The sequence below is a fragment of the Hemicordylus capensis genome, chromosome 6 (assembly GCF_027244095.1).
Source record: "Hemicordylus capensis ecotype Gifberg chromosome 6, rHemCap1.1.pri, whole genome shotgun sequence".
In the NCBI taxonomy this organism is placed as follows: domain Eukaryota; kingdom Metazoa; phylum Chordata; class Lepidosauria; order Squamata; family Cordylidae; genus Hemicordylus; species Hemicordylus capensis.
The window spans coordinates 31073073-31144803 of NC_069662.1; the positions used below are offsets into that span (position 1 = coordinate 31073073).

Consider the following 71731-nt stretch of genomic DNA (forward strand, 5'->3'; position numbering starts at 1 on the left):
CAGAGGAGCAACAACAGGAGAGTAGGCATGCCTTCACCTCTTGCCTGTGGGCTTCTCAGAGACATCTGGTGGGCTAATGTGTGAAACAGAAAGCTGGATGAGATAGGCCTTTGGCCTGATCCAGTAGGGCTGTTCTTATGTTCTTATGAGGGTTTGTGCTCTATTAAATGCTGAATTAGCTGGACTTACTCCCAAATTCTTCTTCACAGAATTACAACATGTGTTTTCTCAAGAACAGCAGAGTAATGGGAAAGCATTTCCTGAAGTGTAAAATAAATTGTCATGTGGCAAGTTCCTTTTGTACATTCAGGGGGTGGAGTGGAGTACGAACACACTTGATCTTAGCCAAAAGACTGAGAAGCAACGGAGTGGAGGAGAATCTATGCATATATTAAAATAGCATGTCAGAGCCAAGAATCCATCTAGCTCTCTCCCAGGAATCTCATGTGTTTATGAGTACTGAGTCCCCCCTGCCCAGTTGAACAGCATGCCACAATCACTCATTTGCAACCATAAGTACTCCCATCTGAGAGTAGGATAATGGAGGTTGTAGCATCTCAATATTTCCAGCCGTGATGGCAACTTCTCATGTAACCAATATTAACTCATTAAGCATGCTTTAGTAATATTAGTAACCCATATATCCCACTAAAGGTTTACTGGTAATTTCAATACTAATAATTAATTAATAATAATTAGTATTTTTATTATTATTATTTATATATATATATACCGCTCCTCCTCCAAGGAGCCCAGAGAGGTGTACTACATACTTGAGTTTTTCTTTCACAACAACCCTGTGAAGTAGGTTAGGCTGGGAGAGAAGTGACTGGCCCAGAGTCACCCAGCTAGTTTCATGGCTGAATGGGGATTTGAACTTGGGTCTCCCCGGTCCTATTCCAGTACTCTAACCATAATTATAAATTAATAATTAATAGTTTTTCCCCAACTCAAGATGGGCTGAGGAGGGATGCATCCAGGGAAACATTTAACAGGTGCAGCTTCTCCCATCACTTCTTCTAGATGCTCCTGATGATTTTCTGCCTGATTAATCATTCAGGTAGGGATGTGCAGGAACCAGTTCAGTGGTCCTTTTATGGGCCACCGAACTGGTTCAAACAAACTGCAGTTTGGCCGGTTTGGTGGGGGGTGTTTACGTTTCAGGAGCGGGGAGTGTGCTCAACCCCCCCCGTGTTTCCCCCACCAGTGCTGTCCACAAAACCCATGCTGCAGGACAGTTGTGCACGTGCACCAGCCACTCCCGGTACGCTGCTGACCATGGTGGCAAGGAGGTAAACTGCCGCCCAGTGGCACCAGTTTTGTAGACAGTGCCAGCAGGGGAAATGTGGTAGTCGGAGGGAAGAGCACCCTCCTCGCTCCATAAATGTAACCCACCACCACCAAACCAGCCAAACACTGGTTTGTGCACATCCCTAATTGCAGGCCACAGTGCTGCCACAGAATGCCAGTCATATAGTAAGTGTCCTGCCTGAAATTCTTGATTCCTGATGGAGGATATTAGTTTCCTGTAGAAAGACTCTGCCTTTCCTCTGACTTGATGCATTATTACCATTTAAATAATTTTTCCCAAAGGAAACAATTAAATACTTCAGATACAATCCCAGGATATTAATTTGTATTTCAAATGATATTCTGCATACCCTTTGCAGGCAGGGACAAATAGCATTATAAAATGAAATGGGTCCTCTCAGAAATCCAGTTGATTTTTACTTCAGGAAGGTGTAAGTTTCTTTCTTTAGGTACCTAGAAAGAGGGCCAGGAGGGAGATTAAAGCAGAAATAAGCTGAGAAACAATATTCCTTCTTCTTTCTATTGCACTTCATATTCATGAAGGAATTTCATATAGACCAAGATGAGAATCAGAGTGGAAGCAGTTTAAGGTAAGTTTACTGGCAATAAAGAGGTTTCTGAAAAATTATTGTGGGTCCTCCAAAATTTGGAGGGCAGGGGTAGACAAAAAAAATAAATACCAACCTGCTGTGCAAGATGTTGAACAAATAAAACAGGTTGACAGAATGGGAATCCACAATAGATAGCTAATATCTGGCTTGAATAGGAAACATGATAAGTAATAGATAGGATGAATGAGTAATAGGCAGCTGGTTTGTTTGCATTTCGAACAGTGATCAATATTCTTAAACCAGATGGATGCTCAATAGCTATCCACTCTTTAGCTATAAAGGGGAATATATTGTCTCCAACACAGGAGACTTCTATGTGGTTTTAATCACACTCCACAAACAGAGCTTGATGGTATGCTAACCACACTCTCCTGTAAGTATGGTTTACATATCTTGCAGAATTCTGTTCTGTTCTCTGAAGTCCAACCTGTAAATCAAGTGGTGAAATCTCTGTATCTACTTCCCAAGAAAAGAAAAGAAAAGAAAAGAAAAGAAAAGAAAAGAAAAGCCACACTTGTCTGCATTTGAATCACACCAGTGTACAATAAGGTCAGGATGTGAACTAAAATGTAAGATAAGATGAAAAAGGCCATTCATAAAAGTTTACGATGGTAAGAATGACATCTCTACTTCTGCAGATAACTATCTGGAACATGTGATGACACTTGATCACAGTGCTTGCTTTCCTCATAAAATTGTACCCCAAGAGGGACCACTGAGTACCTGAGGTGGGGAGCCAAATACCTTCCCTGCAAACTATACCGCCACCACTCAACCTGCAATCTTCCTCATGCTCCTCTTCTCCGGAAACCTTGCCACCCTGTCCTCCCTTCTCTTTACTGTGCAGCAGCTAGCAGTGAGCTATTCCTTCTCCTCCACCTGGGCTTTCTGTATCTTAAAGGAAAGAGCAGTATGGAGTTGAAGGGAAAATGTGTAGGGATGTGCATGAATTTTTGTGTGTGATTGAATTCTGGGCCAAATTGAATCAGCCAGATTCGATTGAAACTTGAATCTGCAAACCCAAAGCTGATCAGATTCTATTTGTGTTGGAGTCTATTAAATTCAGATTTGGATCAATTCAGATCATTTTAAAAGGTCATAGGGGCACCAAATATGGGTGGTTGGTAGGTTCTCATGTGTGCCACCTACCACCCAAAATTCAAGGCAGTGGGGCACTGGGTTGATTATAATGTCATATATTTTTAAGGTTTTTAAAACTGATTTTGTATATTTCTGACATAGGAAATAATGGGAGTCATCCTGTCCCTAACCCTAACATGGATTCCTAGGTTTATTTAAATATAGATATAGATATAGATATAGATATAGATATAGATATAGATATAGATAGTTCTAGCCCTTCTAGAAGTGAAGTTATGAAGCAAGATGTGACATCACTATTTTTCAAGAGTTTGGATTCTTTGGTGTATAATTTATTTTCCTCAATGAATCCCTATGAGGATTCATTGCACACCTTCATTTCTTCTGTTCATATTGACTGTAATTGGACAGTTCCAGCTGTCAACTTTCATGTGGCAACTACACACCCCATCTGCAAAGCAACTCAGAATATTTGTTAGGAATTTTTTAGGTGTTTAGACTCCTTGGCATGTAATGAATCATGATAGGGATTCATTATGAGGAAAGGTTACTAGACACCAAAGAGTCTAAATGTTTGGGGGGAAATCCTAAAACATGAACTGAGTTGTGCCCCACTGCCTTGCAGATGGGAGGGGGGTGTAGTTGCCACATGGTAATTAAGAGAGTCAAAATGAATAGAAGAAATGAAGGCGTTTAATGAACCCTCCTTGAGGAAAAAGAATCCAAACACTTGGAAAATAGTTACTGAATATTTTGCTCCATAACTCCACTTCTACAAGGGCTAGAGCTTAGCTTTATTTTTTATTTTTAAATGAAAGCTGAGAATCTGGGAGAATCAATAGGAAAAATCTAAATCTTGAATTGATTTGGATCAAATCTGGCACCATTGATTTGAGATCAAATTTGTCCAAGAGCATCTGGGCAGATTCATTACAAGCTTGACTCACCCACATTGACCAGATTCAGGTAGAATCAATTCAAATCTGAATCGATTCATACCCTAGAAAATTGGTGTAGGAGTTATGGATAAAAGCTGGGCTAGCTCTCTTGAGGAATACCTTCTAGCACATAGATTAATGCATGCCTTCTGTCTGAATTCACTGTTGTTGTTGTTTTGCAGTATAAACCTCTGCTGAAAAGAAAAATGGAAAATCAGACCAAAGTGAAATATTTTGTGCTCCTTGGGTTTTCATACAGCCCACCAGTCCAGAGTTGCCTCTTCCTGGTGTTCTTGTTCATATATGCGGTAACCCTAATGGGAAATATTCTGATTATGATGGTAATAAGGGGCAACAGTCTTCTCCAAAGCCCCATGTACTTCTTCCTGAGTCATCTGTCTTTTATTGATTTCTGTTACTCTTCAATCAGTGTGCCAAGGATCTTAATGACTTTAGTTACAAGCCGGACAATTTCATACAGTGGCTGCATTGCCCAGATGTTTTTTATCTTTCTCACAGGCTGCACGGAAGTATTTCTCCTTGCAGCAATGGCTTATGACCGATATGCTGCGATATGTAGGCCTTTGTATTATGCACAGATCATGAAGGCTGCCTTTTGTAGAGGGCTGGTGGGGAGTGCCTGGGCAATAGGTTTCATACATGGATTAGTAAACACACTGCCTGTACTGAAGCTAAAGTTCTGTGGTCAAAACATTATCAGACATTTCAGCTGTGAGATCCCTTCATTGCTTGCCTTATCCTGCTCAGAAACCTTCATGAATAGGATTACATCTTTCATTACTAACAGCACTGTGGCAGGTTCCTCATTCTTCATTATTCTGGTGTCCTATATCCACATTGTCTCTTCAGTCCTGAAGATGCAATCAGCAGAAGCGAAAAGGAAAACCTTCTCCACCTGCAGCTCCCACCTCATTGTTGTGATTTTGTACTATGGGACTGGCAGCTTGAGGTATCTGAGGCCAAACTCAGCCTCCTCAGTCATTGCAGATGAATTCTTTTCTGTCCAGTACAGCATTTCAACCCCCATGTTGAACCCCATTATTTACAGCCTGAAAACAAGGGAAGTGAAGGAAGCCATTAAAAAAATTATCAAGTATACACCATTGATTTCTCATATTTTGTAAAATGGTTGACTGCTAGGCCAATCAATCAATACACTGGCGAATTGCACACTACGAAGTTGTAGGGAATTCCAAACAAATCTTATCTCCAGCTAATTATTTATATAAGCTTACTCTCTCTAAGTTTTATCATGCCTTTACTCTGGCCCATTTCAATGTGTTACCTTTGGCTGTTTTGGAGGGAAGATTTCACTGTACACCATTTCCCCAATGACACTGCTCCTGCCATTCAAGCATAATTGAATCAGTGGAGCATGTATTACTTTACTGTATATTTTATAAAGATATACACACTTTTCTTATTGGTCCCATTTTGTTACACTATCCAGGCAAGCTGGATGACCTTTATGTAAATTTCCTTTTTTCTGATTCTGATGCTGAGATTACCTATGCCTATGCCTATGGCTAAATTCTGTCCTACTGCCTGCCAGGGCTGTCCTTAATTCCCCTGCTAACTGGGCAAACAGTCACCTTTTTAATGTGGTGTTTCTCTGTATTTAGCAGGGGGAGAGTAACTGGCCCTATCCATCCCCAGCACAGTATCTCCAGTGACTGTTGCTGGTGTCTGTCTTATGTTTCTTTTTAGATTGTGAACTCTTTGGGGTCAGGGAGCCATCTTATCTATGTATTTAATTATCTTACAGCTGACTGAGGAGAGAACTGCGTGGGGATGCGTGGGGATGTTTGGCAAGCTCCACCCCTGCTGCAGCCATGATCTATGAAAAGGCAGGGGCGGAGCTGCTGCACAGTGCTGGGACAGCCAATGGGATTAAGAGGTGACGCGGCAGCAGCACAGCTGCCTAAACATGGCTGGCTTGCTGGCAGGGAGGGAGGGAGGTAGCCAGGTGGCAGGCAAAGCACCGCCACCCTGGAGGAGGCCGCCAGCAGGCTTAGGAGGAGGCACAGTCACAGAGGGGGGAGAAGTGGCCTGGCAGGGAGGGGAGAGAAGCAGCCTGGCGAGGAGGGAGGAGAAGCCCCACTGGCCTCAGGAGGGAAGAGGCGGGAGGAGGCGGCGGTGGGCCTGGGTTGAGGAGGCGGCTGCTGCCAGGCCGGCTAGTGGCCCGAGAAGAGGGCACGGGTTTACGAACAGGCCCAGCAAAATTGGGGTTGGCCTATCATGCCAACAAAAGAAAATAGTTTGACATTTCAAACTGAAAGATACACTTACATTTAGGTGGGGAGTGTGGGAGGATCTGGAAAACATGTCTGGACATGACTGGAAACAGCTAGCATCTGGCAGGTCAAAAAGCCTACCTACTTGGTGATCCTGAAACTAATGTCAAGCACACAGGTCAACTCAACCATAAAATAAAAAAAGTCCTCTGCTCTGTCTTACATATTTCTGCTGCTAAATGCCTTAACATCACTGTTACTTGAGCCAGATAGAATTGAAACTGCCTCACATTTTACACTATGCCAAAATGCCTTAGCTGCTTGTGTTGTGTACTTAACAGAAATATAACTTGATTTACCAGTGTACTGCTCTGTATTTTGAAATGGATACCAGGAAAAACAATCTGTTGCTCTTATCTGTCTGCTTGCCATATGTAATCAATCAAGTTTTCAATAAAGAGAAATTCCTTTGAGAATCCAGCTGTGTGATGTCTTGCTCACCCCTCCAGAGCTACCCATGAATCTCAGAAAATGAACATTAGAGGCAGCTTGTTGGCTGCATGTGTAGCTTTCATTATTATTATTTATTATTATTTATTAAGTTGGAGCAGCTGGGGTGATCGCCTTGAGCCCCTTACTGGGACAGCTCCCACTCTGCTCAGCAGCAGACAGGAGCAGCAACTCTTAACCGTTATGCCACTTTTCCCCATCAGGGGCGTATCTAGGGAAAATAGCACCTAGGACAAGCACTGAAATTGCACCTCTGTCCAAACAGGGATGATGGGACTGTTAGAGAAAAGATGAAATACGTGATGGTTGCTTGCGCTGATGGGATTTGTGATTGCTCTGTAAAACATGCTTTAACAAAAATATTCGCCCTGCTTTAGTTCTCGTGCTCAAGTTGGTGTGAGATTAAGTTAACAATCAACTCTTTGTTCCATTTATCTCTTTGAGACAGCACCTGACCAGTTTGCTGGGGCTGAGACGAAGCTCAAGGCCAACTCGCCAGGCAAAAGTGAAACTTAAACAGGCCTGCTCTTCCTCGAGGGAGGGAGGGGGGAGAAGGGGGAAACATGAGAAACTGTCTCAGCAAATCAAGGCCTGTAGGAACCAGTTGAGCTAAATTGCGCAGATGCAAGAATAAATTATAAGCCATATGCTATATATATAGGATGTTGCCCTAAGGTTTGGGGCGGCCGCCTTTCTTGAGAGCTCAGTGTCATTGCAATAAAGTTTAATTTGAAACTCTGATACTGGTGTCTGGCAAATTACCTAACCAAGAGACCCGAACCAGGGTGGGGAGGTAAGCCCCTCGGCTTACCCACAACAGGACTTGTAGTCAACAATATGTGGAAATCCTTGTTAAAAAGGAAACATCCATACATAACAACAGGTGCCAAACCCGGCCTCCTCATCCATTCTGGATGAATTATTTTTGATCCAATAGAGCATTTCAACTCCATTGCTGAATCCCTTTATCTACAGCCTGAAAACCAGGGAAGTGAAAGAAGCCATAAAAACACACACCTCTAAATGCCAGTTGCAGAGGAGCAACAGCAGGAGAGTGGGTAAGCCTTCACCTCTTGCCTGTGGGCTTCTCAGAGACATCTGGTGGGATAATGTGTGAAACAGAAAGCTGGATGAGATAGGCCTTTGGACTGATCCAGTAGGGCTGTTCTTATGTTCTTATGCGGGTTTGTGCTTATACATTGAATGCTGAACTAGCTGGACTTACTCCCAAACTCTTCTACACAGAATTACTCATATAGGAAGTGTCCTGCCTGAAATTCTTGATTCCTGATGGAGGATATTAGTTTCCTGTAGAAAGACTCTGCCTTTCCTCTGACTTGATGCATTATTACCATTTAAATAATTTTTCCGAAAGGAAACAATTAAATACTTCATATACAATCCCAGGATATTAATTTGTATTTCAAATGATATTCTGCATACCCTTTGCAGGCAGGGACAAATAACATTATAAAATGAAATGGGTCCTCTCAGAAATCCAGTTGATTTTTACTTCAGGAAGGTGTAAGTTTCTTTCTTTAGGTACCTAGAAAGAGGGCCAGGAGGGAGATTAAAGCAGAAATAAGCTGAGAAACAATATTCCTTCTTCTTTCTATTGCACTTCATATTCATGAAGGAATTTCATATAGACCAAGATGAGAATCAGAGTGGAAGCAGTTTAAGGTAAGTTTACTGGCAATAAAGAGGTTTCTGAAAAATTATTGTGGGTCCTCCAAAATTTGGAGGGCAGGGGTAGACAAAAAAAATAAATACCAACCTGCTGTGCAAGATGTTGAACAAATAAAACAGGTTGACAGAATGGGAATCCACAATAGATAGCTAATGTCTGGTTTGAATAGGAAACATGATAAGTAATAGATAGGGTGAATGAGTAATAGGCAGCTGGTTTGTTTGCATTTCGAACAGTGATCAATGTTCTTAAACCAGATGGATGCTCAATAGCTATCCACTCTTTAGCTTTAATGGGGAATATATTGTCTCCAACACAAGAGACAGCAGTGTGATTTTAATTATAATCATACGCCATGAATAGAGTTTGATGGTATGCCAAACACACTGTCCTGTGGGTATGGCTTACATATCTTGCAGAATTCTGTTCTCAGTTCACTGAAGTCCAACATGTAAAGCAAGTGGTGAAATCTCTGTATATACTTTTTATAAAGGAAGATTGTAGGCATTCAGCCATTCTGTACAGTTAAGCCACACTGGTCTGCATTTGAATCACATCAGTCTACAATGATGTCAGGATATGAACTAAAATGTAAGATAAGCTGTTCATAAAAGTCTACGACTATAAGAATGGCATCTCTACTTCAGCAGTTAGCTGTCTGGAACATGTGATGCCACTTGATCACAGTGCATGTTTTCCTCATAAAATTATACCCCAAGGGGGACCGAGTACCTGAGATGGAAGCCAAATCCTTCCCTGCAAACTATACCCACCACCACTTAACCTGCCATCTTCCTCATGCTCATCCTCTCCAGAATCTCATCCTCTCCAGAATCTCCATGCTCATCCTCTTGCCACACTGTCCTCCCTTCTCTTTGCTGTGCAGTAGCTGGCAGTGAGCTATTCCCTCTCCTCCACCTGGGCTTCCTGCAGCTGAAAGGAAACCGTAGTATGGTGCTTAAGGGGAACTTTGTAGGGATGTGCATGATTTATTTTTTATTTTTTGATTCAATTCTGGGCCAAATTGAATCAGCCAGATTTGATTCAAATTCAAATCTGCAAACCCAAAGCTGATCAGATTCTATTTGTGTTGGAGTCTATTCTATTCAGATTTGGATTGATTTAGATCACTTTTAAAGGTCATAGGGACACCAAATATGGGTGGTGGGTAGGTCCTCGTGTGTGCCACATACCACCCAAAATTCAAGGCAGTGGGGCACTGGGTTGATTATAATGACATATATTTTTAAGTTTTTTAAAATTGATTTTGTATATTTCTGACATAGGAAATAATGGGAGTCATCCTGTCCCTAACCCTTACATGGATACCCAGTTTTTTTAAGATATAGATATAGATATAATATGTTCTAGCCCCGGGGTTATGAAGCAAGATGTGACATCACTATTTTTCAATTGTTTGGATTTTTTGGTGTATAATTAATTTTCCTCAATGTATCCCTATGAGAATTCATTGCACACCTTCATTTCTTCTGTTCATTTTCACTGTAATTGGACAGTGCCAGCTGTCAACTTCCATGTGGCAACTACACACCCCATCTGCAAGCAACTCAGAATATTTGTTAGGAATTTTTTAGGTGTTTAGACTCCTTGGCATGTAATGAATCATGACAGGGATTCATTATGAGGAAAGGTTACTAGACACCAAACAGTCTAAATGCTTGAAAAAATTCCTAGAACATGAACTGAGTTGTGCCCCATTGCCTTGCAGATGGGAGTGGGGTGCAGTTGTCACATGGTAATTGACAGTTGGCACTGTCCAAAGAGAGTCAAAATGAATAGAAGAAATGAAGGCGTTTAATGAACCCTCGTTGAGGAAAAGAATCCAAACACTTGGAAAATGGTGACTGTACATTTTGCTCCATAACTCCACTTCTACAAGGGCTACAGCTTAGCTTTATTTTTAAATGAAAGCGGAGAATCTGGGAGAATCAATAGGAGGAATTTAAATCTTGAATTGATTTGGATAGAATCTGGCATGATTTGATTCGAGCTCAAATTTGTCCAGGAGCATCTGGGCAGATTCATTACAAACTTGAATCACCCAGATCGACCAGATTTAGGTAGAATCAATTCAAATCTGAATTGATTCACACCCTAGAACATTGGTGGAGGAGTTATGGATAAAAGCTGGGCTAGCTCTCTTGAGGAATACCTTCTAGCACATAGATCAACTCATGCCTTCTGTCTGATTTCACTATTTATTTTTTGGTGTTTCCCTCCCTCCCCCCCCCCAGTATAAACTTCTGCTGAAAAGAAAAATGGAAAATCAGACCACAGTGAACTATTTTGTGCTCTTTGGGTTTTCATACAGCCCACCAGTCCAGAGTTTCCTATTCCTGGTCTTTTTGTTCATATATGCGGTAACCCTAATCGGAGATATTGTGATTATGATGGTAATAAGGGGCAACAGTCTTCTCCAAAGCCCCATGTACTTCTTCCTGAGTCATCTGTCTTTTATTGATTTCTGTTACTCTTCAATCAGTGTGCCAAGGATCTTAATGACTTTAGTTACAAGCCGGACAATTTCATACAATGGCTGCATTGCCCAGATGTTTTTTTTTCTTTCTCACAGGCTTCACGGAAGTATTTCTCCTTGCAGCAATGGCTTATGACTGATATGCTGCAATATGTAGGCCTTTGTATTATGCACAGATCATGAAGGCTGCCTTTTGTAGAGGGCTGGTGGGGGGTGCCTGGGCAATAGGTTTCATACAAGGAATAGCAAATACACTGCCTGTACTGAAGCTAAGGTTCTTTGGTCAAAACATTATCAGACATTTCAGCTGTGAGCTCCCTTCATTGCTTGCCTTATCCTGCTCAGAAACCTTCATGAATAAGATTACAACATTCATTACTAGCGGCACTCTGGCAGGTTCCCCATTCTTCATTATTCTGATGTCCTATATCCACATTGTCTCTACAGTGCTGAAGATGCATTCAGCAGAAGCTAAACGGAAAACCTTCTCCACCTGCAGCTCCCACCTCGTTGTTGTGGTTTTGTTCGATGGGACTGGCTGCTTTAGGTATCTGAGGCCAAACTCAGCCTCCTCAGTCATTGCAGATGAATTCTTTTCTGTCCAGTACAGCATTTCAACCCCCATGCTGAACCCCATTATCTACAGCCTGAAAACAAGGGAAGTGAAGGAAGCCATTAAAAAAATTATGAGGTATACACCACGGATTTCTATATTTTGTAAAATGGTTGACCGCTAGGCCAATCAATCAACACACTGGCAAATTGCACACTGCGTAGTTGTTGGGAATTCCAGATAAATCTTATCCCCAGCTAATTATTTATATAAGCTTACTCTCCCTAACTTCTGCCATGCTTTTACTCTGGCCCATTTCAATGTGTTACCTTTGTCTGTTTTGGAGATAAGATTTCGCTGTACTCCGTATTCCCAATGGTTTTGCCCCTGCTGTTCGGGAATAATTGAATCAGTGGAGCAGGTATTACTTTACTGTATATTTTATAAAGATATACACCCTTTTCTTCTTGGTCCCATTTTGTTATACTATCCAGGCAAGCTGGATGAACTTTAGGTAAATCTCTTTCTTTCTGATTCTGATGCTGAGATTACCTATGGCTATGCCTATGGCTAAATTCTGTCCTACTGCCTGCCAGGGCTGTCCTTAATTCCCCTGCTAACTGGGCAAAGAGTCACCTTTTTAACGTGGTGTTTCTCTTTATTTAGCAGGGGGAGAGTAACTGGCCCTATCCATCCCCAGCACAGTATCTCCAGTGACTGTTGCTGGTGTCTGTCTTATGTTTCTTTTTAGATAGTGAGCCCTTTGGGGACAGGGAGCCATCTTATCTATATATTTAATTCTCTTACAGCAGACTGAGGATAGAACAGCGTGGGGATGTGGGGATGCATGGGGATGTTTGGCTGCTGCACAGCGCCCAGCCAGACAATGGGCTTAAGAGGCGATGCAGCGGCGGCACAGCCACTTAAACATGGCTGGCTGGCTGGCTCGCAGGGATGGAGGGAGGGAGCTGGGTGGCAGGCAAAGCCCCCTTGCCCTGGAGGAGGCCCCCTGCAGGCTTAGGAGGAGGTGCAGTGGCGGTGGGGGGAGAAGTGGGCTGGCAGGGAAGGGGGAGAAGCAGCCTGGCGAGGCGGGAGGAAAAGCCCCACTGGCCTCAGGAGGGAAGAGGTGGGAGGCGGCGGCGGTGGGCCCGGGTTGAGGAGGTGGCAGTTCCCAGACCGGCCAGTGGCCTGAGAAGAGGGCATGTGTTGACGAAGAGGCCCAGCAAAATTGGGGAACTGGCCTATCATGCCAGCAAAAGAAAATAGTTTGACATTTCAAACTGAAAGGTACACCTACATTTAGGTGGGGAGTGTGGGAGGATCTGGAAAACATGTCTGGACATGACTGGAAACAGCTAGCATCCTACAGGTCAAAAATCCTATCTGCTTGGTGATCCTGAAACTAATGTCAAGCACACAGGTCAACTCAACCATAAAATAAACAATGTCCTCTGCTCTGTCTTACATATTTCCACTACTAAATGCCTTCGTATCACTGTTACTTTAGCCAGATAGAATGGAAACTGCCTCACATTTCACACTATGTCAAAATGCCTTAGCTGCTTGTGTTGTGTACTTAACAGAAATATACTTTGATTTTCCAGTGTACTGCTCTGTACTTTGACATGGATTCCAGGGAAAACAATCTGTTGCTCTTATCTGTCTGCTTACCATATGTAATCAATCAAGTTTTTAATAAAGAGAAATTCCTTTGAGAATCCAGCTGTGTGATGTCTTTCTCACCCCTCCAGAGCTACCCACGCATCTCAGAAAACAAACATTTGAGGCAGCTTGTTGGCTGCATGTGTAGGATAAGGGGCAGATCAACCACCACCACCACCACCCCCTTGTCGTATCAGTATATGAATATTTATTCATTCATTATTATTTATTAAGCTGGAGCAACTGGGGCGATCGCCCTGAGCCCCGTTCTGGGACAGCTCCCACTCTGCTCAGCAGCAGACAGGAGCAGCAATTCTTAACCATTAGGCCACTATTCCCCATCAGGGGCATAACTAGGGGAAATAGCACCTAGGGCAAGCACTGAAATTCGCCCCTGTCCAAACAGGGATGATGGGACTTGTAGTCAACAATATCTTGAAATCCCTGTTAAAAGGAACACTGTATCATCTAGACTAGAACACTGTACCATCTAGTCATGGTTGTTGATCAAAACCTGAAAACATGAGCCATCTCTGTTAAAGACTTAGAACAACAGTCAGGAGTTATGTGAGTATTCCTAGTGTCATTTTCTGTCTCAACTCATGCTTTTTAAAAAACATGACTTTGTCCTAGAGGATCACCTGCCCAAATAGCCACAAGCAAAATAGGGGAAGAAGAAGGTGGCAGTGCGGGGCGGGGGGAAGCCTATAAACTAGTCAGTGATTCCTGCCAGCCTTTGTCTTGTGATGATTCTTGGCTCATGATGAGGTATATGTGCATTCACCACACCAGTGCGTACTTTGACACCAAGAGGGAGGAGGATACATTAGTTTGCCACACTAGACAGAGGCATTTGCAACAGGAGCAGACAGCCAAGTTCTGCCAGAGCCAAAACCAGCCCCTGGCAGACTAAGAAGTCATTGTAATTTGTCCCTTCCTGTCACAAGTAGTGTGCTGTTCTTTTATTATAGACTCTAACTCTCAGATATCCCAGTCATGGATGGAAAATTCAGGATCAATTTACAAGAGACACATTTTCTACATGGAAGTTCCCATGTGTAGTATCTATTCTGCCAGGGGCATAGCAAGGTTTGAATGGGCCCAGAGACGAGATTTTAAAATGGGCCCCCAGCCCCGCAAAGTCATATACAAATCAGAAGCATCTTAATATAAAACAGCAGACACTGGGTAGTTTCTGGATTTTAATCATTCAGGATGTTATTTTATTTTAGCATGCAACACAGTTTTACAGAATACTCCTGGATTTCACACTTGTATTTGTTTTCATTTCTCTGATTTGTCCTGAAGCCTGAGGTCTGTGTGTTTATCCTGCCTGCTGGGTCCTACTGATAAATAAATGTCTCCAGAAAGGAGCATGTTCCAACAGAAGAGAACATGTCCTTTCCATCAAGGTGTGTGTCTCCCTCCACGCATCGATGGCCAAACTCAAAGAGTGAAGATGCCTTTTAAGAATCTGAATCAGTAGTTTCTTCTTAGCCTTTCTTGAAGATATGGTAGGCATTCTAAGAAACCATTTTGTGTCAAGCTCACTGGTAATTGGACAGGCAAAGCTAATCAACAGAATAGCAGAAGGATGCTTTGCTGGCTCAGCCCCATATCCCTTTCCCAAGAATAATATGGATTTGAGGGTGTCATGAGCTCTGTTGAGGTGATCAAAGAAAAAGATGCTCAACATCAGGAGAGCATCTGAAGTGGGGCCAGAGGTCCTGCCCCTGACACTTCACTTTTGTGTCACACACCACCACTGCTCACAGTTATGGTGGCATTTTGTCCAAATAAGCAAATGCCACACAACAACAAATATTTATATAATGCTTTTCAACAGAAGTTTTCAAAGTGGTTTACATACATAAATAATACATAAGTATGATCATGCCCATTTCCATGATCATTAGCTGGGGCCATCAATGTAACTCTGATGGGAAACATTCTAATTGTGATGGTAATAAGGGGCAAAATTCACCTCCACAGTCCCAGGTACTGCTGCATGAGTCATCTCAATGTCTGTTTCTGTTCACCTACTGTAACTAAAGTCTTAATGAATATCTTTACAAGCCACCCAATTTCATACAATGGATCAATTGTGCAGATCTTGTTTGTCATTTTCACAGGATGCTTGGAAATGATAAGAAACCAAAATAAACAGAGCCAGCCTGTTAATAGGTGTGTGCACAAATCAAGATCTGTGATTCGATCGGAATTGAATCACAGATCACCTAACTGATTTGGCAAAAGCAGCTGGCTTGGCCAGCTGCCACGATGATGGCCAGCTGCCACCCAGATTCAACCCAAATCTATTCGGAAATTTGGGTGCCATTTTGAGGCTCATTTTTCTGGAAAACCAGGCCTCAAAATGGCACTTCTTTCAGGGGAGAGCTGGTCTACCAATTGGGATCAGTAGTTAGACCAATTTTCTTAGGCTGACGCACTAAATCCGGAATGGACATACCTGCCGATCCCAATTGGTAGACCAGCTCTCACGTTAGCCCACTTCTACCTCAAAATTTCATGTGTCTGCAATCTTGAATTGGGGTGGGTGACTTCATCACAAAATGTGTTATTGAGATGCTCCTATGAGAGTTGTTAGGGGGACACACTCCCTCACTCACTCCCCCCCCCAAACACAGCAAGGTGATCTCATAAGACCACTTTCAATGAGGAAAGTAGGTTAAAAACGAACTAGATTACACATCTCATGCATGGGCACCAAGTTTGCAGGGAAATCCCCAAGTGTTCCACACTCCTCATATGATGCATTGAGGGATATTTGGGGGCCAGGCTACATTTCCCAGGCCCATAGGTTAACATGTCATACAGATTAACAAACATAATCTGAGGGGAAAGATAAGATCAATCCTACCTTCCCCCCATGTCCTTCCTACCCTGTTCACAGGGCATGAGAATGACCTTACTGTGTCTCTTAGTCTTCCCCCCGCCCCTCTCCCCTACAAAAAGATGGTAGTAAATTGTTTGTTCTCAAACTACAATGTTTGCATGCAAGCGTGCTTCTCAAACACTGCTATTATTGAACTAAATTTGTACTGGCCAAAGTGCACAGAAAATGAAATAAAGTCAAATGTTATTCCAGCATTAGCACAATCTCTATCCCTTGACACTACCCTTGATAAACTGTATGCACTGTCCCCAGAGGAAACAAACATTTTCCAACACAATCCCGAAGCACACATTTATATTTCTAATGCTACTCTACAGACTCTTTGTTATCTTTTACCATTATAAAAGTCAACTAATTCTCATGGAAGTCTAATTAGACTTGGGTCGTGGTATGAGTTGTTTTCTCTTTAGATAAGAAAAAGAGAATACAATTTGTTTTGTCTTATCAGACCTCATATATATGATTAAATTTCTGCAGATCACTCCAAGGTGGGGACCAGAGATAAGAACACAGGTAGGTTTCCTGAATACAGCAACCTATTTTAGAGCCGTTATCGTAGATCTCAGGGCAGCGGGGAAAGGTTGCTGAAAGTTATTGAACAGTAATAACAAATTTAATTATATATGCAGGGTGGACTAGGATAAACAAATTGTAACACTTGGATCTGTCCAGTAGTGATGTCGATTTCTCATGTCATTAACATTAAGATTGCTTAATTTCTCAAGGCATTAGCATGTTGTAGTAACAGTGGGGCAGTGAACCAGCTTCTTTGTTTTTCATTAAGCTGATTCAGACAAGTGTCCAGTGGCTCCCATGTCGATGGTGGGAATATGAAAAGAATGCAGGCACTCTGAGATCACAGTACATTAGTGACATCAAGCTAGGCAAATGCTTGCCATGTTCCCACTCTCAACATGTGAGATGCTGTGTGCCCATCTGAATCAGCTCTATATAAACTGCTTTGAGAACTTTTTTGGGAACGGGATATATAAGTATACATAATGTTATGAAGCTATGTCTGTCTCCATTCTTACAAGATTCTTCCAGAACATGGGCAGTGCTCAGGACTGGAGTGGATGCACTAGGGTTCCCACTGCATCCCTGTAGGTGCTACTAATATATGTGCTTCATTAGTCAGGATGTCAGCCACTCTCTTTTAGGACTGTAGAGGTTGGAAGAATTGGAAGAATACCCTAACCCCCACCACAAGTAGGCAGCTGACAGTGGCAGTGGGTTTCTTAAATTCTGACCCAGCCCTGATGTGGGGAAAGCTGGGTAGCTGTGAAGAATCTTGGGAACATCAAGAGGGAAGGCTGGGAATGGCTCAAGGAAGGCTGGGAAAGAGCATGGGATGGCCAGGAACAAGTGCAAGGATTCCTGAGAGAAGTTCTTTGGGCTGGAGACTACATCCTCCAGGCATCTCTGCACTACTTCCCAACCACTCCATGCTTGTTGTCAGCCTCCCCTGAAATCACTCCTCCCTAAGATTCCAAAGATTTCCCCAGAATTCCCTGTGCCAGTGCTGGGTCACCCTTCAAAGAGCTCACACCACACCACTATACAACCTGGGGCAATTGCCCTGTGATTAGTTGCCTCCTCATGGTGGAGGGAGGGAATTCCAATGTGGGCTTCTGATTTCTCCAACTTGCACAGTTCTACTCTCTGTTATGATGTAATGATATCAAAAATAGGTTGTATTACCCATTTTTGAGAGGCACTTATAACACTGAGTGTACGTGTAAATCAAATATACGAGATGCCTCCTGCTCACTTCCAAAGATCTGTTTGTAACTACCCCCCCACCCCCATTTATACTTTTGCTAGAGAAGAACATGGAAAACAAGACCACAGTAATTTATTTTGTTCTCCTGGGATTTTCATACAACCTGCAAGTCCAGATATTCCTCTTCTTCACTTTTCTCTTGATATATATGGTAACTCTGATGGGAAATGTGATGATTATGACAGTAATAAGAAGCAACAGAAACCTCCACAGCCCCATGTACTTCTTCCTGAGTCATCTGGCTTTTGTTGACATGTGTTATTCTTCAGTCGTGGTGCCTAAACTGCTCATGAATTTCTGTGCAAGCAGGAGAATTTCATACCATGGCTGCATTGCCCAGATGTTTTTCATCTTTCTCTCCGGAGGTACTGAAGCATTCATTCTTGCAGCAATGGCTTATGACCGATACACTGCCATATGCAAGCCCATGCATTATGTGCAAATAATGAACAACACATTTTGTAGATTACTGTTAGGAGGTGCATGGTCAATAGGTTTCGTATTTTCATTGACAAATGTATTACCGTTTTTTAAACTAGTGTTCTGTGGTCCAAATGTTATCAAACATTTCTGCTGTGAATTCCCTTCTCTTGTTCCCTTATCCTGCACAGAGACTTTTCCCAACAGGATTGCAATGTTTATAACTTTTATTGCAGTAACAGGTTCTTCATTCTTTATTATTCTGGCATCCTATATCCAAATCATCTCTACTGTCCTGAAGATGCATTCAGCAGCAGCTAAATGGAAAACCTTCTCCACCTGCAGTTCCCACCTCATTGTTGTAGTTTTATTTTACGGTACTGCTGCCTTTAGCTATATGATTCTCACCTCGACCTCCTCAATCATTGTGAATGATTTCTTTTCACTCCAATATAGCGTTATTACCCCAATGTTGAACCCCTTTATTTACAGCCTGAAAACCAAGGAAGTGAAGGAAGCCATCAAGAAAGTAATTGGGTACTAACCAATGCTTGCTGCCAGACACCCAATGAAGACAGAACACACGTTTATGGGACAATCTAGGGCCACACTTTGTTAGCTATCAATAAAGGTTATGCAACAAGCATTGGCAATTAACTGGAATGTGGGTGACTCCATCTCCTCAGGGGGCATTCAGCCTCCTACTGAGAACTGTTAGAGTGAATCAACTGGGCCTGAAAGATGCCAGCAGCTACTGCAGCATAGCTTCTTCCAACCACACAGTTTACCGTGCTGAGGAGGCAACTACCCAAGTCAAACACCCTTTGAGCTTGTTTTGACTTGGTGAGTTTTGACTTGGTGAGCCAAGCGGCCACCTAAACGTGGTTCATTCCCAGCCATCCCAGGCCACAAAACCCTGAAGTGCTGTTCTATGGAGCCACCTTTCACCCAACTGAGGTGACTCTGGTTGAACACCAATGCATCCTTACCTTACCCTGCCCGCACTCACCTGCTCTCAGCTAATTGACCATTGCAATTGTTTTTTCTCTTATTATTATTATTATTATTATTATTATTATTATTATTAATTTTTATCTGACCTTCAGGTTTAACTCATTCTGGATATCTTAGAGGACTCTACTATGGGACATTTTTTGTAGGTTCTCATCTGTACACAGACTCCTTTTTGGAGGGAATTGTGTTTGATCTGAACAAGTGGGTTTTTTTTGTTTCATCTGAGGCTTGTCTGAACTCATTGTTCAATTGGAGTAATTTGATATCATGGAGACAGATCAAAAGGATTACAATTATCATATGAGAGACTTTTTTAAACATTTAAGGAGTGACACTAACTATAAAAATGAATTAAAAAATAATAAAAATAAAGTTAAGTTCTAGCCCTTGTAGAAGTGGGGTTATGGAGCAAAATGTGCTGTCATTATTTTTGGAGTCTTTAGACTCTTTGGTGTATTATGACTTTTCCTCAAAATGATTCCCTCTGAATATTCATTGCACACCAAAGAGCCTAAACAATTGATACATTCCTAAAAGAAATCAACTGAATACCCCGCTGGCTTTTGGTTGTGGGGAAATTAGTGCAACCAAATGTGCCCAGCACCCCCCACCTGCAAGCCAGTGGGGTACTCTGGATCCCCTTTTGACTCCACATTTTATAATTCCAGATTGGCTTGTCAGAAAGCTTTAAAACAAGCTGATTGGAATGTTGTGGCCTACTCCCTGTTCTCTTGAGCCTTGTCCAACTTGGCTTATACTATCGGTCCCATTGTCACAGTAGGGCTGGTTATATTGTTTGTTTAATAGATTGATATACTTTTCCATACAAAAAGTCCCTGTGCAGTTCAGACTATAAAACCAATTAAAACATTAACATCATTTTAAAAAAATACAATAGAACTCTAAAATCAAAGCTTTGAAACTATAAACTAAAAGCCTGACTAAACAGGTACATGTTTAGGGCCTTCTTAAAAATATTCAGAGAAGGGAAAATTCTAATTTTGTTAGGAAGCATGTTCCAGAGTCCTGGGACAACTCAAGAAAAGGCCTGGTCTCAAGTTGCCACTAACTGGACCTCCACAGATGATCTTAACAGGCAGAGCCATTTCACACTGGCTTTCATGCGAGCTAAGGGGTGGAGACTGCCTTAGTCAGCCTGATAGATGATCTCCAATTGAGAACTGACAGAAGTGTGACTATGTTGATCCTTTTGGATATTTCGGCAGCTTTCAATACACAGTATCCTTCTGGAATGTCTGAGGGGGTTGGGGGTGGGAGGCCCTGCTCTGCAGTGGTTTTGCTCCTACCTCTTAGGTAGATTCCAGATGGTGTCCCTTGGAGACTGTTGCTCTTCAATATGTGAATTTTTGTATGGTGTCCTTCGGGGCTCCATATTTTCTCCAGTGTTGTTTAACATTTACATGAAACCACTGGGAGAGATCATGAGGAGATTTGGTGCAGGGTGTTATCAGCATGCTGATGACATCATTGGGAGAAGGCATAACCTCCCTAAATGCCTGCCTGGAGGCAGTGATGAGCTGGATGAGGGATAACAAACAGACTGAATCCAAATATGATAGAGGTACTCATTGTGCAGGGTCAAAAAGTGGGAGATGATTCTGATCTGCCAATTATGGATGGGGTTGCACTTCCCCAGAAGGAACTGCTATGCAGTCTGGGGGTGTTTCTGTATCCTAACCTGTCCCTGGTGTCCCCGGTTGAGGAGGTGGCCAGAGGTGAACATAAGAACATAAGAACAGCCCTTCTGGATCAGGCCCAAGGCCCATCTAGTCCAGCATCCTGTTTTTCACAGTGGCCTACCAGATGCCACTGGAAGCCACAGAAAGGAGTTGAGGGCATGCCCTCTCTCCTGCCATTACTCCCCTGCTACTGGTACTCAGAGGAATCCTGCCTTTGAGGCTGGAGATGGCACACAGCCCTCCAACTAGTAGCCATTGATAGACCTCTCCTCCATGAAGTCATCCAAACCCCTCTTAAAGCCATCCAGGTTGTTGGCTGTCACCACATCCTGTGGCAGAGAGTTCCACAAGTGGATCATGCGATGTGTGAAAAAGTACTTCCGTTTGTTGGTCCTAGACCTCCTGGCAATCAATTTCATGGAGTGACCCCTGGTTCTAGTGTTGTGTGAGAGGGAAAAGAATTTATCTCTATCCACTTTCTCTACACCATGCATGATTTTATAGACCTCTATCATGTCTCCGCGCAGTCGTCTTTTTTCTAAACTAAAAAGCCCCAGGTGTTGTAGTCTTGCCTCATAAAAAAGGTGCTCTAGGCCCCTGATCATCTTGGTTGCCCTCTTCTGTACCTTCTCCAGTTCAACAATGTCCTTTTTAAGATGTGGTGACCAGAACTGTATGCAGTACTTCAAGTGTGGTTGCACCATCGTTTTGTATAAGGGCATTATAATATTAGCCGTTTTATTTTCAATCCCCTTCATAATGATCCCCAGCATTGAATTTGCCTTTTTCACAGCTGCCGCACATTGAGTCGACACTTTCAATGGCTGTCCACCACGACCCCAAGATCCCTTTCCTGGTCCGTCACCGACAGCTCGGATCCCATCAGCATATACTTGAAATTGGGGGTTTTCGTCCCAATGTGCATCACTTTACACTTGCTAACACTGAACCGCATTTGCCATTTTGTCACCCACTCCCCCAGTTTGGAGAGCTCCTTTTGGAGCTCCTCACAATCCATATTGGATTTCACTACCCAAAAGAGTTTGGTATCATCTGCCAATTTGGCCACATTGCTGCTTACCCCTACTTCTAGATCATTTATGAATAAACTAAAAAGCACCAGTCCCAGTACAGATCCCTGGGGGACCCCACTTCTTACTTCCCTCCATTGTGAAATCTCTCCATTTATACCTACCCTCTGTTTCCTGTCATTCAACCAGTTAGCAATCCACACATGTACTTGTCCCCTTATCCCATGACTGCTAGGTTTCCTCAGGAGTCTTTGATGAGGAACTTTGTCAAAAGCTTTTTGGAAGTCCAGGTATACTATGTCAACTGGATCACCTTGATCCACACACTCATTGACACTCTCAAAGAAGTCCAAAAGGTTGGTGAGGCAAGATTTACCTTTGCGGTAAATCTTATTTTACCGTGCTTTTTATCAGCTTTGGCTGGTATGCCAGATCATGATACAAATGATACATTTCTCAAGATAAATGACCGCAGAACAGTGGCACATATGCTGGTAACATCCAGACTTGACTACTGCAATGCACTCTATGTGGGGCTCCCTTTGTACATAGCCTAGAAACTGAAGTTGATAGTGAATGCGGCAGTAAGGTTGGTCTCCGGGTCATGTCGGAGAGACCATGTTATTCCTGTGCTGAAAGAGCTACACTGGATGCTGATAAGTTTCTGGGCAAAATACAAGGTGCTGGTTATAACCTATAAAGCCTTAAACATCTTAGGTCCTGGGTATTTAAGAGAACATCTTCTTTGCCATGACCCCCACCACGCTTTGAGATCATCTGGAGAGGTTTGTCCACAGTTGTCCAAGCCTCCGGGGCTTGGAGGCTGTTCTGGGATGGATGGGGGCAAACAAGCTGTAACTTAATCCAGATAAGACAGAAGTGTTCTGGGTTGGTAGAACTGATCATCCAAGTAATTAGATAAATTTGGTCTTTGATGGGGTCATGCTCCCTCTGAAAGACAAAGTCCACAACTTGGGGGTGCTTCTGCACCCGACACTGTCCTTGGAGGTGCAGGTGGCAGCGGTGTGCAGAAGTGCCTATGGCTGGTATGCCAGCTTGGAGAAGTCGGTCATGACCTCAGTCACTCATGCACTGGCAACATCCACATTGGACTACTGCAATGCGCTCTACATGGAGTTGCCCTTTAAGACTGTTTGGAAGCTTCACCTGGTCCAGAATGCTGCTGCAAGGATGCTTATGGGCACAAGTCTCTTCATGGATATTACACCCATTCTTCAGCAACTAGATTGGTTACTGGTCAGCTTCCAGGCTAGATTCAAGGTCCTGGTCTTGACCTTTAAAGCTCTACATAGCTTGGGGCTGGTGTACTTGTCAGACCACATTCATCCATATGAATCTGCCGGGTCCCTCCACTCATCATTTCAGGCACTGCTCATGACCCCACTAATAACAGAGAACCGGTTGGCGCGGACTAGAGACAGGGCCTTTTTGAATGTGGCCACTCAACTTTGGAACACCCTCCATGAAGAGCTTCACCATGCTCCCTCCCTCAGTGGGTTCCCCCCCCCAAACAACTAAAAATACATCTTTTTAAGGAGGCTTTTTAATGCTCCATCTTTGGTTATGCCTGGAAGGTTCTCCATTTTTAGCTTTTAAAATAACTTTTAATTTTTTGTATTGTATTTGTTTATTTCAGACGAAGGCCAGCATAAATACAAGAAAAAGCAACAACAACAACAACTACTACTACTACTACTACTACTACTACTACTACTACAGTAAAATACATAAAACATTAATACCTTCAAATACTGTATACATGACTGATTTCATTCAAATAAAACCAGTTGATCTGAAGTGCACAACCCGGCATCTTGTGCCTCAATTTGGAACTTAATGCTTATTGTGGTTTTTGCCTGACTTTTAACTTGTTTACTTAATTTGGTTAATATTATTATTTATTATATTTATTGTTTACAGAGTCAGACAGGTGTTATTGACTGGTTTGTTTTATCGAGACATTGAATCCTTCCCAAGGACCTGGGATGGCTGAATTTTATTGTCAATTGTTATATATATCGTCGCAGAATATAGGCTGTTCCCAGTAAAGCTGCTTTTTGTAATTGGCTGGTGGTGATTTCTGTGGCCCCTATGGTGTTGAGGTGCTCTTCAAGGTCTTTTGCAACTGCACCCAGGGCACGAATGACCACTGGGATTATTTTGGTCTTTTTCTGCCACAGCCTTTCCATTTCAATTTGTAGATCTTTGTATTTGGTGATTTTTTCTATTTCTTTTTCTTCTATTCTGCTATCCCCTGGTATTGCTATGTCGATTATTTTGACTTGTTTTTCTTTCTTCTCGACTACAGTGATATCTGGAGTATTGTGTGGCAGATGTTTGTCTGTAGTCGGAAGTCCCATAATATTTTTACATCTTCATTTTCTTCAACTTTTTCAATTTGATGGTCCCACCAATTTTTGGCTACAGGTAGCTTGTATTTTTTGCAGATGTTCCAGTGTATCATCCCTGCTACTTTGTCATGCCTTTTAACTTGTTTACTTAATTTGGTTAATATTATTATTATTATTATTATTATTATTATTATTATTATTATTATTATTTTACATTATATCTGTTTTATTGTTGTGAGCCATCCCGAGCACAGCAGCCACTTACGCTGACTGGGGTAGCAAGAGGTTATGCTGCTGCTCCACGCCTGTGAAATTTGGCACATCACTGGTGGGGAAAACACAGCGGTGGAAGGAAGCACCCTCCCTCCTGCTTAAAGGTAACCCTCTTGCATCTGAACTGGCTGAACTGCCAGACCACTGGACCATTTTGGAGGTCTGGGAAAGGGCCTCCGAACCAGTTCATGCACATCCCTACTGGAGGGTCCCTACTTGACTGGAGGGTCCCTACTTGACTGGAGGGTCCCTACTTGAGTTTGAAGCCTACTCTGGGAATAGCAGAAGCAGCTTCAAGAGGTGAGCAAGCTTTTCTAAACAAAACATCAAGCCTGTCCCCTCTTCAAAGTAACTACCAGGAGGAGGCGAGATTTTGAGGGGCTGGCACACAATGAGTACCCAGAATGTTGGGGGCAATATGCTAAAAATCATTGTAAACCGCTTAGAGAGCTCCGGCTATAGAGCGGTATATAAATGTAAGTGCTATTGCTATTGCTAAAATGTGCCTTTAAGGTGCCTCTATGATAGTTGTTGGGGGACACACACAAACAATAGTTGATAGTTGTTATGGGAGACACACACATCACAGTTGATAGTTGGGGGACACACTCTCTCTCTCTCTCTCTCTCTCTCACACACACACACACACACACACACACACACACACAAACACACACAGAGAGAGCAAGGTGATCTCATAAGACTACTTTCCATGTGGAAAGTAGGCTAAAGATGCACTGAATTACACAAGTCCTCTCAGACATGGGGGCAGAATTTAACATCAGTGTTGGTCTAAAACACTTAGCATTTATACCCTGACTGAAGTATGATAAACACTGTTCTCCATATATGCAGTGCATCATCATTACTGTTCCATATTATTTCTGTGTCTTATTTTCTTCATCATTTATCCAGTATAGTGGACAATAATTTTGGTCCAGCCAGGGTTGTTGCCCCAACTGAGATACCAAAGGCATCTTTTTCCTATTCATTGAAGCTGTACACATGAGCTGCCCTATCCAGGTTTGAGCTGCCCTACCAGGTTAGGGCTGCTTGTGTGAAGTGCCAGGATTTGAGTCCATCCTGGCACTGGTTAGACAGGTAGCCCAGTCCCCTCTTGGCTTTTACTGAGGTAAGAGGGTTTGTTTGAACCCTCTTACCTCTGTCTCTGGCCTTGCAGGCAACCTGAGCAGACATAGAGATGGGCATCTAGAACACCTGAATTGCAGGGAAATCTTCCAATGCACAGTGTTCCTCATGCAATCCACTGAGGGAAATATGGAGGTTGGGCTGCAATCCCCTGGCCTCCAGAAAGCTGTGCTGTCAGGAGCAGTGTGGCTCACATGGGCACACAAGCCACACATCCCACAGAATAACAAACATCCTCTGGGGGAAGGTAAAATTGACCCTGCCTTTCCCCCCATGCCCTTACCACCCTGCTCACAGGTCATGAGAATGACTTTATTGTAGCTCTTCCCCTTATTCCAGGGGCATAGCAAGGTTGGAGTGGGCCCAGAGACAAGATTTTAAAATGCCCCCCCCCCAAAGTCCAGGGCCTCCGCACACCCCAGGCCCCCAAGGATTTAAGTCTGATATTCCAAAATAAGTATGCTGCCTGCAAATACATTTCACTGAATACACACACACACACGTCACAATATATAGTGATATACATTGAGTACTATACATTTGTATTACTTTTAATGCCTAGAACACACTAGAAAGATGAATTATTAAAATGGGCCCCTCGCTGCAGATTAGCAAAGGAGACTTTCAACCATGCAGGGTGAACCTATGTTTGTTTTCTCAGAATTCTGAACAAATTCAGTCAAGTTTGATTGCAGGAGGTTTTTCACAGGAGGCTTTTAAAGCCCTTTAAGACACATCTCCTCTGGAATGGAGGTGCTGCATTCACATGTTGGCCAGATTGACCCTGAAGTCCCTGCAAGTTATTGGGGAGCAGTTCACACACAAGAAAAATAAAATAAAAGCACCACACATGCTTCACAGTTCTCACTCAGACCTTCTGGGTTGCAAAACAACTTGAACATAAGTGCATTTATAAATGAATGAATAAATAAATAAAATTAATAAAATACTGTTCCAGAAGTTTTTGCAATTTTCTGCCATGAAACAAGCCACTTATAGGACTTTTTAGATAGTTTTTTTAAGTCAGCAAATTTTCCAAGCTGTTTCAAAATAAATATTCAGAGACTTCTCATTCCCTCCCCCCCCCCCATATCCAAGTCCTATGGCAAGCAGATCCCTATATATGGGGGCGGGGGGGCGGGAAAGGTAACCACAAAAAGGAGTTCACACTCTACCTGGCAAATGCTGGTCTGGGTTAAGCAGGGCAGCAAGGGGTCTTCTGCTGCAGAGAACACTCTGGCTGCCTCCTCCTTCCTGGCTTGCTTGGGCCCTACTCGAGTTCAGGCTTCACTGCGGCCTACATGAGGCCTCCGTGGAAGCCACGCCCACCCGCCGATCAGCTGAGAGGCGGGAGAAAAGGAGCTCTTTGCAGCTGGGCTGCTACTTCGATTGCGGGCCAGCAGAACAAGCAGGAGAGATGGCGAAGAGGGCAAGTGGCTGAGGGGCCTTGGGGCTGGGCAGGGGGCAATGGGGAGTCACATGAGGTGCCTCTGGGGTGCTCCTCCAGGCAGTGGGGCCCCCAGACAACTGTCTCCCCTTGCCCGATCGTTGTTACGCGCCTGCCTTATTCTTTCCCCCTCTCTTCCCTACAAAAAGATAGAAGTAAGTAGTTGTTTCTCAAACTACAATGCTTGCACGCAACCCTGATTCTCAAACCCTGCAATTTTTGCACTAAATTTGTATTGGCCAAAGTGCACAGAGAATGAAATAAAGTCCAAAGTGATTCCAGCTTAGGCACAATCTATCTGTCCCTTGACACTACCTGTGATAAACCATATGCACTTTCCCTAGAGGAAACAAAGATTTTCTGATACAGTCCCAAAGCAATCATTTACATTTCTAATGCTACTCTAGAGACCCTTTGTTACCTTTTTACCATTATAAGAGTAATCTAATCGTCACAGAAGTCCAGTTAGACTTGGATCATGGTATGAGTTGTTTTCTCTTTCAACAAGAAAAAGAGAATACACCCTGTTCTATCTTATCAGATTTCATATATATGACTAAATTACTGCAGACCAAGGTGGGAACCAGAGACAGGAACACAGGTAGGTTTCCTGAATATAGCAACCTATTTTAGAGAAGTTCTGGAGCCCCTTCTTACGACCAGCAAGAAGGGCTCCAGAGTGGGCTGTGGGGAAGGCATGTTAAACCTACCTTCCCCGCAGATGATCTCAGTGGCTTTGCTGGGCATGCTCCCCATGCGCCCAGATGGTTCCCCGCACACCCAGGCAGCAGAGACGGCCGGGATGTGTCATCCTGGCCCCCAGAAATACCATGATGCACTGTGCATCATGGTATGTGGATCCCCCCTCCCCTCCCTGGGCTCCTCACAGTCTGGCAGCCACAGCTGCAAGAAGCTGCAGCTGCCACGTGTGCAAAAAAACCCTCCTGAGGTTAAGGGAGCACTCGCTCCCTTAACCTTGTTTTGAAGGGTGGCTAGTTAGGCAGGTTTGCCAGCATGGAGCCACCAGGATCAAGCCTATCCTGGCAGTTCACACAAATATTCAAAACTGGGCTGGGCAAGTTAGGAGGAAAACATGGGTAGAGGTGATTATGTGGAAGCAAGGTAGGATGAAAACCTGGGTAGCTTTTGCTCCAACCTTGCTTCCATACAATCAAAAACCGGGAGAACACACAGCTCCCAAATCCAGGAAGAACACAGCCTTTTATTATGTGAATAATATTATGTGAATAATAAAAAGCTTGGGCCCTGGGTATTTAAGAGAACGTCTTCTTTGCTATGAACCACACCGCCCATTGAGATCATCTGGAGAGGTTCTTCTGCAGTTGCCACCAGCTGGTGGCTACTCGGGGACGGGCCTTCCCCATTGCTGGCCTGAGGCTTTGGAACACACTTTCTGCTGAAATAAGAGCCTTCCCATCTCTTACAACTTCTAAAAAGGCAGTCAAGATACCTTTGTTTACCCAGGCTTTTAATTAGATATTGTTTTAATTGTGTTTTTAATAGTTTTAACATTTTAAATTTCGATTGTTGAAATGTTTAATCTTTTTATTAGTTGTTTTTATTGCCTTGTTGCAAACCACCCAGAAACTTGCATTTTGGATGGTATACAAATGTGTTAAATAAAATAAAATAAAATAAGATAAAATAAAATAAAATAAAAATGACCTCAATATGAAGTTATTTTAAAGATTAGATCACTTTATTTTCTGTATTTGTGTGGTGTGTGTGTGTTTATTAAACATGTTTATGACCTAATACACCAATTTTTTTTTCATTTATGCAGATTTTAGGCTTGTTGAATAAGTGCATGGAAAATCAAACCATAATAACAGAGTTTATACTCTTGGGACTTTCGGGTGATCCACGGTTACAGATATTTCTCTTCTTTGTGTTTCTAATAATTTATGCCATGACGATATTAGGGAACTTGGTGATAATGCTGGTAATTTGGATTAAATCCACCCTTCATACACCCATGTTCTTCTTTCTGAGTCATCTAGCCTTTGTGGATATCTGTTATTCATCTGTCACTGTCCCCAAAATGCTAGAAAACTTCATAGCAAAGCATAAAACCATTTCCTGGGAAGGATGCATTCTACAGATCTTCTTCTTTTTCCAGGCTGCTTGTGCAGAAGTTTTCATTCTCTCAGCAATGGCGTATGACCGATATGTTGCTATATGTGACCCATTGCATTATACCACAATCATGAAAAAGGAAATCTGCAGACAGCTGGTGGGTGGGGCTTGGGTAATGGGTTTCCTTTATGCTGTGATAAATGCACTGCCTTTGTTAAAACTGCATTTTTGTCAGTACAATATAATCCGCCACTATAGCTGTGAAATTCCTTCCCTCTTGCTCTTATCCTGTGATAAGACTCTCATAAATTATGTAATACTTCTTGCCTCCAGTTTTCTCTTTGGTTTAACCTCCTTCCTCTTCACCCTTTTATCCTATATTTACATCATCTCTACCATCCTGAAAATTCACTCAGCAAAAGGGAGGAGCAAAGCCTTTTCCACCTGCAGCTCCCATCTCATGGTTGTGGTTTTATTCTACGGGACTGGTTATCTTCACTATCTGAAGCCCAGCTCATCATCTTCCGTAATTCTTGATCAACTCTTTTCCATCCAATATAGCATTTCTACACCCATGTTAAACCCCATTATATACAGCTTGAAGACAAAGGAGGTGAAAGAAGCCATTAAAAACTTAATTGCTTTTAATTAATCAAATTTAATTAATTAATTAATTAATTAATGAGGGATGAAGTAAAATTAGGAATGAAGTAAAATTTTAATGTTTCATTAAAATGTTGACAAAATGTTGACTAGGGATGAAGAAAAATGGTCGCATGTTGAGCAATCAATAAATTAGTTTCCAGGACACTGATGTCTATTTTCAAATAGATTGATTTATACTGTAGAGAGAGGTTATTGTTCTGATCCCAGATTGGAGATGCCCTCAGTTGGTGGTCGAGGCAGGCGACTCATGGAATGAGACAGTGTGGGAAGATCTTATCTTTTTGAGGAGGGGAGGTGGCTTCGAGCTGGATTTTGCAAATGTGTGGGTGAGGAGGAGTCTATCTGGAGAGGTTTCCATGCACCATCCAAATCTATTCTGTTGACAAGGGCACAAAAAGGCTGTAGTTGGCATCTGTTTCCTTGTCACCAATGTATATCTTAGACATGCCATTTCATTTAAAAGTCTCAAGAACCTACAGTTGCAGCTTCACATGCTTTTTTATACAGTTGCAAATGTGTACTTGCAGGATGAGAACCCATCTGAGCTCTTTGGAATCAAAACACTGGAGAAAGTGGCTGAGATCCAGATTACTGCTCACTACTGCAAACCTGCCACATTGAGAGCTTGCTTTCCAGACTAGTGTTGCCCCAGAGCAACAAGATATGCTTGCACGACTTGTCATGCGCTCCTGTTTCCTCAGTCTATATACATTGCAGGAGATGATACAAAACAATCCACTATCCTTGTTGTCAAATCACAGTGTATTGCATAAGCAGATCAAGATACTGAGAAAATTTGAGCATGCACTGGGAATCCCTGTTAGAGGTAACACTGCTGCCAATATACCTGTATCCCTATGTATTCATGAACTTTCACTTAATGTATCTCAAAGGAAATGAATGCAATGAACACAGCCTATGTCCGTACCAGTCCTCTCCAGATCTTCTCATGAATATGTGGAGGTTGGTGGGGAGGGGGCAGCATAAGCAACCTCACTTAGTCCTGCAAGCATTTATATTGATGCACAGGTGGATAAATAGGGCTCTTCTTTGACCTTAGAGGCTGTGACTGAACGTGGGCAGGGGGGAGGTAGTCTCTAGGGCAGGTCAGCATCCCATTATCTATTGAAACCATGCTTCTTACTATCTATATATACCTTCTGTCCACTCCAAAATAGGTAGACCCTCTTTTATCGGCCTAATTTCCAGTAGGCTAATAAGATCACCCGGCATTCAGTGTGTGTTCCCATCCACTCCCATCAACTTTGCAATGCCTGGACCAATATGAAACAAATTTGTTACAGTTGTAGGGACACCTCAGTGGTGTAGTTTGTGGTGATGTCATCCACCCCAGTTCAAGATGGCAGACATATGAACATTTGAGGCACAGGTGAGCTAACTTGTGGACCATCTAACCGATTTGAACCAAATTTGCTACAGGTGTAGGGACATATGGGGATGGCTCAAAGGCATAGTTTGTAATAATGTTATCCACCCCAATTCAAGTTGGTTGATGGATGAACATTAGAAGTTCAAATGGGCTAACTTGTGAATTGCCTAACTGATTTGGTCCAGTTGTAGGGATAGTGAAAGGAAAGTAGACAGATTAGTTCTTGCTAGAACAACTTGTTATATCTCTGCTTGGTCATCTGGTCACTGAAGTTATAAGCAAGAATGTTCTTGAGTGTTGTGTTTTCTATGACAATTTAACATGCCCACTGCCCTTCAAAAATACTACTGATGGTGCTTGCCAGTGTTGCAGCTTCTGCTACTGCAATTGGTACAGAATAGAAAATCTCTGATCTGCTCCAGCCAGTAGAGGGAGACAAATAGCTAAACTGAACAATCAAAATGTTAATTGAATCATCTTGTTAACAGCATACTCCTTTTGAAGTCATCAGTCTATTAGGACGTACATTAGAAGCCTGTGATTAGCTAGAGGAACTGGCTTTTTAAAAAAAACACAAAATGACAATATTGACATGAAATAAAGGAATCAAAGCTGCAACCCTAAATTAATTTACTTGGGAGTAAGTCTCCATTGAAACAAGTGATACTTACTTCTGAGCAAACATGCTTAGGATTGCAATATGATTCACATACATAATTTGACAGCCACTCATAATTTGAACATGGTATCAAGTCTTTAGCAAACATATCCTTACAAGAGCCTGCCGCCTTAAAGCAACTGTGAATCTGTAAGAAGGGCATTCTTCAGCCATGAAAGAATTGCACAGCAGAGAACCCCTGGGCACCTTTTGCCAGAAAAGAGAGTGAAGTTAACTTCAGAGATAGGGGTGAAAATACCACACCAGTAGCAGTCAGTATGGGTGTAGTGGGTGTAGTAGTAAATGAGCTGCAGTTGTGGCTCCTTCCTATTCTCCTCACCCCACTCTGGCTGTTTCACTCTACCTAGTTTCACTTGTCACCACATTAACTCAAAGTGCACAGCGTGGTTATTCAACTGGTTGGAGAACCGGGTGAATAACCAGCGTGCCCTGTGCACCAGGGGTTAATGTCACAGCAGGTGAGACAAAGCACATCTGCAGCTCATTTACCTCCCCCCTGCCCCACCCCAAACAACCACTGCTGAACCACAATATCTTACCCCTGTATCCTCTTGATTCCTTCCAGTGCTCTAAAAGCTGCTTTTATACTCCACAGTGAATTGGCTTCCTCCTTTCCTGGATGTGCCCCATGATTACATTGCCTGCAACTCTCTCTCCCCTGCCAAGTCCTCTTACTCAAAACTCAGGGAACCACATTAGAGTTCAACTACAAAGGATAGTGGATGTCTTTTCATAGCCTTTTTCGGTCTCTGAGAGATATTGGAACAAGAGCCCTTCATAGACCTTGCCACAATGCAATGGACTATTAATGAAGTCCATCCAAGAGGCACTTGAGGGTTCTCCTCTTTCCCCCTCATTTGTCTTGTTTACTTGAAAGGACTCCTGAAAGATTTCAGTTTATCTTTCAGAATCACACAGGGTGGTTTTACACATGAATATCCTTCTCCCGAAAATCACAACATCAGCTAGGGAACAGTGTCCTCCATAATGCGCTCTGTAATGTTGTGCCCTAGGGCTGCTGTGCCTCCTAAGCACACCTGATGCTGCTCTGAATGAGTGATTGCACAAGCAGCACTACCATGGGTTTCCCCATTGTGAAGAATGGAGAAAACAACAGTAGTGCTTCTTGCACAACCACTCATTCAGAGCAGGTTGATCATTTCATGCAGGTAGGGCACTCCTTTAATGATCTTGAATTTTTTGTCATCTATAGGTATAAACAAAAAGAATTTTCCTATGCAAATTTCAAAACTGCCCTCCTACAGAGGGAGGCATTTTTATACATCAGCTCTGGACTTTAGAGCCTTTTGGTTTAAATCAGGTCAATGACTTTTCCAGTTTTCTATAGGCACCATGTGCTATTTTTTGATCCTGGCCCTATTTAGAGTTTTGAATGTGGATAGGGGTTTAGTAGGGTGAGATTTAACATTGATACAAGATTGATGGACATCCCCTTTAAAAGAGTAAAGTCGCTCCTTTTGGAGAATGGGACTATCATATATATTTTTAATAAGCTTTTATATGAGCTACATTTTGGTTCCATATTACATTTGTATAATTAAGAATTTAAATAGGACAAAAGGTCCACGGCTTCTTTGGAAGTTTAGCATTGCTGTTTCTTCACATGCACACATAAATATAATTGGTCACTTAGACTTGAGATTGGATAATGAAGCACATCCCTTTTGATCAAAGGGGAGTGAAAACATCTGGCAGATGCTGTAGGGTATATTAACCATTATCTGTACCATTTGAAGCCAGTACAACTTGGTATCCAGTAGGATTTCTAATTTAAAAACCACTGGTAGGTGCAGTGTCACTTTGGAAGAAATAAATGTGAGTAATAACTAAAAATTTCTAACCCTTTGAGTTAACATAATTTGTTGAAGGTACTTTTTTGTTAAAATGATACATGTGTTATTGTGTATTTAGCTCACTTCTCCTGATGAAGTCTTGCTCAAGCAGGAGGAAACAGGTAGAAATTACCTAGGATACCTGTTGGGTATTATTTGGACAAGGAGCAACAACCAGAAGGAGCAACATTCGTATAAGGAGCTACCACTAGAATAAGAACTTACAAAGAAAAAGATCTGGAAGAATTCTGAGTAATATTTGGAGCAACAACTTGAACAAGAACCAGTAAGAAAACAGATCTGGAAGGACTATATATCTACATGTATAAGGACTATGTGCATATTTGACCTTCAGCCATACTTGAGGGGGTCTAGAACACAGGCAATTTCTTCATTAATTGTGTGTTTCATTATATATGTTTAATTTATCTGTGTTTCATGAAGTTGTGTATGTGAATAGACTCTTATACACGGTATATATATTACCCAGTATATGTTTTGTTCTCTGCTCCGTGTATCCTCTATTCTTTCATCTAGGGGGCTACATCAGGCACAATGTCGCAGAGGTGTAACACTGCATATCATGTAAGCCAGTACAGTATGTGCAAAAGGACCATTGTAGAACATGCATATAACTTCATATCACCTACAGGAGCCCCTGGTGGCGCAGTGGTAAAACTGCCGCCCTATAACCAGAAGGTTACAAGTTCGATCCTGACCAGGGGTTCAAGGTTGACTCAGCCTTCCATCCTTCCGAGGTCGGTAAAATGAGTACCCAGAATGTTGGGGGCAGTATGCTAAATCATTGTAAACCGCTTAGAGAGCTCCGGCTATAGAGCGGTATATAAATGTAAGTGCTATTGCTATTGCTATTGCTACAATTCTGTGGTTTTCAATTGAGTTGGCTCACCCACATAGCTGCAGGTCGTCAGGTGGCAAGAAATCAAATGATACATATGCATTTGTGAAATAACACATAATAAGAAAGAGAAAAAGAAAGAGGTCAGAGCATAATACTGAAGTCCTTTTGGAGGAAAATTGACAGTTTTGCTTTAAATATTAGCTCATGTGATGAATAAGATTTTTCTGATGGCTGCCTTAACATCCTTATTTCTCAGAGTGTAGACTATAGGATTCAGAGTTGGTGTAACAAGTGTGTATAGGGCAGCAACTATTTTGTCCCGCTCAAAGGAGTAGCTGGAAGCTGGTCGTATGTAAGTATAGATGACTGTGGAGTAATAGAGGGACACAACAATAAGGTGTGATGAGCAGGTGGAGAAGGCCTTTTTCTTCCCTTCAGTGGTCTTGATTTTTAGGATTGCCCTAACAATGAAGCAGTAAGATAAGCATGTCAGCAAGAAGTCCCCCATAGCTAGGAATATGTCAGCTGTGAAGACCCAGACTTCGTTGAGTCTTACTGGGCTGCAGGAGAGAGCCAGAAGTGGAGGAATCTCACAGAAGAAGTGATTGATACCATTGGGCCCACAGACAGTAAGACCCATGATCAGGCCAGTGTGAACCCATGAGTTACTAATGGCTATAAGGATCACTGCTGTGGAGAGAACCAAACATACCTTTCTGTTCATCATGATGGTGTAACGCAAGGGGTGGCATATAGCTACGTAGCGGTCATAAGCCATGACAGTGAACAGCACCATCTCAGCTCCCAAACACCATGTGAAGGAATAGAGTTGGGCAATGCAGCCGAAGTAGGAGATGGCCTTACTGAAAGTCGCTATGTTGCCCAGCATCTTGGGAATGATGGTGGATGTACAGACAATGTCCACCACAGCCAAATGGAAGAGGAAGAAATACATGGGCGTGTGAAGCTTGGGATATGAAAGGATGGCAGCAATGATGATGAGGTTTCCAAGCAAGGCCACAATGTAGACGCAAAGAAAGAGAATGAAGAGCAGGATCTGTAGTTTAGGATGCTCAGAGAGACCCATCATCATGAACGTAGACACACAGCTGTTGTTCCGCAGTGCAAATTTGCCACATGATCTGTTGATCCAAAAGAAGGTCCATTACCATTTTTATAGAACATTAATATTAACATTCATAGAATCAAAGATTTTTAAAGTTGGATGGGACCTTGGAGATCTTCTAGTGCAATCTCCTGCTCAGGACATGAATTATCAACAGCATCCCTGAAGATGGCCCGTCAGTCTCTTTAAAGAAGGAGAGCCCACCACTCTGTTGGCAGACCATGTAAAATCCAGAGAAAAGAGTTGTGGAGGCAGTGGAGTAGAATCAGGAATATTAGTGGTTTAATGAAATAGATATTATTTACAGAGAGACAAATGCAGTCTGCCTTCAGTTCTTTGGCAGCTGGCTGTTTGTCAGCCTCGCCTCTACTCCAGGACTGGAATAAAAGCAACTAAAGCACCATTCAAAAGCTGGCCTGGATCAAGGAATGGATTAACCAAAAACACCACAGACCATTCCACTGTCAAACAGTTCTTAAAATTAGGAAATTCCTCCTACTATCTAGCCTGAATCTGTTTCTTTGTAATTCTTACCCTTTGGTGTCAATCCTGGCCTCGAGAGCAACAGAGAAAAAATCTACCCTTTCTTCTGTGTGACAGAATTTTTTTAAAGAAGTCTCCCTTGAGTCTTTCTTCTCCAGGCTAAGCAAAGCTCTTTCAATCATTCCTCATAGGTCTTGGTTTCCAGACCCCTTGCCTTCTTTGTTGTCTTCTGCTGAACTTGTTCTAGCTTAAAAATGTCCTTATTAAAATGAGTTGCTCAGAACTTCTAACTGGGCAAAGTGGTACCTTTCAAATTAATGATTCTTTAATATTTATCAGGGAGAGACAAAGGAACATAGGAAGTTGCCATATACTGAGTCAGACCATTGGTCCATCTAGCTCAGTATTGTCTACACAGACTGGCAGTGGCTTCTCCAAAGTTGCAGGCGGAAATCTCTCTCAGCCCTATCTTGGAGCAATGCGAGGGAGGGAACTTGGAACCTAGATGCTCTTCTCAGAGTTGCCCCATCCCCTAAGGGGAATATCATGTAGTCTTCCATTGAAATGTAACCAGGGCAGACCCTGCTTAGCTAAGGGGACAAATCATGCTTGCTACCACAAGACCAACTGGCCCTATTCGGCCCCAGCACAATATCTCACCGGGGATACAGTTTCTTCTTAGATTGTGAGTATTTTGCAGACAGGGGCACAGTGAGTCACCTGTAGCAGCAGACATGCTCACTGCTTCCACAGTACATTAAACCCCATTGGCACAGCTTGGGAAGGTGGGAAGGCTCCATCCCTACTAAGCAGTGAATCCTCATACTTTTGCTACTACCTTCTGGAATAATGGGGCATAGCAGTTGGAGCTTGGAGGCACATTCCTTAGGAAGCATGGAGCTCTCCAGCCTTCACATGCCACACCAGCAGGGTTTAATGTGCCATGGAAGCAGCAAGAATGCCTGTTGCTTAGAAAGTCAGCTCCAGAGGCATAACTGTAGGGGGGGCACGTGCCCCGGGCGCCATCTTTTTTGGTCACATGGGGGGCGCCGCCATGACAAAAAAAAAATTCTAATTTTTTTTATTTTAAATTTTTGTTAATACAAATGTTTCCTGCTCAGTGCAGCAGCGCTGCAGCAGTCAAGGGAGCGTGTCTGCGCCCCCTCCCCCACGAGCAGTCCCTTCTGCGCTGCCTGCGCCCCCCCCATTGCTTTGCTAGTGCCTGGCGGCCAGTCAGTGGCCTGGCTTGGCGGCGGCGGCGGGCGCTTGTGAGGAAAAACCTAAGTATAATGTAGTATGTTGGGGGCGCGGGGGGGGGCACCATTTCAGTGCTTGCCCTGGGCGCCGTTTTCCCTAGTTACGCCTCTGAGCTTTCTCAACATGTTCCTCCCATCTCATTGTGGTCAGTTTTTACTTTTCTGCTGTTATTTACACATACATTAGGCCCAGCTCAGTCTACTCTCTTGATAAAGACAAGATTATTTCTCTTCTTTATACAGTGGTAACTCCAGTTCTTAATCCTCTTATCTATTCCTTGAGAAACAAAGAGGTTAAGGAAGCACTCACAAAATTTACTGGAAGAAATAGACTGCTTGAGAGACCACCTGACTGATCTTAAGACATATCTAGAATTTTGCAGTAACAATAAATCTGGAAAGTACTTTACTGACTATATATACAGTACCAGAAAAATTATTAATGATATTTGATGTGCAGTAAACGCTATTCCATATAATATATTTTGTATGTGATGCTCAAGTTTGGAATATTTTATAAAATACTTGTCTTTTACATAGTATCAGTTATAAAGTTCATATAAATCAGAGTTTTCATGAAGAATATATGCAAGGTGAACCTGAATCTTTCCTATTCATCACTGGCAGATATTTTAATGAGAACAGTATGTGACTTAAGATGCACAGGAGTCTTTTATAACTGATGCTTTATGCAAGGATTTTGTTTTGGGTTAGTGTGTTTCATATTCAGTTCTCTAGTTCTTTTGTAACACAGAGCAAGATACAGAATATTGTTAAGACCATCAGCATTGAAGTAAAACAACTACAACATTGAGGTAGGGAGTATTTAAGCCTTCACATGTTCACACTTGCACCACCCTCCTAAATTGTCTGTTTAATTCCATAAACGCCATTGGAGAAAATAGCACTTTCGGGTGGTGGTGTAGATCGGTGGTGTTGAGTGGTGGTGTTGGGGAGGCACTCTGGGGTGGGAATTTGGTGAGGAAGTAAAAGTTTAAACATCCACTGTTCATACTGTATCAAAGAAGTGATGGGTGTTTAAACCATTACTTCCTCACCAAATCAAATTCCAAGTGCTGTTTGAAACAACAGCACAAGTCCTCTTCCACTGCTCATGCTACAGGGACATTCACGTCATCCTCATCCTTCCAGTGCTACACAAGTACGCATGACACACAAGCCACTTTTACACCTCTCTGGTGCTCTCTGACACAAAGCCCGCCATCACACACAATGTGACTAGGTTCTGTGTGACAGCATCTAAAATTCATCGGACATTGACAGGCAACATGTAGCATGGTGTCCAACTAGGCAACACAGCTCCAGCATGCTCATCACTATCTATTATGGTGTACCATACCCTGGCAGCCATACAGTTTTAGGGTCCTATACTGTTACTGCCCTGTAGTTTTCACAGTTTTATAACTTTTACAGTTTTTATAGCATATAGTGTTTGATAACTCTTGATAACTGTCTTATAGCTCTCATGATTTTAATTTTAAAACTTTTAGAGTTCTTATAGCTTTAAAAATTTAATAGTTTCTTTATAATCAGAATAGTATAGCTATGTTATATTCCTCATGCCTTCTATCACGTTTATGCCTTTCATGGAATTTCTGCCTTTACAACTTCTAACCCATTTTGTGCCCTGTACTTTATGCTGGCCCTTGGTTGTAATAAAGATGATTGAAATGGATTGAAACTCAAAATGTGATCCCCACACAACTCCTACTTATGAGAAAAGGCAAATGTAGCAATAGCACTAGCAATAGCACTTACATTTATATACTGCTCTATAGCCAAAGCTCTCTAAGCGGTTTACAATGATTTAGCATATTGCCCCCAACAAGAGCCAGCCTCTTGATGGTAGCAACCAGAACTCAGGCACAAGCCCCCAGTTACAGTGGTGGCAGAATACCGATGACACTATGGCTGCTTCCCACCTCGCTCTGCAGCGATGAAGCTGAAAGGAAACCAATGGTTAAAATCCAGGTTTGGGTCTGAAAATGGTGCCATGGCTGGTTAATGAAACTGCAGTTTCACACATTCGGATAATCAATGACATGAACCTCTGTAACATTTAACTCCAGTTTTGCATTATGTCTGAAGGTGGCCTAAGAAATATGTAGAGAAACTGGCACAGGTTCAGAGCAGTGCAACAAAGATGGACAAGGTCTAGAAAAGAAGCCACCTGATGTGAAGATCTTGGTGCTTGGCTGGCAGAAGGGAAGACGGGGTGGAAATATAGCACTCTTCAAATACCTGATATGCTGTCACATAGAGGAGGACAAAGATCTCCTTTCTCCTTCTCTAGGACTTGATCTGATGAGTAACATCAAGAGTAATGCTACCCTCTGATTACAATACTGCCCTAATGCGATGATTCCCCCCTGTTCTGCCCCTTCACTCTGCTGCTTGTGCATCTCCCTGAAAATATGTGCCTTTAAATGTACAGTGGTCCCTCGACTTACGAACTACTCGACATCCAAAGTTTTCGACTTACGAACGACAAAAATGACCGGAAGTCGTTGCCGGTTTAGATGCGGCTTCCTCGACTTACGAATTTTTAGATGCGGTTTCCTCGACTTACGAATGTTTCCAGACCTCTGTGGGTGCGCTTTTCGACTTACGAAAATTTTGACCTACGAACGTGCGTTCGGAACGGATTAACTTCGTAAGTCGAGGGGCCACTGTACAAAAAAATAAATTGATACCATTGCACAATTGTGCTTGTGCAATGCTGTGACCATTATTTCTAATGACCTTAACATTGCAAAGGCACAGTTGAGCAATTCTATGTATAAACACATATGAGCTCTTGGGGAACAGAACTGAGGTTGTCTGAGAAGCCTGCAGCGGTGCTGGCAGTGGGTTGGGGCACAGCTAGGGGAGAGTCGGCCTGTGTATACCCCTCTCTCTGGTGGCTTCTCAGAGTGAGGGAGATAATGTAGAGAATAGGGAGGGGTGAAGAGGGGCGGGGGGCCCTCAGGAGCTCAGGGGCCTGTGTTCTTTGAACCCATCCACTCAATTATTTCCCCTGCTAACTGGGCAAAGAGGCACCTTTTACCATGGTGATTCTCTTTATTTAGCAGGGGGAAGAGTAACTGGCCCTATCCACCCCCAACACAGTACTTCCAGTGACTGTTGCTGGTGTCTATCTTGTGTTTTTTTAGAATGTGAGCCCTTTGAGGACAAGGAGCCATCTTATTTATTTATTATTTCTCTGTGTAAACCACCCTGAGCCATTTTTGGAAGGGCGGTATAGAAATCAAATTAATAATAATAATAATAATTATTATTATTATTATTATTATTATTATTATTATAGCTACACCCCAGGCAGTGCCGAACCACTAATGGTATATGCCACAGCATATCAGCCGATGTCTTTTGTCTTATACAAATTAACATCATTCATCATTATATACATCATTAACATCAAATTAACACCACACTGGTAATTAGACCATATATTTGTACAACACTCATCACTGAAATCATTTTCTTGCTCCAGTGATTTCTCAGATCATTTGGATATGTTACAAATTTCCCATATTACTGTGCAACATAGTTATGTGTAAACAAGTATAGACCCACAACAAAATGTTGCAAAAATTCCCGGGGGTGCAAGTTTTACCATGGGCGTTCTTACCCCTGGACTTTGGGACCAAAGTCCAGGGCCTCCACACCCCCTGGGGGCCCCAAATCCCTTTTATTCTGTCCTAGGGTGCCAGTGGCTCGCACTGCATCTGGCAGCTGGGTGTGCTTGTGATCTGTGCCAGGTGCTTTAGGGACAAAGTGGGGAGTGGGAAAAGAAATACATGGGATTGGAGTATGTTAAGTTGCATGTTGAAATTTTTCTGCAAATGCATCGCCAGGAGTTGACGCTGACTCTACGGCACACTTTACCTTTACCTTTTCCTGTTTTATATTCTTACATGCTTGTGAGTTCAGTTGCTGTTTGTGCCCTCAAGAACCCATATGTTGAAAATACAGCATGTGTCACGGTGTGTGTATGTGTATATGGGGTGATGCTTAACTTGCAGGGGGGGGGGCTCCAGCAAGGGGAGGGCTGCAAAGGCCTTTAGGTCCAGGCTCCAAAATTACCTAGGTGCACCTCTGAGTGTTACCTGAGCCTGTGGCTGAGCATGGTGAAAAACAAATGTTAGCAGCAAAGAGAGGAATGCCTGCTCTAAACTGCATCTTACTTCATGTAGGGAGGGAAAGGGATAATGGAAGAGGGAATAGCAGTAAATATATTGTAAACTTACTGCATGTTTCTCTGTGTGTGCATGCATGTGCATGCGTGCATGCATGTACACATACTAAAAAAGTGGGAACATTCTGCTTTAGTAATGAATAAGTAATCATCATCTTCCAGTCAAAGCCTCCAAGGTCTTTCTCCCAGTGGTGCCTTTACAAGTTTCTTAAAAGGAACTTATTTAACCTGCATACTGGCTTTGTTCAGAATGTAAGTGTAACTACCACAGGTTCCTACTAGTTACACAGCCATCACACTGGTGGAAGAAAACTGACTCTGCTGACGACACCTTCTGATGCCAAAGAGAGAAAAAATCATTTTTTGTCCAAAAAAGGAACAAAAAAATCCACCATGAACAAAGAACAAACTGGAATGAAAGTAAGTATTATAATTTCATATTCCTTTCCATCTTACAAGTTCAAGATGTGGCAACTATGTTTTTCAGTTCTATAGTGCTTGAAGATTTTTGTTAATATGCCAAAACAAAATGTATAGGCAGCATTTTCAATTGTTTCTTTTCTGCATAAGCAGAAATTTAGGCAAAATATCTTCATGAAAGTGGGGCAGGAATGAACATCAGGACCCATGCTCCCATGGCATGAACATTATGGGCCACTGAATTTCCTCACTTTTTGGAGCTCTCTTGGAGCTGCCACCCATAACTATCCTTGTAAACCAAAGGGATACTTCCCCTTAAATGAATGTTAAAGTGTGGCAGGGCATCCAATGATGGGACACTGAAAGCTAAAATTATATTGGGGAATAGATTTGCCCCATGGATACCAATTAATACTCCCTAACTTGGTTATGAGATTTGAACTTTTTTCATTTTTCAGTTTAACCTCAAAGGCCCGGTTCATATATAAGGGGGAAATGGAGGTCACTTCACCTCCGGTTTCCAAACCTGAACATCTGAACCTGGGGTAATGGAGCTTGCATGGGAAAGGCTGTGCAAGCTGTCCTTCAGGAAAGAAGGAAACTCACACGGCCAGCTCCCCTGCCTCTCTGCAGTCTCACTGACTGCAGAGAGACAGCTCTCCAGTACGTCCAAAAGTGGGTGGAGGGGAGGGGGGCACAGAACTGTCGGTCCATTGCGGGTACACACACACACACACACACACACTGGACCCGTAGTTCTGTGTGACGTGTGATCCGGGCTAAAAGGTGTGAGTATTTGGAAGGGGCACAGAGGATAAAAGAACAAACAAGCCCCTTCCTATCTCTGCAGTGAGTCTTTTCTTCTAAAAATGTGTACATACACAGGATTGTCTCTGTAGATAAAAAACACCAACCTGGTAGGAAGGCACCGTCCTGGTATGTATTACAGAGACCTGGTTAGGGGAGGCTGGGGGCCCAGTGTGGTCCCAGCTTCTACCTCCTGGGTAGTCTGTTGAGGAACAGGTGAGGGACCGGGGGCGGGGAGGTGGAGTGGCTGTGGTCTGTAAGAATAATATCTCCCTTACCAGGATCCCTGTTAGAGTGTCAGACCATATCAAATGTGTTTACTTACATTTGGGGACCAGGGATAGACTGGGGCTTCTGTTGGTGTACCGATTACCCCACTGCTCAACAGAAGCCCTAACTGAACTGACAGACTTGTTCTTGGGTTTGGTGTTGGAGTCCCCTAGGCATGTGGTGCTGGGGAACTTCAATGTTCATTTCGGGACCAATTTGTCTGGGCCGGCTCAGGAGTTCATAGCAGCCATGACGACTATGGGCCTATCTCAAGTCGTCTCGGGACTGATGCACATTGCAGGTCACACGCTTATTTGGTCTTTCACTCTGATCAGGGTGATGTTCCGTGGGTGAGGACTCCTGTGATTCTGTCTTAGATTCCCTCTTATGTGGTTAGGTTGGATCAGTTCCAGTTTGTGACTCCTGAGGATGTGGACAAGCTGATTGGAATGTTGCGGCCTACCACCTGTCCTCTTGACCCTTGCCTGACATGGCATATACTATCTGGCACGGCGGTTGTTGTAGAAGGCCTGGTAGAGATTATAAATGTGTCTCTGAGGGAAGGTACAATGCCTCCTAGTCTTAAGGAGGCAATTATTAAGCAGCTTCTGAAGAAGCCTACCTTGGATCCCTCAGAGCTGAGTAACAACAGGCTTCCAACCTTCCGTGGCTGGGCAAGGTAACTGAGAGGGTGGTAGTCTCCCAGCTCCAGACAGTCTTGGAGGAAACTGATTATCTAGACCCATTTAAAACTGGCTTCTGAGCTGGCTATGGGGTGGATGATGGATGATCGGCCTGATGATTGATCTCTTTGGTCGGCCTGATGGACGATCTCCAACTGGGAATTGACAGAGGAAGTGTGACTCTGTTGGTCCTTTTGGACCTCTTGGCGACTTCCGATACTATCAACCATAGTATCCTTCTGGAGCGTCTGAGGGGGTTGGGAGTGGGAGGCACTGTTCTGCAGTGGTTCCACTTCTACCTCTCGGGCAGGTTCCAGATGGAACCTGAACTTTTGTATGGTGTCCCTCAGGGCTCCGTATTGTCTCCAATGTTGTTTAACATCTACATGAAACTGCTGGGAGAGATCACCAGGAGATTTAGTGCAGGGTGTTATCAGTATGCTGATGACACCCAAATCTATTTCTCCATGTCAGCATCATCATGAGAGGGCATAACCTCCCTAAATGCCTGCCTGGAGTCGGTGATGGGCTGGATGAGGGATAACAAACTGAGACTAAATCCAGATATGATGGAGGTACTCATTGTGCAGGATCGAAACTCGGGAGATGATTTTGATCTGCCTGTTCTGGATGGGGTCACACTTCCCCAGAAGGAACAAGTACGCAGTCTGGGGGTACTTCTGGATCTGAACCTCTCTCTGGTGTCCCAGGTTGAGGCAGTGGCCAGAGGTGCCTTCTATCAGCTTCAGCTGATACGCCAGCTATGTCCATTTCTTGAGATAGATGACCTCAAAACAGTGGTACATCTCCTGGTAACCTCCAGGCTGGATTACTGTAATGTGCTCTATGTGGGGTTGCCCTTCTATGTAGTCCGGAAACTACAGTTGGTTCAGAATGAGGCAGCCAGGCTGCTCTCTGGGGCATCTAGGAGAAACCATATTACACTGTTACACTGGCTGCTGACATGTTTCTGGGCAAAATACAAGGTGTTAGTTATAACCTATAAAGCCCTAAAAAGCTTGGGCGCTGGGTATTTAAGAGAACATCTTCTTCGTTATGAACCCCAACGCCCATTGAGATCATCAGGAGAGGTCTGTCTGCAGTTGCCACCAGCTTGTCTGGTGGCTACTCAGGGATGGGCCTTCTCCGTTGCTGCCCTGAGGCTTTGGAATGCACTCCCTAGTGAAATAAGAGCTTCGCCATCTCTGACCATTTTTAAAAAGTCTTTAAAGATGCACCTGTTCACCCAGGCTTTTAACTGATACTGTTTTGATTGTTTTTAATGTTGTTTTAGAATATTTATATTTTAAATTTCTTGTTTTTGTTTTTAACTAATGTTTTAATGTTGTTTTTATTTTGTTGTAAACTGCCCAGAGATGTAAGTTTTGGGCAGTATAATAATCTGGTAAGTAAGTAAGTAAGTAAAGGAAAGATTAGCTTTTTGGTGCTATTGTGTCATTATTTCTCATCTAGCAGAGGTATCCTAATAAAGTCACAATTTTCTACCTTTAACCATAAACAAGGGTGAATGAATAAATGTTCCATCTTGATAATGATCAAATTCAAAATTTATCTTTCTAGGTTACCACTAGCATCAGACACATAAAGAATCAATCAGCAGTGAAGGAGTTTATACTGGTAGGTCTAACCAATTCACCAGAATTACAGATGCTTCTTTTTTGGTTATTCACATTCATCTATGCTATAGCCCTACTTGTCAACTTCCTCCTCATCTTGACCATTTACAGTTGCAAGAACCTCCACACTCCTATGTACTTCCTGCTCATCAATTTGTCCTTTGTCAATATGTTATCTATCTCAGCTACAACTCCAAAGATGCTGCAGAATCTTTTGACCCACAGAAAGACCATCTCATTTTGTGGCTGCATGACACAAGTGTATTTCCTCATTTTGGCTTTGGGGGCAGAATTTGGGCTTCTTTGTGTTATGGCCTTTGACCGTTACACGGCAATCTGCCACCCTTTGCAGTACACAATCATCATGAGGAAAGAAGTGTGCATTGTGACAGCATCAGGAGCGTGGGTTTTTGGAATCGTGAATTCTGCGGTTCATTCTGGACTTCTGCTTCAGCTGTCCTTTTGCAATTCCAACATCATAGACCATTTCTATTGTGATCTGCCCCCACTTTTAAAGCTCTCCTGTTCAAACGCCAGCCTGAATGAGTTGATGGCTACTATAGCAGATGCAGTCACTGGGGGTGGAAGCTGTGTGTGGATTCTTGCATCATATTGCTTTATCCTGAGAGCTATTTTTAGAATCCGTTCCACGGAAGGGAAGAAGAAAGCTTTCTCAACATGTTCTTCTCATCTCATTGTAGTCAGTTTATATTTTTCCATTGTTATTTATATGTACACCAGGCCTCCCTCAGTCTCCTCTCTCAATCAAGACAAGGTTGTTTCTCTGTTTTATTCAGTGCTGACCCCAGTTCTAAACCCCCTTATCTATACCCTGAGAAACAAAGACTTTAAAGAAGCACTCAGGAAATTACTTGGAACAAGTAGGCTGCTCCAGAGACCACAAGATTGTTCTTTTGTTATGTCTAGAATTAAGTAGGGACACTAAAGTATTTCTGAAGGGGTGTGTGTGTGTGTGTGTGTGTGTGTGTGTGTGTGTGAGAAACACCTTCAAGCAGCCATACACCTGGGAACTAGTAGAAGGACACACTCACACCCTTCTGTCAGAAAAAGCCAAGGTGAAAAAACCCAAGTAAAAAAAGGTGTTTTATATATATGTAAAACATCTTCAGAAAGCCCATGCAGCCACACGACTGGGAAGTGAGGTAAAAGGGTGATTATCAGGGGCGTAGCTATAATTGAATGAAAGGGTTCAAAGAACACGGGCCCCTAGCTCCAGAGGGCCCTCCAGCTACATCCCTCCCTATTTTCTTCATTATCTCCCTCAGTCTGGGGGTCCACCAGAAAGAGGGATGAACACGGCCCCCTCTTCCCTAGCTATGCCCCTGGTGGTTATAACCTATAAAGCCCTAAACAGCTTGGGTCCTGGCTATTTAAGAGAATGCCTTCTTTGCTGTGAACCACACCACCCACTGAGATCATCTGGAGAGGTCCATCTGCAGATGCCACCGGCTCATCTGGTGGCTACTCGGGACGTGCCTTCTCCATTTGCTGCCCTGAGGCTTTGTTACGCATTTCCTGTTGAAATAAGAGCCTCCCCATCTCTTATAACCTTTTAAAAGGCAGTGAAGATGCATTTGTTCACCCAGGCTTTTAATTAGATATTGTTTTAATTGTGTTTTAATAGTTTTAACATTTTAAATTTTAATTGTGAAATGTTTTAATCTTTTTATTGGTTGTTTTTATTGTTTTATTGTAAACCTCTCAGAGAACTTGTGTTTTGGGCAGTATAAAAATGCGTAAAATAAATAAATAAATAAATTTTGAATATCCACTCACAGAAACAGTCAACAACTAACATCCTTGTGCAAACAAGTATGTGAACCCTGCATTCAGTAACTGGTGGCACCTCTTTGAGCAGCAATAACTGCAGCTAAATATTTCTCTCACATTGGTTTGGAGCAATCTTGGTCCATTCTTCCATACAAAAGCATTTCAGCTCTATGACATTTGATGGCTTCCTTGCATGAAGAGGGTTTAGGTTGACGTGTTTGTGATTGTGTCCAAAAAGTTCAATTTTGGAATCTACAAGCCTTCTGGAAAGATGTTCCTGCAACAGATTAATCCAAATTGAACTTCATACAATTCATACAAAAGAGTCGGGGTCTTACATTCAACACCACTATAGTAGCAATGCTGGCAGCAGCTATGTCCAGATTTTTTGGTGGCCCACTGCTGCTCACCCACCAAGCCATGTGCCCCAGCCTCCATGGTGTCAGAAGGCTCACTCCTGCCATCCTTCATGGGAGCCCCCCACTCACTGCCATCATCAGCACTACTAGCCTTCCATTATACCTCCACAATGAAATACAATATCACTGCATGAAGTGTTGCATTGGGTGATAGTGTCATTATAGTATGTTGCAGTACTACTTTGGGTAGATGGGGAGCAGGTGATGGTGGTAGTGAGTGGGGAGCTGCTGAGGCCAGAAGTGGGTGATCATGGTGACATCCCATTTACACTTAATTATAAATCTGCCCCTGGTCAGCACATGCTCAGAGTGAACAGAATGCATAATTTAGTAATAGGTCTCACTGAATGAAGGGAGGGACACAAGTGATGGAGTACTGAATATATGTTTATGACCCTTCCCTTTGGTTTGCAAAATAACTTCCAGTTACACAGGTGACTTTTGAATTGCAAATAAATTTTCTGACTCTAGCCTATAAAAAGAAAGATTTGTCGAGCAAATGAGGGACTTTGTTTCTCTGATGTTGGAAAGATATAACTTTGTTCATAAATTTGTTATAAAATTAAATAGATTCTACCAGTTGCATCTGCACCCTTAAAAAACAAAACAAAAACAGAAGTCTCAGTTGATGTGGGTTGTTTTCTCCCACCCTGTGTATGCTTTTATTCTGAAGATCTGCTTTCTCTGTTAGCCATGCCCTCAAGAAGTCATCTATGGCTATGTGAATTATTCCTGTGTGAAGCAACAATTCTCTTAAGCATTCTCATCCCCTCCAGATGAAGGAAATTTGAAGGAACCGTGTCCGGAGAATATGTTTTCCCATGTAAACAACATTTTCTCTGCAGATCCAGAAGGCAGGATTAGATCTAATGGGCATAAATTACAGAAGGGTGCCTTTCTGTTGATCATTAGGAGAAACTTCTTAATGATAAGAGCATGGAACCAATTAATGGGACCAATTTCCTGGGGAGCGGGTGGGTTCTCTCACATGTAAGGTTCTCAAGTAGAGGTTGGAGAACTCTCTGTTGCAAATGCTGTAATTCTGGAATTTCAGCATCAAGGAAGAATTTGGAATTCCAGCATCAAGGAAGATAACCGATGAAATCCCCTCTAACTCTTTAATTCTATGAGTATGCAGATCAGGAATATAATGGTCAAGGGTTCATATTGGCAAACGTTCATTTAAGAAATGAGTGGAACCTAGATTCCATGTGAAATCACTGCATTAAGTATTCAGTCTCAAACTAATTCCTTGTGGCCAGAGAAACGTATTATTGAACATATATCCAGCAGAAACTACTTCACAGGTTTGGGGCTAGAAACATATTGATCAGTCACCATGAGTAGTAAGAGAATCATGCCATTGGCATACTCAGCTGATCATGTAAACACATACTACTTCTATTAGTGGTTATAGTGTTGCCAATAGTGTTCTCTTCTTACAAGGTGTGCAGGGCACACACACACACACGATGTCACAAAGCACCAAGTCCATGGCCCAACAGCCTTCAGCAATCTTCCAACCCACACTTAAAAATATATATTTGGGTCATTGGCAAAAGGCTGAAAAGCAGGTTAAAAACAGTTTTGACTGTTTTTGCAGTCAAAGTTGCCAGCTGACAGACCTTAAAAGCTATCTCCTGGGCAAGACGACTCTTTCAGCGATAAGGACACTTGAGTGCTCCAGCCAAGATGGGCAATCACACAACCATTTCCCTCCTCATTAAGTAAAGGAAGGGAGTTAGCTAGATAAGGAGGGGAGCTCCACCATAAACAAGGAATCTGCATATGCACCTTATGCACCTTTTTTCAGTAAGGCAATCAAACACTTACAGTAACTGCTCATGAATAGTTGGAACCATCTTTGTCCCTTTTCATCATTCTATGCTGCAACAGAATGTGCACCCGTGCTGATTCGCCCAACCCTGTTATTGAAACAATTGTAGTGTCTTGATATCCCTGCCCTCCAGGGAGAGATAGCCACTTGACTGCACTGCTGTTGCCAAGGAGCAAGGTGGCAAGTATATCTACCCCAGGCATGCTCAAACTAGAGAGCTAGCTAGCTGCCACTAGTTCCCTCTTTCTAAACATGCACATGCACATCTCGCCTTGCCACATGCCCCCCTTCCTTGAGGCTCACTGGATCGAACCGTGCAAGGAGGGATAGGTAATTTCCAGTGCTGCTCTCTTTCTCTGAGTTTCATTCCACCTTTTCTCTCCAACCATAACCATCCCTTCTCCTATCCCCTATGTGAGGCATTCTAATAAGATCTCTAACCAAGTTTCCTTTTACTTTTTGTAACTCACCAAGTTCATTTTCAATGAAGCCTTCAACTCACCATCACTCATCATCAAATCTCTCCTTCTTTGGAGTCTTCCAGTACACTGTGCTTATTTAGTTTAATGCTGTTTTCAGTGTCTAGCCAATATCACTCCCATGAAGTCTTGGTAACAATAGTGTCTCTTTTCTTACACAAATTAGTACTGCACAAGGAATAAAAACACTGGCCCATATCTTGAGCATGTGGGAAGAACCAATCCACCCATTTTGCTGCAGGATCACAGTAAAGCTCTAGTGGTCTTGGCTTTTTGCCTAAGAGTTCAAATACCACAAGGAGCCCACTTGCACACTGAAAGTGCTAGTTAGATCAGCAACAATGAAGCGTGCATGTAAGAAGGATGTGGTAGGGACTCACAAGCAACTCCCCCAGACTTCTTCCATATACACTGCTGCCCTAGCTGATGAAACTTCCCAGCTCTGTCAGCACTACAGAAGTGCTCTGGAAGAGAGGAAACACATTACTGACTGTGTAAGGCGGTGTGTGTGTGTGTATTTGTTTTTGTGTTTGTTTATTTATTTAACAAATTTCTATACCACCCAAAACTTACAACTCCGGGTGGTTTACAATAAAAATACAATTTAAATTTAAAAAATTAAGACAGTGTTAAACGCTATTAAAACTGTAAGTCTAATTAAAAGCCCAGGTGAACTGATGTGTCTTGACTGATGTTTAAAAAGTTGTCAGAGATGGGGAGGCTCTTATTTCAACAGGGAGTGCATTCCAAAGCCTCAGGGCAGCAATGGAGAAGGCCCGTCCCTGAGTAGCCACCAGACAAGCCAGTGGCAACTATAGACAAACCTCTCCAGATAAAAACACTAATCCCTGGAGTCTTTTGCTTGCTTCCAGAGAGTCATCAATGCATTTGGATATGTTAAATCTTTCCCATGCTATTGCACACAATATGGTTATTTGAAATAATTCCTGAAAGGCATTCAATAAAGCTGATGTTATAACTATTGAAATATAATTATCCACATGAGGTGAACACTCACTAGTAGAAGTCTCTCTCTGGAAACACTGGTCTTTTGCTTGATGCTATTCAGTTCATCATATCAACCTGTAGTCCCGCCCCCCCCCCCCCAATTTCAAATATAGTCAAATTCAATCAAATTGAATTGCAAATTCAACTTTTTTTATTTTTAGTGGCATAAACCAGTGTAAATCATCTTTAGGTTCTTTGCTTTCACTGGAGAATAAAGCTTTTTTATTGATGAATAAAATAAAATGTCATGTGATGAATAATCAGTTTTAACATAAATATTGAATTTAACATGAATATATTAAAATATTTATATGACTATTGATTGTGGCCTAGACCTCTGATAATTATATGTTTGGAAGTAAGTTGGCTGCTGAAAAAATGGAAACATTCTGCTTAGCAATACTATGAATAATTATCTTCTGTTGATGCCTCCAAGGCCTTTCTCCCAGTGGTACCTTCATGTTTCTTAAACAGAAGACTTCCAAGTGGCTCACTGGTTTTATTCAGAAAGTGAGTTTATCTACCATAGGTTCATGAGAGTTACACTTAGCCAGCAGACTGAGTGAAGACAACCAAATCCAGTGTTTTCTCAAGTTCCGAGACAAAACAAAACAATCTTAGTCAAAAGAAGGAACAAAAAAGTCTACCAAGAACAAAGGGGGGGGGGGAGGAATGCATGTAAGCATTTCATTTTAATATTTTAATATTTTCCTTCTTATATGTCCAAGATGTGGCAGAAACCCATTTATATTCTATGATATGTAAAGGTTTTTTAAAATATAAAATGCTAAAATCAGAGCGTTATGCTTCATTTCAAACATTTGTTTCTTTACTGTATAAAGAAATTCTGTGAAAGGTTTCTACCATTAAAGTGTGTTAGGGATATGATGATGCAATAGTGACAGATAAAACTGTGTAGGGGGCAGATCTGACCTATGGCTGAGAACCCCTTAATTTAGTGAAGAGATTTAAACAGTTCATAATAGAGCAATGGTAACTACAGTTGCCTTCCTTGTTCTAATATAAGCCAAATTAGAGGGGGAGCTGACTTTCAAGCATCTTTTGGTCATCTTGTCACACGGTAAAGCTTGAAATTCTGATACAAAAAAATCATCCAAGTCAGTTACACTGTTTGACTATCCATTTCCTAGAGAAGGATGCTTACCAGAGATACCCCTCAAACAAGATGAAAGGTTTAATCAGACTGTCCTATCACTGAAATTAATGGAGGGTAAAATTGGGCTATTTATAGAAATGACTCAGTCATTCTTTATAACCAGTGGTAAGTCGCACAGGAGGTCTGGTACTTTTTGACATTGACAACCATGATATAAAAATCATCCCAATGGTAAATGATGGAAATGACTATGGATTTGCTCAAAATATTGGTGATTATGAGTAAATATCAGAATTCTATGTGGTTCCCAGTGTATAAACCTTCCACTGACAAAGTTGACAAATTTCTGCCTTTAACTACAGAAAGAAAATCAATAAAGTATCTAACTTGCTAATTATCAAATTCAAAATGTATCTGTCTAGGTCACCATCAGCATCAAAAAATCAGAAATAAAGAATCAGTCAGCAGTGAATGAATTTATACTGGTCGGTCTAACCAATTCACCGGAATTACAGACAATTCTCTTTTGGTTATTCACATCCATATATGCAATGGCACTACTTGGTAACTTCCTCCTCATCTTGACCATTTGCAGTTGCAAGAAACTCCACACTCCTATGTACTTTCTGCTCATCAATTTGTCCTTAGTCAATGTGTTCTCTATCTCAGTTACAACTCCAAAGATGCTTCAGACTCTTTTGACCCACAGAAAGGTCATCTCCTTTTACGGTTGCATCACACAAGTGTATCTCTTCATATGGGCTTTGGGGACAGAAGTTCTACTTCTTTCAATGATGGCTTTTGACCGCTATGCTGCCATCTGCCACCCTTTGCAGTACACCATCATCATGAGGAAGGAAGTGTGTGCTGTGATGGCAATAGGAGCATGGGTTGTCGGAATAGTGAATTCTGCAGTTCATGTTGGACTGATAGTTCAGCTGTCCTTCTGCAATTCCAACATCATCAACCATTTTTATTGTGATGTACCCCCACTTTTAAAGCTCTCCTGCTCGGACACCAGCCTGAATGAGACGGTAACTTTCGTGGCAGATGTTATCTTTGGAGTATGTAGCTGTGGGTTGACTCTAACATCATATTGCTTTATTCTGAGAGCTATCTTCAGAATCAGCTCCACTGAAGGCAAGAAGAAAGCTTTCTCGACATGTTCCTCCCATCTCACTGTAGTCAGTTTTTACTTTTCTGCAATCATTTATATGTACATCAGGCCTTCCTCAGTTTCCTCTCTAGACCAAGACAAAGTTGTTTCTCTCATTTATTCAGTGGTAACTCCAGTTCTTAATCCCCTTATCTATTCCCTGAGAAACAAAGAGGTAAAGGAAGCAATCAGGAAACTAACTAGAAGAGGCAGAATGCTTCAAAGGCAATGAGATTGATCTTTCAGTATGTCTAGAACTAGGTAGGAACTAGGTAGCAATTATCGGGGGGCTCTATAGTATTATAATCTATAAACTTGATTATCTAAGCCAACAGGCTTAGAGAATGCATGGGGGATACATTGAGATTCTTGATGGAACTTTTGCGAGATTCCATGAGGGTTCCACCTTGCTGCCTCATAACGACCAGAATGAGGGTGACGAATGAAGAGGACGACAAAGGAAGAGCAGGACGGGGCTCCCGAAAATGGCAGGGAGGGAGCTGAGGAGGAGGACGGAGAGCCAGGATGGAGGATGATGGGCTGCGGGTGAAGCCCTGCCACCCTTTGGAGGGCCAGGATGGGCGGTGGGGCTTCAGAGGTTTCGGGGCTTTGGAAGGCCAAGGGAAGAGGAGGACAAGGGAAGAGGAAGATGGGGCTCCTGAAATAGTGTGGGGGGGGGAGCCGAGGAGGAGGATGAAGGGCCGGGACAGAGGAGGGACAGGCGACGGCCTTTGGAAGGCTGGGACGGAGGAGGATGGGTGGCAGGTGAAGCCTCGCTAGCCTTTGGAGTGCCGAGGGAAGAGGAGGACGAGGGAAGAAGAGGACAGGACTCCCGAAAATGGCAGGGAGGGAGCTGAGGAGGAGGATGGAGGGCCAGGATGGAGGAGGGACGGAGGAGGATGAGTGGCAGGCGAAGCCCCGCCACCCTTTGGAGGGCCAGGACGGGCAGTGGGCGAAGCTCCACCACCCTTTGGAGGGCTGGGGAGACTGGGGCAGATGGTGGGGGGAAAGCAGGAGAGACTGGGCCTGAAGGTGGAGGAAGATGCTCTGTGTGGGGTCAGCTAGTATACTAGTTTTATAGTATTAGAGTAGTCATTTTAAAGTAGTATAGTTTTATGGTTTCATAATTTGCCTTTATTATTATGAATCATGCTCTGCTGTTCTGTCTTATGTTGGTCTTTGACTATAATAAAGATGATTGTTTGTTTGTTTGTTTGTTTGTTTGTTTGTTTGATTGATTGATTGATTGATTATCAGGGAGTGTTCAAGAGCAGAAAACTGATTAAAATGTAGCTAGAGCTGTTTCATGAGGCATTTCCAGAGAATGCCCAACTGATCTTTATAAGGTTTAGAATTAAGCAATCATGCACGCACACCCCCGCCAAAAGTTAATTAACTGAGGGGGTTGGGAAACAGAGCAGCAAACTGATTAATGGTAACTCATGTGCAGTAAGAGCTGTTGCATATAATGCATTTTTTAAACTCCAAAATCAGGCTTGGTGCATAAAATACATGCCTATAGAGTAGATGAAACTACACTATAGGCACCTGTGGCACAATGGTGATTGGGCAGTGGGGATTCTATATGCATATAGGGAGGAGGAGCCTATGATGGTTAAGGTCAGTTGGAATGCACCTGTTACTGGTCGGAAGATGTTCTTGATTGTAGAGGAGAGGAATATATATATGTAGAAAAGGATAGCAGGCAGGGTTCTGCAAAAAGATAGGTCGTGAGGGAGGAAAGAGCTCCTTCAGGAGAAGAGCAAGAAAGAGAGCTAAAAGCTAAGAAAGAAAGAGCGCTAAGCCCGCTCTCCCCGCAGATGAGCAATCAGTCTGCTCCGGGTGGCCGAACCGTCCACCCACACGACTGCCGCCTGCATTGCGGGGCCGGCAGGGGCCCGGAGGATCGGGGGCCATGTGGTTCGGAAGCTCCAGCATGCCCTGCGTGAGCACACAAGGCATGGTGGAGAGACCCCCAAGCCGGAGGCTGCTTTTCAGCCTCCCGGCCTGAGGTCTACTCATGAAATGGAACCGCGGAATAAAGCCGCGCTGCAGCAACTCACGATTGTAGGGCCCGGGTTAGCGGAGCAGACGCTCCGCTATCCTGGGCTTAGGGGAGGGTTACTTAAGCGGGTTAACCGCTTGGAGGCCACCTGCGAGCCCAGTGGTTCTCATGGTGAGGCTAAATCGGGCTAGGCTCCCCTAGCCAGCTTTCGCCTGATCGTGGAATAGCCTCACAATTTAGGTTCTGGAAAGCCCTTTATTTGTAAAGGGGAATTCTTGTCAGATTCCCCTTCACAATTGTTTATTTATTTATTTATTTATTTATTTAACATATTTTTATACCACCCAAAACTTACGTCTCTTGGCGGTTTACAACAAAACCAGAAAGGTTGAAACCTTAGTTAAAACAGATAAATGACAACAAAGAAATTAAAACATTGGTTAAAATACATGACAGCAACAAATTAAAACATTACAACAAATTAGAACCTTAAAACAATATTGTAAAACAATGTTAAAACTATTAAAATGGCATTTAATTAAAAGCCTGGGTTAACAAATGTGTCTTTAAAGATTTTTTAAAAAATTGTCAGAGATGGGGAGGCTCTTATTTCAGCAGGGAGCATGTTGCAAAGCATCTGGGTAGCAATGGAGAAGGCCCATCCCCAAGTATCCACCAGACGAGCCAGTGGCAACTGCAGACGGAACTCTCCTGATGATTCCAAAAAGCGTTGGGGTTAATGACGAAGAAGACGTTTTCTTAAATACCCAGGGCCCAAGCCATTTAGGGCTTTATAGGTTATATAACCAGCACCTTGTATTTTGGCCGGAAACATATCGGCAGCAAGAGTAGCTCTTTCAATACAGGAGTAATATAGTCTCTCCGAGATGACCCAGAAACCAACCTGGCTGCCACATTCTGAACCGACTGTAGTTCCAGGACTACATACAAAGACAGCCCCACACAGAGCGCATTACAGTAATCCAGTCTGGAAGTTACCAGCATATGTGCCCCTGTTCTGAGGTCATTTATCTCAAGAAATGGATGCAGCTGGCTTATCAGCCGAAGCTGATAAAAGGCACCTCAGGCCACCTCCTCAACCTGGGACACCAGGGAGAAGCTCGGATCCAAAAGTACCCTCAGATTGCATACCTGTTCCTTCTGGAGAAGTGTGACCCCATCCAGAACAGTCAGAACAAACTCATCTCCAGAGTTTCAACCCCACAGAATAAGTACCTCCATCTTATCTGGATTCAGTCTCAATTTGTTATCCCTCATCCAGCCCATTACCACCTCCAGGTAGGCATTAGGAAGGTTATGCCTTCTCCTGATGAGCTTACATGGAAAAATAGATTTGGGTGTCATCGGCATACTGATAGCACCCTGCACCAAATCTCCTTATGATCTCTCCCAGCGGATTCATGAAGATGTTAAACAACACCGGAGACAATACGGAGCCCTGAGGGACACCATATGGAAGTTCAAATTTTGAAGAACAACAGTCTCCAAGGGACACCATCTGGAACCTGCCCGAAAGGTAAGAGTGGAAACACTGCAAAGCAGTGCCCCCCACTCCCAACCCCCTCAGATGCTCCAGAAGGATACTATGGTTAGTATTGAAAGCCGCTGAGAGGTCCAAAAGGACGAACAGAGTCACACTTCCTCTGTCAATTCCCAATTGGAGATCATCCATCAGGCTGACCAAGGCACTTTCCACCCCATAGCCCACCTGAAAGCCAGTCTGAAACGGGTCTAGATAATCGGTTTCCTCCAAGTCTGTCTGGAGCTTATTATACCACTCGAGCCCCTCGAATTGGCATGTGAATGGGGTTTTTGAGCCGGACTTGGATCAACATGAACTCAGACCGGCTTCACTCTTTATGGGGCCAGCCCAGTTCGCATATGAGCCTTCAAGCTGAGGTGGCTCAAACTTCAGCCTGGCTTGATTTGAGTTGGCTCACACACCCTTACATATTTATACTGTACAAGTAGAAAGACTCGTGGAGGAAGGGGAGAGATGTCAGAATTGCTCCCCTTCTCTCTCTTCACACCTGGTCCACTGTTTAGAAACAGTAGTGGCATCAGAAGGAACTGAGGGGAGCACAGAAGGGGCAAAGTGCATTTCTGGGTGGGCTGTTGTGTCCCACATATTAGGCTTCTGAAACAGAATTGTTTTAGAATTCAGAATTTCTGAAACACGAGCAGTGTGGAGAGCCTTAGAGGGTTCTGCAAAGAGAGCAGGAGGCCTACTCTCCCTGCAGATGAGCAGCAAGCCCATCCTGGGTGGCTGGACTGGCTGCCCACACAATTACTGGCTCTTTCACTGAGCTGGTTGGGGCAGCGAGGATTGTGGGCCACACGGCCCCCAGAAGTCCCAGATTACCCTGTGTGAGTGTGTGGGGCATTCTGGGGAGCCACGAACGCTGGGAGGCTTGTTGTAGCCTCCCGATCGGGGGTCTCTTTATGAGTCGCCATGGCAAGGAGCCACGCTGTGGTTACTCACGATCAGTTAAACGGAGTTAGAGGAGTGCTCGCTTTGCTAAACTCATTTAAGGGTGGGGGCATTTATGGAGGTTTGCTGTCAGGAGCCATGCGGTTCCCATTGCAGCATACGAGCAACAGGAACTCGGTTGGACTCCCTAAGCCTGGCTCCTGCTGCTTGTAAGAATAACCTCATGGAGTACAGGTCTATCAAGGGCTACTAGTGTTGATAGCTATAGGTTCAGAAGTAAGATGCCTCTCATTACCAGCTGCAGGGTAGTAGCAGAGGGTGTATGCCTTTATCTCCTTCTTGAGGGCTTCCTGGAGGCATCTGGCGGGCCACTGTGGGAAACCACTGATGCTTCCCACCCCCAGAAACGCAGGCCAGCAGGGACCCAGATCTGGCCTCCACGCATGCATGGAGGCTATTTGCATGACCTCCACACATGCACTGAGGTGGTGATACAAATGGCCTCCACACATGCATAGAGGCCATGCAAATGTGTGGAGGCCAGAACTGCCCCCCCGCCAGCCTGTGCTGCCAGGGGTGGGGCACGTTTTCAGCAGGGCCTAGGGGAGATGCCACGGGCAAGGAGCCCCCTCACCCACCCTGTGCTCTTTCAACCCCTTTTTTGTGTTAGGGATCCCATTTATTTGTAAAGGGGAATCCTTATTGGATCCCCCTTTACCAGAATAGCCACAAGAACAGGTCGAACCAGGTTCAATCCAAAGCAGGTCTGGATTGAGCTCGAATCAGTCAAACCAGGCTGGTTCAAATTGATCAAGGTTCAATTCAAACTGGTTCTGCACAGCCCTACTGCATAACATGCTTTTGTGAAGAGTCCTGAAAGGAATTAAATAACATTGATGTTTTAACTAATGTTGGAATATAGTTCTACATATAAAGCTTATGAAATTTGTGTGCTAGAAACCTCTGTTTGGAAATACTGCTGACAGCCAGATTAAATTGCTCCTGTATAGTTCTAGTGAAATTAAGCAGTCTTTTAGAGTAACTTGTGCATAGTACTATTGAGAGATTTTGTCTGGATGTCAGCCAATGGTGTTTTGTTTGATTTATTTTATTTTATGTTATTTTATTTAGTGTCTCTCTGTGTGTCTGTGTGTGTGTGTATGTATATACACACACACACACACACACACACACACACACAAACACACGTTTTGTTTGTCATTGAATCCATCTCCTTTCCTACCAAATACTAATAGTCTACTCTCAAAAAACCACAGAAACAACAAAACCCAATGCCCCATGGGGTTGTGGGTTTGGGGGTGGCTGGCACCCTATGTGCACTACACCACCACCTGCTCTGGCCCACCCTGGTACCCTACAAGTGGAATTATGGGGCTGCTGAAATCCACATTATTCCCTTTGGGGGGAAAGCTTAAAGACGGGCAAAATTCAGCAATTCTTTAAAAATCACCCCTTTCACCAATTTCATTGAAATCTGGGTGGTAGCAGGCACCCATTAGGGCACTACTCCCTGACCCACTCTTCTGCCCCTGAAACCCCTTTTTTGCCCCAAATCTGCCCCAAAGACATTACAACTTCAAAAATTCTTTAAAATCACCCCTTTGCCCAATTCCTTTGAAATCTGGGTGGTACCTTCCTTGCACCCATTGAGCATTTCCACCCACCACAACCTGCTCTGGGGCCCCTTGGTGGGCCCCTAGGGAGTTATAACTAAGTCTGCTGAAATCCTCATAATTACCTATTGGAAAAAGCCATCAAGGAATTGATACTGGTTGGTCTGACCAGTGTCGTAGGATTACAGAAAATTCTCTTTGGAGTATTTACATGTATCTATGCAACAGCCATAGTTGCTAACTTCCTCCTCATCTTTACCATTTGCAACTGCAAGAAACTTCACACTCCCATGTACTTCCTGCTCATCAATTTGTCTTTTGTGAATGTGTTATCTATCTCAGTTACAACTCCCAAAATGCTCCAGACTCTTTTGGCCCAGAAAAAGACCATCTCACTTTACGGCTGTGTCACACAGATGTTTTTCTTCATATGGACATTGGCAACAGAAGTTCTACTGCTCTCATTCATGGCCTTTGACCGATATGCTGCTATCAGATTGAACATTGGAGCTCACATGATTAATTTTTTCTTCATAAAAGAAATTCCTATTAGATGTCAGGGGACGGGATCTAGCCTAGCCTTCTCCTTAACATTCTAGTTTTATTGAAGCACTTATTATGGATGACCACGAAACATTTTGTGCACATCTGGGGTATGTATGTGGAAAGCGGGAGCTTTAAAGGGAGGAAGGCAGGTCTTACCTGCCCCCCTGTTGCTCCTCCACCACACCCACTGCCCGACCATGGCACTGTCACTCTTAAACACTGAGCTGCCAGGCTGCAGGGCTGCTCTCAGAAGCCTGTGGCCATCCTTGTCACATAAATGGCATCTGTGCATGCGTGGAAGCCTTCTTGAGTCATCAGCAACTCCTTTCTGATAGCTTCCATGCATGTGCAGATGCCATTTATGTGACAACACATGTGGGCTACTGGGAGCAGCACTGCAGCCAAGTGAGGTGGCATTTAATACTGAAAGCGACGTGGTGGGGTGGTGGTGGGCAGTGGAGGAGCAATGGAAGGGCAGGTAAGATCTGCCTTCCTCCCTTTAAAGTGCCCGCTTGCCGCCCGCCAAAACAGTCCAGCTGGGGAAGCTTGAAACATTCCAGCACCTCGAATTAGAGGCGCCGAAATTCATGCACATACCTAACAGGTATTCCTTTTTTCTAAGGAGAGACATTCCAGCATGCAAGTCCAGACCTATAATCTGCAGGCACAAGTTCTCCACTTTCCTGAGAACTAGGCCAAAGTATCTTGGCCAAGTATCAAAAAAGCATTTCCCATCGTTAGAAACGTTTGCATTTTGTTTTAATGTGCAATTTTTAAAATGTCTGTTTTGGTGAGGTGTTCTGTCTTTCCCTAAATAAACTCCTTTTTCATTCTTTAAATTATTTATCTGTCTTGAATTGTTTTTCTGCCTTGGATTCTAAAGCTCTAGACAGTCTGTAAATCTTATTGACTTAATACTACAAAACTGAGTTGAATTGGCACCAAAATTTCAAAAAAAGTGAAATTGAAAACAAATTAAAAGGTTTACTTTCTATTAAGGTCAGTGAAATTGCTCTGGTGTGTTCAACACAGTCATATTTACTGAGATGTAACATTCATGAGGAGGTAACAGCACGGTTGGCTGGGTTAATAAGAAAGCTGTATAAAGATTCTCTATTTTCAGTGTGTAACTAGGCATCTCTTACAACAGAGCTGCACAACATCAGCCCTCCAGGTATTGTTGGACTACAATTCTCATCTCATCACCCTCAGCACAGTACCAATTGGTCAGGGATAATGAGAACTGCAGTTCAACAACAGCTAGAGGCCTGAAATTGTGCAGCTATCTTAGTCTTGTTATATATTTGTGGTAGAGTGGTGGTCACACTCACTGGATTGAGTGTAAGCTGGCTGCAATACAATGCAACCTTATCTATGCTTACTCAGAAGTAGGGATGTGCACAAACCAAATTTTGCTATTCAATTTGAGTTCAAATCCAAACAACCTGATTCAATTTGATCTTGAATGTGCTGGCATCAAATCTGGATCAATTTGGTTTGAATTTGATTCAATATGATTTGAATCTGAATCGATCCAGTCAATTTGTTTAAGGTCTAGGGGCACCAAAGTGGGTTGGGTGGCAGGGCATCAAGTGTGCTACCACTCAACCCACATAGCCATTGACCACTTGGTTGATATGTTTTGGTAATTTTTTAAAAAATAATTTTGAAAAGCAGACCTACTGTTAAAAGGGAGTCCTGGTCTACCCATTGGGTTCTATGTATAAACCAGCTCTCCAGCTATCCCAACGAGTAGACCAGGTCTCTAGACTGGATACTCAAATAGATTTGAATCGAATCAAGGGTGATTCAATTCAATTATTTTCCTGCTCGAAAACAAGCTGCGTGGAGCAATCCTGAGTCTTCCACTGATGCAGCTCCCTCTGGTTACATAGCTCTAACAAGGTACAGAAGGTAGGGATGTGTGAATCATTTTGAAGTCAAATAATTTCAACTCGAATCTGGTCGCTTCGAGTGATTCAACCCCTGTAAGGATTCATTACACACCAAAGAATCTAAACACTTTTAAAAAGCCTTAAAATGAACTGAATACCCCACTGCCTTGTGGGTGGGGGGAACTAGTGGCACTCCATGTACAAATTACCCCCCCCCAAAAAAAAAACCAGTAGAGTACTCAGTTTATATCTTAGCAATTTTTGAGGTGTTTAGACTCTTTGATTTGTGTAATGAATCCTCATAGGGATTCATTATGAGGAAAACCCATAACACACCAAAGAGTCTAAACACTTCAAACATTCCTAAGATATAAACTGAGTACCCTACTGGCTTGTGGGTTGAGGGGTACTTGGCACATGGCAAGCCACTAATTCCCCCACCTGCAAACCACTGTGGTACTCAGTTCATTTTTAAAGGATCTTTTAAAAATTGTTTAGACTCTTTGGTGTTTAATGAGACGAAAGTTTGGGGTGGTATAAAAATTTGGCACATAAATAAATAAATAAATAAATAAATAATAGGGATTCATTATAGGGATGTGTGAATCGATCTGAGGTTGAATTGAACAAGAATCTGGTCAATTTGAGTGATTCAACCTCAAAACAAAGTTGCCCAGTCACCCCTGGCCAAATTCGTACTCAAAGGAACATAGGAAGCTGCCATATACTGAGTCAGACCATTGGTCTATCTAGCTCAGTATTGTCTTCGCAGATTGGCAGCGGCTTCTCCAAGGTTGCAGGCAGGAATCTCTCTCAGCCCTATATTGGAGAAGCCAGGGAGGGAAATTGAATCTCCCCAGATTCTATTTGAAATGAATCAAGATTTGAGTTTCCCCTATTAATTCCCACTGATTCCCAGCTTTCATTAAAAAGAAAAAGAAAAGGCTAAGATCTAGCCTTTGTAGAAGTGGAGTTATGGAGTAAAATATGCGGTCACTATTTTTGAAGTTTTTAGACTCTGGTGTGTTATGACCTCTCCTCATAATTAATCCTCATTATTCCCCACTTCAAATCCCCATTATTCCCTATGGTGAAAATATAAAAAATCATTTAAAATAAACCAAGTGCCCTATCACCTTAAAATCTGGGTGGTAGGTGGCACCCAGGGGGCCCTACCCACCACCCCAATATGGTGCCCCCTGGGGCTTTATAAGTGGGTCGATTCAATTCAAATCCAGATCAAATCCAATTAGAATCAAATCTGATCAGATTCGATTTGATTGTATTCAGCCTCGAATTGAATCACAAAAATAGATTTGTGCACATCCCTAACAGAATGTCAGTCATTCTGCAGCCTCATATGTGATGAAATTTGTCTTCTCATTCTTTATAAATGACCATGTACATGAATAGCACTATGTAAGCCAACAAAAGGATTAATAATAAGAATGTGAGAGGCCAGTTCAGACAATAGATCTGCTAGCCCCCTCTGATGTCTGAGGGAGGAGCATGGGGCATGCATGTCTTCCTGACCCTAACACCTCCTAATTGCTTCCATCTGAGAACTGTCCAAGAGTAACAGTTCTGGCTCTTAATCAGTTACCGTTGGGCATATTCTACCCCAATATTTGTGGTTAGTTTATTATTCTTAAACACTTTCAATAAATCTTACACAAGAGTATAAAATATTTGTGGCATGATCCAGCCAACGTTAAGCGCTTCTAAGTTCCGTTTATTTCATGGGGAGAGATCAGAATGTGTCTGTCTCTCTCTCATTGAGATCAATTGAATTTTAACATCCTTTGATTATTCTGGATTGTTGCTGAAGTCTCTGATAACTGAGTAGTAAATGAAGAATCTGAAAGTTGGTCAGAAATGGAAAAACTTGAAAGATCCTTTTTCATGCATAGAATGCTTCATCATCACCTTCCTGTGGATGCCTCCAAGGTCTTTGTCCCAGTGGTACTATCCTATCACAAGTTTCTTAACAGGAAGATTTCAAGCGGGTCACTGGGAGTGTTCAGAAAGAGAGTTTGTCTATAATAGGATCAAATCATTCATCCGCAGCTATGAGACTCATCGAAGGCAGTTGGGTTGGTTTTCTCCAGACGTCAGATCCTGATCAGAATACGTATCTTAGTTGTAAGAAACAAAATGTTCAGCAAGGGCAAATGAGAAGTTGGAATGAATGTAAGTATTTCATCCATCTGCCCTATTTCCCTTCTTCCTTACACCTACAAGACGGTGTTACTCTGAATTTCAATTCCTCTAAATTCCAAGGCTTTTCTTAGTGCAGTTAAATGGAAATTAAATTCTTCATTTAAATGCTGCATTTGTATCATTATTGTAGAGCTGAAAATAATTGAATTGTAGAGGGCCATATAATTGTGGAAAGGACGTTCCTAATTTGAAATATCTTTTAAACAAATGTTCTTTCTGAATAAGTGAAACTTTGGGAATGATTTTCACCACATGATCATTTAAAGGTGACAGGGCCTCCTAGTTTTGGTTAAGGATATAAGTTTGTTGGGACAGACAGTGGAACAGATTTGACCCATGGATTACTGATCAATCATCCCTAATTTAGAAGTTAGATTATATCTGCTTTTCGGGGGCATGCTGGTTTCCAACTTCAGTCCAGTCCAGTAAGTTTTTCTTTCTCTCACCTTACCCATATCACCATGCACAGATGCTAAATGAGTTTTGGAAGAGTTATCGAGGGTAGGAACACATGCAAGCCTCTTGTTTTTCAACACTGTGATGGTTGTACTACTGCTTTAGTTTGATCTGCACGCAACATTAAAGAGAAGCCACTCTCTGTGTGGGAGTGAATCCTACATGTCTTGTTCTCCTAACATAATGCCTAACATTGTACTAGGTGCTGTAAAAGCTTTAAAAAATTTAAAAAATTCCAACTCCCTGGCACAATTTCCAGTGTAGCAGCTGTAACTGAAGCGCTTTCTGTGGTCATAAGACAGTGCTGTTGTGAAACTGGTTTGATCAGATTTCAAATTCTAGAAAATATCCATGCTGACATTCACCTCCTAATGGTGAAAAATCAGGGTGAAATTGGGACATTTATTGGAAGCACTTGGCTGTTTTTGAGAAGCAAAAGTACATGTTTGAAATGAATGGGTAAATATGATCACGCTTCCTATATTATTACTAGGACATTTGTTGGAAGCATTTGACTGTTCTTGATAGGCTAAAGTAAGTGTTTGAAATGATTTGCTAAATACCACCCGGTATTCTGTAATATTTTATTTGCTACTGGAGGACATGATTATGATTATTATGATTATGATTATTTACATTTATATCCCGCTCTTCCTCCAAGGAGCCCAGAGCAGTGTACTACATGCTTAAGTTTCTCCTCACAACAACCCTGTGAAGTAGGTTAGGCAGAGAGAGAAGTGACTGGCCCAGAGTCACCCAGCTAGTATCATGGCTGAATGGGGATTTGAACTTGGGTCTCCCGGGTCCTAGTCCAGCACTCTAACCACTACACCACACTGGCTCCATGATGACAACGACTCTGTAATTTGGTTGGAACTCATAGGATTCGACAATAACTGTCTTAATTTTCTGTGATTTCACACACTCATTTTGTAATCTTACAAGTGATTGTTATGGGGAACAGTGACATTTTCATATTTTACCACAGAGAGAGGGGGGCAGGATGAAGAAGGGACAGAGGTGCTCTTACCCCTGCACTTTGGGGCCAAAGTCCAGGGCCTACACACCCCCTGGAGCCTCCCCAATTGTCTTTAGTCTGTCCTGGGTGGGTGGGGTAGTTTGTGCCCTAAAGAACCTACATGTTAAAAATGATGCTTAACTTGCAGCGGGGGGGGGGGGGGGCTCCAGCGGCCTTTAGGTCCAGGCTCTAAAATTACCTAGGTGCACCTCTGAGAAGGGATTATGAAAAGTAACTTGACACAACACAACTTGTTTGTGCAGGTCACCATCAGCGGACTCATGGAAACAAAGAACCAGTCAGCCATCAAGGAATTGATACTGGTTGGTCTGACCAGTGTCGTAGGATTACAGAAAATTCTCTTTGGAGTATTTACATGTATCTATGCAACAGCCATAGTTGCTAACTTCCTCCTCATCTTTACCATTTGCAACTGCAAGAAACTTCACACTCCCATGTACTTCCTGCTCATCAATTTGTCTTTTGTGAATGTGTTATCTATCTCAGTTACAACTCCCAAAATGCTCCAGACTCTTTTGGCCCAGAAAAAGACCATCTCACTTTACGGCTGTGTCACACAGATGTTTTTCTTCATATGGACATTGGCAACAGAAGTTCTACTGCTCTCATTCATGGCCTTTGACCAATATGCTGCTATCTGCCACCCTTTGCAGTACACAATCATCATGAGGAAGGAAGTGTGTATTGGGGTAGCAGCTGCCATATGGGCTGTGGGAATGCTCAGTTCTGGAATTCATGCACAACTAGTTTTTGGGCTGTCCTTCTGTAGTTCCGTCATCAACCATTTCTACTGTGATTATCCCCCACTTTTAAAGCTTTCCTGCTCAGACACCAGCCTGAATGAAACTTTGATTTTTGTGGCAGCTGTGGTCTATGGCATCAGTACCTGTGCATTGACTCTTACATCGTATTGCTTTATCCTGAGAGCTATTTTTAGAATTCATTCCACTGAAGGGAAAAAGAAAGCATTCTCAACATGTTCCTCACATCTCCTTGTAGTCAGTTTTTACTTTTCCTCAGTCATTTACACATACACCAGGCCCGGCTCTGTCTACGCTCAAGACAAAATTGTTGCTCTGCTTTATTCGGTCTTTCCCTCAGTTGTCAATCCAATCATATATTCTCTGAGAAACAAAGAGTTTAAGGAGGCACTCATGATACTTAAAGGAAGAGGTAGGCTGCTCCCAGGGCCACAGCTATAACTCAACAAGTAAGGACAAATGTCCTTCCTCCCAGTTCCTCAGTAAGGACAAATGTCCTTACTGAGGAACTGGGAGGAAGGCACTGGTTGGGTGACAGCTCACCTCTTTCTCTTTACTGTTCTCCTTTTTCTCTTTACTGTTCTTCTTCAGCAAAGCAAGTGTGGGGCCCATCTTTACATTTTGTCCCAGGGCCCACTCCTTGCTATGCTCCTGGCTGCTCTAGAGATTTCCAGAGAGTACTATTTCTAGCACTACTACTGCCATGGATATTTAGATACCACTCTTCAACCAAAGTTCTCAGAGCAGTTTACATTGACAAATGAATAATACATAAATAAGATGGTTCCCCTGTCCCCGATGCACTCACAATGTAAGAAGGAACAAATATGCAGAATCTTTTAGACATTGGCTTACATTCTGTGCACAGTAATACAGGTGGCTCTCGACTTCCAGTGCTGCTGGTGGTGTCTAAATCAATGCCCGGTTAGTGTTGAGCAAGAACAGCTTTGAGTGAATACTTAGTTGCCATGAATGTAGCATCACACAACTGCAATTGTGCCATTTTAAGTATTAGCCCAAGAGAAGGCCAGCAAAATACCACAGGCTTTGTTTAGATGACTGCAGCACTGTGGACAGTTTAGAACTGCATGGTTTACTCTGTGTAGTCACTATTCTTAAAAAATGTACCTGTGACACATAAGCCCTATTCAGGCATTTAATCTGAAACGAGAGCTTGCCAGCTACATATGATCCTGCACTGACACTCTCTGTAGCCAGGGCCTCCCCTCCCCTCCTCACATTCTGTGCTTCTCTGAAGAGGGAAGCACAGAATGGGAGTGGAATTTTCCTAGGCCCTCTTTAATGTTCACCAGTCAGGTTTCTGGAACATGGTGCAAAATTCTCAAGTTTAGTGTTTGTCTCTTCAGATTAGCAGTGAATACAGGGACAGAAAGGGACATGGCCATGGGCAGTCACTATTGGGACATGGCCATGGGCAGCATGCTTAGCCATCACACTCCTATTCCCTTTCTACCCAAAGACAGGCTGAACACCCGAAGGGCTACATTTGGCAAGAGTAAAATGGATGACTTCTTGTACAGTAATAGATTATTCATATTGTACATATTGTATTTGAACATTGAGTAGGGAGCAAAACATGAGCCCTGTTCCGAGGTTGTATCAGCTGTGGATACTGTGCTCCGATACTGATGCTGATGAGTTCTGAAACCCATCCTACCACTCTACATGGTGACAGCATTTGTCTGCAGAAGTAAATCCTAGTCAGAATTGAGATACAGAATCATGTGTGCATGTATAAAATTGACTATTGGATTGTTTTCTTGCAACTGAATTACTTATCAATTCTGCTTTCACTTCTTAAATAGGAACTTCTGGTAAGAACTAACCCATCTACTTTCCTTTCACTATAATGTTATTTGATAATTATTACCATATTCAAACGCATGCACTTTTTGTTGTTAAACACCAAATGCAATATGCAGGGTACAGTGAAACAGTAGTTGCCAGAGCCTGGCTGGTAAGAACAGAGTGCAGCCCACAAACATGGAAGACGACAATGAGATAATGAGGTTATTATAAAACACACCACTAAAATTCCCTATGGGGCACTACAACTGTACTCAAGTTGGCCCAAACTGTCTGAGGCACTGCAAAGTTGTTCAGTGGGGAAACACACACAGCCCCCATCTTGAAATGGGTTCTGGAATTCATTTATAGAATATCTAGGTATAATGGCCACTATAATGTTAACATTTATGCCAAGTTCAGTGCAAATTGGTTCAGCAGTTCACAAGTAAGCCCACTTCTACATCAAAAGTTCATGTGTCCACCATCTTTAATTGGGGTGGATGACATCATCACAAAATATGTCATTGAGGTGTCCCTAAGTGGCACTGCAATTGTACCAAATTTAGTCCAAACCATTCCAAGCAATGATAAGTTGTTAGGGAAACACACACACACACACACACACACACACACACACACACACACACAATTAGTTAGGAAAGTAACTAAAAATTTGCCATTGAAATGTCCCTATGGGGCACTAAAACTGTACTAAATTTAATCCAATATGGTCCAGGTATTTCAAAGGTGTTAGGGGAGGACACACACACAAAGAACATCTTAAAATGGGTTTTGGAATTCATTTATGGGGTATCAAGATTTAATGTCACCTATAATGTTAACATTTATACCAACTTTGGTGCAAATCGGTTTGGCAGTTAAAAAAGTTAGCCCACTTCCACCTCAAAAGATCACTTGCCCACCATCTTGAATTGGGGTGGATGATGACCTCACAAAATACCCTTGAGATGTCCCTATGTGACACTACAATTGTAACAATTTTGGTTCAATTTGGTACAGGCACTGAAAAATTGTTAGGGACAGACAGACAAACAGACACACACACACACACACACACACACACACACAGAGAGAGAGAGAGAGAGAGAGAGAGAGAGAGAGAGAGAGAGAGAGAGCAAGGTGATCTCATAAGATTACTTTCCTGGGAGAAAGTAGGCTAAAAAAGGAAAGCCTTGTGTTGCATCTTTGTAAATAATACTAGGAAGATAGGCACAATGCAGGCAAACACAAATCCATTGAAAAGGATAGTTTGTAAGGACTTCTGTAAAAACTAGATGTTATGTATACTGCACAACCATCAAGGACATAGTCGAAGTTTAAAAATCCTTATGTAGGGATGAGAGAGCACTGAAAATCACCCCTTTCACATCCATTGCCTTGATCAGCAACACGCTGCGTAGAGCTTCAGTCCTTTTCTGTTGCACAGTTCTAAACCAGCACAGATTGTCAGCCATTCTACTATTTCTTATGCTGTGCAGTCTGCTTTCTCATTCTAAGTACCATGTCCATGAATGACACTATGAAAAACAAATAACAGAAATATAACGGTCTGGTTCAGATGATACATCCACCAGCCCTCTTTGATGTGCATCTCTCCCCCCATGCAGTGTGCCATCCTGCCATTTCTCAAGGAGCTTCAGATGACACATAGGAAAAGGCAAGAGTTGCAAAAGAAATCAAACACTTGTATTCACACCTGTGAAGACACTAGGCGTAAAGGCCCGGAATTTAGGATTATAGGAAATGGCCTTGTGAGTCAGATCAATGGTCCATCTAACTCATATTTTCTATGCTGCCAGACAGCTTCTCCAAGGTTAAGAAACCAAAAACAGACCTTCTGGATCAGGCCAAAAGCTATATAGTCCAGCACTGTTTCCAATCATGGCCTAACAGATGCCACTGAGAAGCCCACAGGCAAGAGGTAAGGGTATGCTTTCTCTCCTGATGTTGCTCCCCTGCTGCAGGCAACCCCTTGTGAGCCTTAATCTACATCACATTGCATTATGACATCACAGTTCAGAGCAGTGTCAGTCATGATGCTGTTGTTCGTAGCCAACAATCAAGGCATGTACATGAAGCCCAAGGTGTCCCCCAGGCTGTGTGATTTTGAAGGTTGGAAGTGCCCCCACAACATAGGAGGAATATGCAGCCAGAACTCGCTGATCCATAAAGCATCTGACTGCCTAGGACTCCTCCATATGCTAAATAAGTGTCTAGGGTGCTCACTGATATGGTAACTTGGGCTTCCTCAGACCTGCATTGTACCTGAAATTGTGACCAGGAAATGACCTATCTAACTAGATGGAACAATGTGAGAGGCCAAAAAAGACCCCCATTCCAAGCCAACGTGACGAGGGCCAAAAAATTCCTAGGCAGCTACCCAAAGGGCAACAGGCTTTCTAAAGTTAAAATAAAAATTTAATTTCTAAATTTTATTTAGGGTTTCTAAAGTTAAAATAAAATTTCATGGTGCTGCCCCCATAATGGGGGTTCTCTGCTGAGTCCCTCTTCCCCCTTCTGACCTCTCCCTGTCTTCTAAGAGCCATTCTGACCTGTTTGAGGGCTATTCCGGCCCTTTCTTTAGTGGCTGCAACCACTTTAGTGGCTGCTGCAGATGCACCCTGGCTATTTGCATAGCTGGGTCATGACCCAGGCTACGCAAATGACCAGGGCTCATGTGCTGGGGCTCTAAAATGGCCACCACCATGGAAGAAACATCCCTTAGAAGTTACGAGAAGAAGGAAATGGCAGAGACCTGGACCTGGTGGTGGGTGTTCATAATTTTTTTTTTAAAAAAACAAACTTAAAACCCCCAACCCTGCTTGAACTTGAGCAGAGCCAGAGGGTGAATGTTCGGGGGCACAAAACTGAACATGCCCGGTTGGGTTTGTGTCAGGTTCAGACTAGCACTACAATTGTATCAAATTTAGTCCAAATCATTCCAGGCATTAAGTTCGTTCTCTCTCTCTCTCTCTCTTTCTCTCTCTCTCTCTCTCACACACACACACATACGCACGTACAGACAGAATTTGGGTGGATGATGGCATAACATAATATACCCTCAAGATGTCCCTAAAACTGTGCCAAATTTGGTCTAAATCGGTACAAGCATTGAAAGGTTGTTAGGAACAGACAGATACACACACACAAAGCAAAGTGATCTCATAAGACTACTTTCTATGAGTAAAGTAAGTTCAAAAAGGAAAGCCTTGTGTTGCAACTTTGTAAATAATACTAGGAAGAGAAACACAATTCAGGGAAACACAAACCCAATGAAAAGGGCAGTTTGTAAGGACTTCTGTTTTAAATAAAGAAGGATTATATATTAGGGATGTGCAAATCATTTTGAGGTCAAATTGATTCCACTCAGATCTGGCCAGTTCAAGTAATTTGACCTTGAAATG

General features: G+C 42.8%; 7 protein-coding genes and 1 pseudogene across 7 annotated transcripts; 7 read left to right on the plus strand and 1 right to left on the minus strand.

Annotated features, from left to right (window-relative positions):
• The first annotated feature begins 4161 nt into the window (after positions 1 to 4161).
• Positions 4162 to 5106, plus strand: LOC128331157 (olfactory receptor 5A1-like). Its single transcript, XM_053264509.1, has one exon. The coding sequence runs from the start codon at positions 4168 to 4170 to the stop codon at positions 5104 to 5106; it is 939 nt and encodes a 312-aa protein (XP_053120484.1). The 5' UTR covers positions 4162 to 4167.
• Positions 5107 to 10695: 5589 nt separating this feature from the next.
• On the plus strand, positions 10696 to 11650 carry LOC128331158 (olfactory receptor 8H2-like; annotated as a pseudogene).
• A 6227-nt stretch (positions 11651 to 17877) lies between these two features.
• On the plus strand, positions 17878 to 18792 carry LOC128331160 (olfactory receptor 1L4-like). Its single transcript, XM_053264510.1, has one exon. It carries the CDS (start codon positions 17878 to 17880, stop codon positions 18790 to 18792), a length of 915 nt encoding a protein of 304 aa, XP_053120485.1.
• Positions 18793 to 28328: 9536 nt separating this feature from the next.
• LOC128331161 (olfactory receptor 13G1-like) lies at positions 28329 to 36572 on the minus strand (the record flags this gene model as incomplete). Its single annotated transcript, XM_053264511.1, has 3 exons — positions 36442 to 36572; positions 35002 to 35923; positions 28329 to 28337 (listed from the first exon to the last, which is right to left on the minus strand). Coding segments are annotated over exons 1-3 (1062 nt in total), but the record flags the coding sequence as incomplete, so codon positions are not given.
• Positions 29054 to 29983, plus strand: LOC128329483 (olfactory receptor 8S1-like). Its single transcript, XM_053260808.1, has one exon. It carries the CDS (start codon positions 29063 to 29065, stop codon positions 29981 to 29983), a length of 921 nt encoding a protein of 306 aa, XP_053116783.1. The 5' UTR covers positions 29054 to 29062.
• A 5686-nt stretch (positions 36573 to 42258) lies between the features above and the next one.
• On the plus strand, positions 42259 to 46619 carry LOC128331162 (olfactory receptor 13G1-like). Its single transcript, XM_053264512.1, has 2 exons — positions 42259 to 42285; positions 45627 to 46619. The coding sequence occupies exons 1-2, from the start codon at positions 42259 to 42261 to the stop codon at positions 46617 to 46619; spliced, it is 1020 nt and encodes a 339-aa protein (XP_053120487.1).
• Positions 46620 to 51675: 5056 nt separating this feature from the next.
• On the plus strand, positions 51676 to 53721 carry LOC128331163 (olfactory receptor 13G1-like). The gene is made up of 2 exons (XM_053264514.1): positions 51676 to 51726; positions 52756 to 53721. Exons 1-2 carry the CDS (start codon positions 51676 to 51678, stop codon positions 53719 to 53721), a joined length of 1017 nt encoding a protein of 338 aa, XP_053120489.1.
• Positions 53722 to 65939: 12218 nt separating this feature from the next.
• LOC128331164 (olfactory receptor 5F1-like) lies at positions 65940 to 66938 on the plus strand. The gene has a single exon (XM_053264515.1). It carries the CDS (start codon positions 65940 to 65942, stop codon positions 66936 to 66938), a length of 999 nt encoding a protein of 332 aa, XP_053120490.1.
• Positions 66939 to 71731: the final 4793 nt, after the last annotated feature.

Coding starts and splice junctions, on each gene's coding strand:
- LOC128331162 (XM_053264512.1), top strand. CDS start 42,259: ATGAACAAAGAACAAACTGGAATGAAA. Junction 42,286..45,626: donor AAGAACAAACTGGAATGAAA/GTAAGTATTATA, acceptor TTATCTTTCTAG/GTTACCACTAGCATCAGACA.
- LOC128331163 (XM_053264514.1), top strand. CDS start 51,676: ATGTTTCTTAAACAGAAGACTTCCAAGTGGCTCACTGGTTTTATTCAG. Junction 51,727..52,755: donor TCACTGGTTTTATTCAGAAA/GTGAGTTTATCT, acceptor GTATCTGTCTAG/GTCACCATCAGCATCAAAAA.
- LOC128329483 (XM_053260808.1), top strand. CDS start 29,063: ATGGAAAATCAAACCATAATAACAGAGTTTATACTCTTGGGACTTTCG.
- LOC128331160 (XM_053264510.1), top strand. CDS start 17,878: ATGGAAAACAAGACCACAGTAATTTATTTTGTTCTCCTGGGATTTTCA.
- LOC128331164 (XM_053264515.1), top strand. CDS start 65,940: ATGAAAAGTAACTTGACACAACACAACTTGTTTGTGCAGGTCACCATC.
- LOC128331157 (XM_053264509.1), top strand. CDS start 4,168: ATGGAAAATCAGACCAAAGTGAAATATTTTGTGCTCCTTGGGTTTTCA.